Here is a 63,258-nt window from a genome sequence, read left to right as displayed (position 1 = left end):
CGCTGTCAAACTGCTGAAGTGACAGCTTATTGCTTACAATATATGGCAAACTAATTAGTATTCCATATATTGTAAGCAATATGGAGTCTCCACAGGCAATAGCCACGGCAATACAGGTAGTAAGATAAAGATTTTATCCTGTCGAGATGGCCCGTAATGAAACTTGAGATATTTAGTTAAAGACAATTTTTGAGACTTGAGACGATTTTGCTATTCTGTAAGTGACAGTCACAAAATCTATTACATTAAATTATTCAGAAATGTTTTTAAATTTGAAGGAAAATAAATATGTCGATAACAAATATTAAATTTTCTATAACACAGTAAAAAAACATAATGATCAATAATAATGTTGACTTTGTTTCATAATATTTACGAAATTTATGTAAAATTTATTTATTTTAAACCTTTTCGTGTTTGAGTTGCTTTCAAAATATAAAAAAAACGACAATCGATTAATATCTATGATGATCTCTATACAATTGGGGTACTCACAACCTGTCGTAAAGCATCGTAAAATCGTAAAATTATAAATTTTTACACTTGTTTAAAAAAATTGTTGTTGGATTTCATACAAAAATGAGTTTACACATTTACAATTTTCAATGCTATGTTTTCGAATCGTTATAACTTACAACTTTATGAGACTTGTGAATTGCACAAATATATGCAAAATAGCAGACAAGACTTCTTTTTGGTTTTGTGACCTGCTAACTACCTGGTCTCAAATTTGAGGCAATATTTTGAGACTAACGTTAGAGACTGTTTAGTTACTAGTCACAAATTGAGATTTTACCTCAAATGTATCAAATAGAGACCAGAGACTGGTTACAGAACCCCGCTATTAATGTAATTTCTGTCATTCTATAAGCTTTCGCCTGTGTATGTGTGAGTAAAAATGGTAGGATTTGTTACTTCGAAGTTTATATCGGTATTCTGCTTGAGACGATTGTCTCATTGTCACAATCTTCATTTAGTGACTCTGCTAGTCAGGAGCCTCATTTTGGTATTCTGGCAGATACAGTAAAGTAGTATACTGTATAGTGGGAGGTAAGAACATAAATCATAAAAAATGAAATAAAAATGTAAAAAAGTAAAAAAAATTAAATAAAATAAAATGAATTATTTAAACATACATATGTAGATGTCTTTTTATTCATTCTTAGAGGAAATAAAATGTACAGAGACAGTAAGTAACTTACATATATGTATATATATTGTTACGAATTTACTGCTTGCTAGTTTACTTTGTTAGGTTCGTATCTCTGGATTGGCAAATAAAATCAACACTGTTTAATTTAATTCAACAACTCTTTATTTCACAACTCGTCTACACTATAGCAGTTTACTCTTAGCACTGATTGATTACGTTGGCGCTGCCACGGCTTATATAGCCACGCACTTCTCGCTGATGCCGACGTGTCCTTCTAGAATATCGCGTCTGGAAATTACCAGAACATAATGCTATACGGCGCCAGACGCAAGCAGACAGCCGCGGCGCCAGACTCTGCAATTGTTCAAGCAGACGGCTGTGGCGCCAGATGTCTATTGTTTCGACAAATGCTATTCCATATACCTACAACTATTGTTCATAATAAGGGATGCATATAGCAATACAAATACAACTTAATACTACTTTTTGTAACACTGCCCTCCACTAAAGCCTAATCGTCCCGATTAGGCACAAATCCTCTTGAACCAAATGGGGCCAGCCTCTCCAAATGTACTACTTTCATTTTACATCGTGCTTTCCCATTTCTTTGTATGCGGTATACCACGTCATTAAGTCGTTTCATCACCATATAGGGTCCTTCCCAGGCTGTCTGCAGTTTCGGGGACAAGCCTTTCTTTCGAAGTGGATTGTACAACAGGACCAGATCACCTTCTTCAAAACCTTTTGAATTTGCCGCTTGATCGAACCGGTCCTTCATCTTATTGCTCATCAGATGCGTATGCTGTCTTACCATTAGATGCAATTCATTCATTTCTTCCTTGAAGGCAGAACAATAATCTCCATCATTTCTTACAGCTGTAGGATTCGTTCCAAACTTAAGATCAGCAGGGAGTCGCAGATCAGATCCAAAAATAATCTTTGCTGGCGTGTAACCAGTTGTCTCGTGCTTTGCTGAACGATACGCCAGCAGGAACATCTGGATGCACTTGTCCCAATTCCGTTGATCTTTATTAACGATTTTCCGCAGATGTTCTTCGAGCGTTCGGTTGAATCTCTCTACCATCCCATCTGATTGTGGGTGTAACGCTGTTGTCCGTGTCTTGTGGATGCCCAATAATGTACAGACTTCTTGGAAAATGGAAGATTCGAAATTCCTGCCTTGATCTGAGTGTAATTCGACGGGCACTCCGAACCTTGTTATCCAATTTTCTACAAACGCTTCGGCTACTGTCTTCGCTTCTTGGTTTGGTAAGGCATATACTTCTGGCCATTTACTGAAATAGTCCATGACAACCAGTAGATATTTGTTTCCGGCCGTACTGGTTGGGAACGGACCTGCAACATCCATTGCGACTCGTTCAAATGGTGATCCCACGTTGTACTGTTGTAGCCTACCGCGACTTTTGGCTTTAGGACCTTTAGCTGCCATGCACTCTACGCAATTACTTATCCATTCTGCTATGGAATCTCGACAACCGATCCAGTAGAACCGTTGTTTAATCTTCTCTATAGTTTTTGTAATTCCAAGGTGCCCTCCACTAGGTCCATTGTGATATTCTTTCAACACTTTCGGGATCATGGACTTCGGTACTATGATCAGCAGACGAGACCGTTTGCCATCTTCACTTTCCCAGGTACGATGAAGGTATCCATTAACGAGGTTTATGCTGTTCCATTGGGCCCAATATGCTTTTGCCGTTGGACTCTCGCTACTTATTTGTTCCTTTGGTGGTCGTACCCCATTTTCTTTGGCTATTATCAGCTTTGCAAGATCAGGGTCCTCCAGCTGATTGATTCTGATGCGGTGAGGAGTCCAATCATCTTCAGGTTCTATATTCAGTGATCGCACGTCGATTATACCTTCTTTTCCTTCTGATTTGGAGCAATGTTTACATTCCAGTGGACAAGGGCGACGTGATAATGCATCCGCATTTTTGTGGTGAATCCCCTTTCGAAGTTCCGTTTCGAAGTCGTAATTCTGTAATCTTTCGATCCATCGTGCAATTTGGCCTTCCGGATTCTTAAACTGTAATAACCATTTTAATGCTGCATGATCAGTCCTCAGCAAGAATCGTTGTCCATACAAATACTTGTGGAAATGTTTTACACATTCCACCACAGCTAGTAGTTCTTTTCGCGTCACACCGTAGTTTTTCTCTGTTTTCCCGAGCACTCTGCTGTAATACCCAATTACTCTTTCTTGTCCGTCGATGAACTGAGACAGGACACCTCCAATTCCATAAGCACTCGCATCTGTATCCAGGATGAATTTCTTTCCAGGTATTGGATAAGCTAACATCGGCGCCGTACAAAGTAGTTCTTTCAGCTGCTCAAACGCTTTTTCTTGTTCTAACTGCCATACAAACGGGCGATTCTTCTTTGTTAAATCATGTAAACTTCTAGCCACGTTCGCAAATCCAGGTACAAAACGGCGGTAATACGTGCATAAGCCAAGGAAGCTGCGGAGTTCATGTATGTTGGTGGGTCGAGGCCAATCTTTGACTGCTTTTATTTTTCCTTCCTCGGTGTGAATCCCCTCAGTTGACACTTTATGTCCGAGATATGTGACCTGCTTCTTCCATAATGAACACTTTTTGGGATTCAAGCGTAATCCGGCTGATGCTATTCGCTGAAAGACTTCCTCTAGATTTTTCAGATGATCATCAAAACTTTTTCCCATGATGATAATGTCATCAAGATACACCGAACGTTGCAGGCGCATTACATAACCCAAATGGCATCACAGAGAATTCCCATAACCCGTCGCCCATACTGAAAGCGGTCTTTTCACGGTCACGTTCATCAATCTCGACTTGCCAATATCCACTTTGTAGATCTAATGTAGAAAACCATTTCGCTCCAGACAAGGTGTCTAAGGTATCGTCGATTCTCGGTAGAGGATAACTGTCTTTCTTTGTGACATCATTCAACTTCCTATAATCTACGCAGAAACGGGTGCTACCATCTTTCTTTTTAACTAAGACGATAGGTGAGCTCCATGGACTTATTGAAGGTTCGATTACACCGTTTTTGTGCATGTCTTCAATAATTTTGTTAGCATCTTCACGTTTTGCTAGTGGAACCCTACGCGGAGCTTGCCGGATTGGTTTAGCGTCTCCAGTATTTATGCGATGTTTGACAATGCCGGTTCTTCCTGTGTTTCCTTCGTTTGCAAATATGGATGCGTATTTTTGTAATAGTTTTTCTGCTTTTAATTTTTCATTTCCATGCAGTTCGTTCAGCAAATTATTTAGGAGTGTAGGACTTATCTGCTGTGGCTCAATAGTAGGCTTCTGTTGTGACCGTTCGCATCGTGCTATTGCACTTATATTCTGGCACTGTCCAATTACTGCTCCTTTCTTCAGACTTATAGGCGTGTTGAATTCATTCACTACTCTGACCGGAATGGTGGCGTCTTCTCTAGTTTTCACAAGCGTTCTTCCTACCAATATGGGTGTATCTATTTTTGTTGGTTCCACAATCCACAACTCTTCAGTCCCACCTCCTCCATTCACTTTAGCCCATACAATCGCCTCAGATTTTGGTGGAATACTCTGATTATCATCAACAATCACCCTCTTACTTTCAACGTTGGTCACATATCCGGTATTTATAGGCATCTCCATGTTCTGGCAAAATAGCATTTGCTTGTTTAAATCCAAAGTAACCCCGTGATCAATCATGAAATCTACTCCCATTATAATTTCATCCGTGATTTCTGCTACGATGAAGGTGTGATTAACTTCCAGGGTACCAATCATTACTTCGCAAAACACTTTTCCCGCGACAGCTGCTTCCTCTCCGGTGGCCGTTCGAAGCTTGCAACCGACTAATGGTTCAACCGTTCCTCTTACCACATCCGGTCGGATAATTGAATGTGTGGCACCAGTATCCAAAGTAAGCGTTGACAGTCGTCCATTTACGATGCCGTTGATAGTAAGATTGTTGTCATGGCGACCTATTTGTGATATCGAGATGGCGGGGCAAATAGTTGTGGGAACCAGCTCACGCCCCTTTGAACTGTTCCGTTTTAGTTTAACGACTTGTGAGATGTGGATGCTCCGTCCTCGTTATCAGTTGGTTGTTTCCGTTTTGATGGGTTTACTTTTATATTGCAATTTCGGGCAAAGTGACCCGCTTTTCCACAGTTGAAACATCTTCCTGTTGTATTTACTCGCGGTGCAGCAATTGTCTTCAGAGTCTTCAATATTTCTTCCATCAGCGCCGGTTGTTCCATTTCAACCCTTTGTACTTTGTGTGCTGGTTTACTTAGTAGAGAAGCTGTTTCCTGTGTGAGGGCGTGCGAAACCGTTTCAGCAAACGTTCTTTTTGGCAATGCATATGTGGCGCGTTTGGTGTCCACATCACGAATTCCATTTATGAAGCTTTGAATTTTTACCCTCTCAATGTAATCCACAGGTGCATCTGCATTTGCCAAATGAGCCAGTCGTTCTATTTCAGTTGCGAACTCTTGCAATGACTCGTTCATCTTCTGACCCCTATTTTGCAGTTCGATCTGGTATATTTGTTTCCGGTGCTCACTACCATATCGTCTTTCTATCGCACTCATCAATGCCTCATAGTTGTCCCGTTCACAGTCTGGAATAGTCTGAAGGATTTCTGCCGCAGGTCCTTTCAATGATACAAACAAGGACGCTACTTTGTCCGCTGCATTCCAGTTATTGGCCATTGCTGTCTTTTCAAACTGAAGTTTGAAAATTTGAAATGGAATACTTCCATCGAATGTGGGTGCCTTCAATCTTTGATTATTTGTTGATGGTGCAGGGCCATGCAGTTGCAGTTCTCGCACACGATTACTTAATTGAAGAACTTCTGCTTTTAAATTTTCTTCGTCATTTTTTAAAGTGCTTAATTCGTCTTCAAATTTTGAAAATTTCTTTTGCACTTGTTTTTGTAGTTGTGTAGTATTTTCCGTAATCTGTTGTACCAAACGATGTTGTTGTGTAAGGCGAGACTCTAACTGTGATGTATTTTCAGCTATTTGCTGTGCCAGACGATTTTCGGTTTGCACTGCATTGTCTGCTATTTGTGATGTATTTTCAGCTATTTGCTGTGCCAGACGATTTTCTGTTTGCACTGCCTTTTCTGCATTTTCAGCTATTTGCTGTGCCAGACGATTTCCTGTTTGCACTGCATTTTCTGTATTTTCAGCTATTTTCTGTATAGCCACTAACAGCATGTTCATGTCCACACTCGATGATGTTCGTTGTTCTTCTACTTTTTCTTCTACCTTTGTTCTGGCCCAACAAATTCGAACTCGTCCACATTAATTCCATCCGCTTCCATTGCTTCACGTAATCGTGCTTGCAGATCCGCCTTTTGCCCGCTTATCGGCAAATTACGCTCCTCCAGTTCCTTTTTTAATTGCTGAATTCTCCGAATTTAACCATTTTGATTTTGGATTATTTGACAATCCCACTTCTGACACCAATTGTTACGAATTTACTGCTTGCTAGTTTACTTTGTTAGGTTCGTATCTCTGGATTGGCAAATAAAATCAACACTGTTTAATTTAATTCAACAACTCTTTATTTCACAACTCGTCTACACTATAGCAGTTTACTCTTAGCACTGATTGATTACGTTGGCGCTGACACGGCTTATATAGCCACGCACTTCTCCCTGATGCCGACGTGTCCTTCTAGAATATCGCGTCTGGAAATTACCAGAACATAATGCTATACGGCGCCAGACGCAAGCAGACAGCCGCGGCGCCAGACTCTGCAATTGTTCAAGCAGACGGCTGTGGCGCCAGATGTCTATTGTTTCGACAAATGCTATTCCATATACCTACAACTATTGTTCATAATAAGGGATGCATATAGCAATACAAATACAACTTAATACTACTTTTTGTAACACTGCCCTCCACTAAAGCCTAATCGTCCCGATTAGGCACAAATCCTCTTGAACCAAATGGGGCCAGCCTCTCCAAATGTACTACTTTCATTTTACATCGTGCTTTCCCATTTCTTTGTATGCGGTATACCACGTCATTAAGTCGTTTCATCACCATATAGGGTCCTTCCCAGGCTGTCTGCAGTTTCGGGGACAAGCCTTTCTTTCGAAGTGGATTGTACAACAGGACCAGATCACCTTCTTCAAAACCTTTTGAATTTGCCGCTTGATCGAACCGGTCCTTCATCTTATTGCTCATCAGATGCGTATGCTGTCTTACCATTAGATGCAATTCATTCATTTCTTCCTTGAAGGCAGAACAATAATCTCCATCATTTCTTACAGCTGTAGGATTCGTTCCAAACTTAAGATCAGCAGGGAGTCGCAGATCAGATCCAAAAATAATCTTTGCTGGCGTGTAACCAGTTGTCTCGTGCTTTGCTGAACGATACGCCAGCAGGAACATCTGGATGCACTTGTCCCAATTCCGTTGATCTTTATTAACGATTTTCCGCAGATGTTCTTCGAGCGTTCGGTTGAATCTCTCTACCATCCCATCTGATTGTGGGTGTAACGCTGTTGTCCGTGTCTTGTGGATGCCCAATAATGTACAGACTTCTTGGAAAATGGAAGATTCGAAATTCCTGCCTTGATCTGAGTGTAATTCGACGGGCACTCCGAACCTTGTTATCCAATTTTCTACAAACGCTTCGGCTACTGTCTTCGCTTCTTGGTTTGGTAAGGCATATACTTCTGGCCATTTACTGAAATAGTCCATGACAACCAGTAGATATTTGTTTCCGGCCGTACTGGTTGGGAACGGACCTGCAACATCCATTGCGACTCGTTCAAATGGTGATCCCACGTTGTACTGTTGTAGCCTACCGCGACTTTTGGCTTTAGGACCTTTAGCTGCCATGCACTCTACGCAATTACTTATCCATTCTGCTATGGAATCTCGACAACCGATCCAGTAGAACCGTTGTTTAATCTTCTCTATAGTTTTTGTAATTCCAAGGTGCCCTCCACTAGGTCCATTGTGATATTCTTTCAACACTTTCGGGATCATGGACTTCGGTACTATGATCAGCAGACGAGACCGTTTGCCATCTTCACTTTCCCAGGTACGATGAAGGTATCCATTAACGAGGTTTATGCTGTTCCATTGGGCCCAATATGCTTTTGCCGTTGGACTCTCGCTACTTATTTGTTCCTTTGGTGGTCGTACCCCATTTTCTTTGGCTATTATCAGCTTTGCAAGATCAGGGTCCTCCAGCTGATTGATTCTGATGCGGTGAGGAGTCCAATCATCTTCAGGTTCTATATTCAGTGATCGCACGTCGATTATACCTTCTTTTCCTTCTGATTTGGAGCAATGTTTACATTCCAGTGGACAAGGGCGACGTGATAATGCATCCGCATTTTTGTGGTGAATCCCCTTTCGATGTTCCGTTTCGAAGTCGTAATTCTGTAATCTTTCGATCCATCGTGCAATTTGGCCTTCCGGATTCTTAAACTGTAATAACCATTTTAATGCTGCATGATCAGTCCTCAGCAAGAATCGTTGTCCATACAAATACTTGTGGAAATGTTTTACACATTCCACCACAGCTAGTAGTTCTTTTCGCGTCACACCGTAGTTTTTCTCTGTTTTCCCGAGCACTCTGCTGTAATACCCAATTACTCTTTCTTGTCCGTCGATGAACTGAGACAGGACACCTCCAATTCCATAAGCACTCGCATCTGTATCCAGGATGAATTTCTTTCCAGGTATTGGATAAGCTAACATCGGCGCCGTACAAAGTAGTTCTTTCAGCTGCTCAAACGCTTTTTCTTGTTCTAACTGCCATACAAACGGGCGATTCTTCTTTGTTAAATCATGTAAACTTCTAGCCACGTTCGCAAATCCAGGTACAAAACGGCGGTAATACGTGCATAAGCCAAGGAAGCTGCGGAGTTCATGTATGTTGGTGGGTCGAGGCCAATCTTTGACTGCTTTTATTTTTCCTTCCTCGGTGTGAATCCCCTCAGTTGACACTTTATGTCCGAGATATGTGACCTGCTTCTTCCATAATGAACACTTTTTGGGATTCAAGCGTAATCCGGCTGATGCTATTCGCTGAAAGACTTCCTCTAGATTTTTCAGATGATCATCAAAACTTTTTCCCATGATGATAATGTCATCAAGATACACCAAACATGTCTTCCAGTTGAGTCCTTTTAACACATGTTCCATCAGTCGCTCGAACGTTGCAGGCGCATTACATAACCCAAATGGCATCACAGAGAATTCCCATAACCCGTCGCCCATACTGAAAGCGATCTTTTCACGGTCACGTTCATCAATCTCGACTTGCCAATATCCACTTTGTAGATCTAATGTAGAAAACCATTTCGCTCCAGACAAGGTGTCTAAGGTATCGTCGATTCTCGGTAGAGGATAACTGTCTTTCTTTGTGACATCATTCAACTTCCTATAATCTACGCAGAAACGGGTGCTACCATCTTTCTTTTTAACTAAGACGATAGGTGAGCTCCATGGACTTATTGAAGGTTCGATTACACCGTTTTTGTGCATGTCTTCAATAATTTTGTTAGCATCTTCACGTTTTGCTAGTGGAACCCTACGCGGAGCTTGCCGGATTGGTTTAGCGTCTCCAGTATTTATGCGATGTTTGACAATGCCGGTTCTTCCTGTGTTTCCTTCGTTTGCAAATATGGATGCGTATTTTTGTAATAGTTTTTCTGCTTTTAATTTTTCATTTCCATGCAGTTCGTTCAGCAAATTATTTAGGAGTGTAGGACTTATCTGCTGTGGCTCAATAGTAGGCTTCTGTTGTGACCGTTCGCATCGTGCTATTGCACTTATATTCTGGCACTGTCCAATTACTGCTCCTTTCTTCAGACTTATAGGCGTGTTGAATTCATTCACTACTCTGACCGGAATGGTGGCGTCTTCTCTAGTTTTCACAAGCGTTCTTCCTACCAATATGGGTGTATCTATTTTTGTTGGTTCCACAATCCACAACTCTTCAGTCCCACCTCCTCCATTCACTTTAGCCCATACAATCGCCTCAGATTTTGGTGGAATACTCTGATTATCATCAACAATCACCCTCTTACTTTCAACGTTGGTCACATATCCGGTATTTATAGGCATCTCCATGTTCTGGCAAAATAGCATTTGCTTGTTTAAATCCAAAGTAACCCCGTGATCAATCATGAAATCTACTCCCATTATAATTTCATCCGTGATTTCTGCTACGATGAAGGTGTGATTAACTTCCAGGGTACCAATCATTACTTCGCAAAACACTTTTCCCGCGACAGCTGCTTCCTCTCCGGTGGCCGTTCGAAGCTTGCAACCGACTAATGGTTCAACCGTTCCTCTTACCACATCCGGTCGGATAATTGAATGTGTGGCACCAGTATCCAAAGTAAGCGTTGACAGTCGTCCATTTACGATGCCGTTGATAGTAAGATTGTTGTCATGGCGACCTATTTGTGATATCGAGATGGCGGGGCAAATAGTTGTGGGAACCAGCTCACGCCCCTTTGAACTGTTCCGTTTTAGTTTAACGACTTGTGAGATGTGGATGCTCCGTCCTCGTTATCAGTTGGTTGTTTCCGTTTTGATGGGTTTACTTTTATATTGCAATTTCGGGCAAAGTGACCCGCTTTTCCACAGTTGAAACATCTTCCTGTTGTATTTACTCGCGGTGCAGCAATTGTCTTCAGAGTCTTCAATATTTCTTCCATCAGCGCCGGTTGTTCCATTTCAACCCTTTGTACTTTGTGTGCTGGTTTACTTAGTAGAGAAGCTGTTTCCTGTGTGAGGGCGTGCGAAACCGTTTCAGCAAACGTTCTTTTTGGCAATGCATATGTGGCGCGTTTGGTGTCCACATCACGAATTCCATTTATGAAGCTTTGAATTTTTACCCTCTCAATGTAATCCACAGGTGCATCTGCATTTGCCAAATGAGCCAGTCGTTCTATTTCAGTTGCGAACTCTTGCAATGACTCGTTCATCTTCTGACCCCTATTTTGCAGTTCGATCTGGTATATTTGTTTCCGGTGCTCACTACCATATCGTCTTTCTATCGCACTCATCAATGCCTCATAGTTGTCCCGTTCACAGTCTGGAATAGTCTGAAGGATTTCTGCCGCAGGTCCTTTCAATGATACAAACAAGGACGCTACTTTGTCCGCTGCATTCCAGTTATTGGCCATTGCTGTCTTTTCAAACTGAAGTTTGAAAATTTGAAATGGAATACTTCCATCGAATGTGGGTGCCTTCAATCTTTGATTATTTGTTGATGGTGCAGGGCCATGCAGTTGCAGTTCTCGCACACGATTACTTAATTGAAGAACTTCTGCTTTTAAATTTTCTTCGTCATTTTTTAAAGTGCTTAATTCGTCTTCAAATTTTGAAAATTTCTTTTGCACTTGTTTTTGTAGTTGTGTAGTATTTTCCGTAATCTGTTGTACCAAACGATGTTGTTGTGTAAGGCGAGACTCTAACTGTGATGTATTTTCAGCTATTTGCTGTGCCAGACGATTTTCGGTTTGCACTGCATTGTCTGCTATTTGTGATGTATTTTCAGCTATTTGCTGTGCCAGACGATTTTCTGTTTGCACTGCCTTTTCTGCATTTTCAGCTATTTGCTGTGCCAGACGATTTCCTGTTTGCACTGCATTTTCTGTATTTTCAGCTATTTTCTGTATAGCCACTAACAGCATGTTCATGTCCACACTCGATGATGTTCGTTGTTCTTCTACTTTTTCTTCTACCTTTGTTCTGGCCCAACAAATTCGAACTCGTCCACATTAATTCCATCCGCTTCCATTGCTTCACGTAATCGTGCTTGCAGATCCGCCTTTTGCCCGCTTATCGGCAAATTACGCTCCTCCAGTTCCTTTTTTAATTGCTGAATTCTCCGAATTTAACCATTTTGATTTTGGATTATTTGACAATCCCACTTCTGACACCAATTGTTACGAATTTACTGCTTGCTAGTTTACTTTGTTAGGTTCGTATCTCTGGATTGGCAAATAAAATCAACACTGTTTAATTTAATTCAACAACTCTTTATTTCACAACTCGTCTACACTATAGCAGTTTACTCTTAGCACTGATTGATTACGTTGGCGCTGACACGGCTTATATAGCCACGCACTTCTCCCTGATGCCGACGTGTCCTTCTAGAATATCGCGTCTGGAAATTACCAGAACATAATGCTATACGGCGCCAGACGCAAGCAGACAGCCGCGGCGCCAGACTCTGCAATTGTTCAAGCAGACGGCTGTGGCGCCAGCTCTATTGTTTCGACAAATGCTATTCCATATACCTACAACTATTGTTCATAATAAGGGATGCATATAGCAATACAAATACAACTTAATACTACTTTTTGTAACAATATTTATATATACATATATATTCATAGTACATAATTATAACACTCAATTCTGAATTTTTTTAAAAACAAAACAAAACAAACGCAGATGTTTTGTATTATGATGGCTGCTTTCACACGTCACAGATATTTTTGATAATAGTGAGCATTTGAACTCTTGAATTTTCGCCAGAATAAGGTAACCCTCACTATAGTGAGAAACATCACAGTAGTGAGGTTGGTGACTTTTGCGAGGGCATGAGAATAGGGCTGTTAGTATACAATAAATTTTTGCCTGTGGAAATGCCCCGCTAAATCTACATCGATTCATTAGGGGTATTCGCTTGCTCTTGCAAGATTGCAGATTGCAAAAATACTATACCGAAATATATGCAATTCTTGCACCGTGAAAGGGTTTTCAAAGAGCAAGCGAATACCCCTGTTGTTTCTTTCGTAAAGTGTCGAAAAATTACGATTATTAATAATTAAGTGGTTTTATCATCGGTCTATCCCTATATACTTATGTATATATTCCTACGTACATGGATGTGATTATTTCAATGTTGCCTCTAAATACATAACAGAAACCACTGCTAACAATGATTAAGAAGTAAGGATTGCTACTTTGTGTAATATATGTACTTGTAATATTGTAAAAATATAAAACACAATTTTAGTACAAATGCTCTCCAGCCATTAGTATTTTGGGCACAGACAAGAGAACATATTACTTTAAGAATAGATTTAAAAGATTCAAGCGTAAGTTAAAAATTTTGTACATATTTGGAAAAGGGCACGATTACCATTCTTTTGGCGCCGCGATCTGAAATTATGGCCGGATAGAGGAGAGGTCCTCAGGATTAAAATTTTTTTTTACACATATACACACCACAAACTTCTAGTTTTGGAGAAATACTTAAAAAGCGTGTAGTACATTCAGACAATTTTGAACTTTAAATACAAATGCCTCGAAAACTAAAAGTCTGAGATGGGTATATATTTTTTTTAATCCTGAGGTATTCCTCTATCCAACCGTACCATCAAATTGCGAATCAAAAAGAATCGTAATATTGCGGGAAAAAGTGAAAAATCAATATTATATACTTCAGACACCATTGGTAAACGCTACGGAAAAGTGTTTTGAATTTTCTTCCAAAGGATATGGAGCATGCGGATTCAATGAGTACAAATTTGAACTAAATTTTTACGATTCAATTTATAAAGAGGTATGTTAAATATGTAGTAACACAATCATGCATTCATTATTTTTTTTATGTAGCAATATAGCTATCGTATTACAGACACCAAAGTGGAATTCGTCATTAAAAAAAATGAATATAAATGGTGGCCTCGATTGGTTGCTGCTCCTCAAAAACCCCATTGGTTGAGAATTGATTTTGATCGTTGGCGAATAGAAGACGAAATGATTGAAGATGAAAAGCCACGCAATATTATGGAAGACTATTCTAAAGAGCTTGGCAAAGTACAAAAAGAAGAATTAGGGTACTTTAAAGGTTGTTATATTTTCCTTTATTATTATTTTGAAAAAGCGGGAAAAACGAACGCCGTTGCGTATTTTTTCACGATTTTTATTAATTTTGCAGTTTTTGACCTAATAATATATCCTTGGAGCCGGCTTTAGTATACCCTTCCACGATTTCAGAGTGATATGGTTGGATAGAGCAGATACTCCAAATTAAGAATATATAAAATTATAGTCGCCGCAAACTTATAGTTTTCGAAATATTTGCATTTAAAGTTGAAATTTCAAAAATTTAATTTTTCGCGTTTTATAGTAACTTTTTCTCGGCGACAAATTCGAGAAAATATAAAAAGAAAACGCGAAAAAGGTTAAAGCTGAAAAGGTGTCTGTTTAACCTTTCGTCCGTGTATTCGCACGTATCGAGAACAAAAGAGGACCGTCCGTCGGTCCCTTTTCTTAATTTGGTATGGTGTCCTCATGTGTGTTGTATTAGTATTGGTGTGCGCGTAATGTGGAAGCTAAGAAGTGGTGTGTATGAAGATGTGTGTGATGAAGACCTGGGTAAAATTCCAATTTCTTTGGCACTGCTATCTGAAGGTACTGTTGGAAAGAGAGTTAACGGGATATTCGACTTCAAAATTCCCAAAAACGAACATTTTAGCAAGCTATTTCACTACATTTAAAACACTTTATGCACATTTTTCACTTCAAATTCATTCAATTAAACTGTAAACATTTAAACAAATTCACAATTTACACTTTTTGCAGGTTTTATAGGTAAGAAATTTATATTTTAAAATTACTTTTTACACTCGTAGTGTGCATCATTTATGTGCTGACAATTATGAGTAGATGTAGCGCTGTCATATAAAAATAAGCAATTCGCTGAAATTTCTATTTTTGCTTTATTCCTCTTTTTTTATTAAGCAATCCTAGTTCTAATAGGCACAAGCGTCTATAAATTATATTTCATATTAAAATGAGTATATTTTCTTATTTAAATTTAATAAACAACTAAGTTATATTAAATAATAATATTACGTAATAAAATACTTACTGAATATTGACTCGACCAGGGTTATTTTTGTAAAGCGCGACTGAAACCCGCCAACACAGAAATGAGCACTACGCAAAGCACCAGGATTATTTTTATCAACACAAAATCAATTATACAGGGATGTTGTGGAAACTGATAGTTTTCGGAACAGAATTGAAACCGATCAAAAAAAGTAGTAGGTATCATGAATTCAGATATTATTCAGGGGTGTTGTGGAATCTGATAGTTGTCGGAATCAGAATTGAAACCGATCAAAAAAAGCAGCAGGTGTCATGAATTCAGATATTATTGGTTTGATATTCGAAACAGAATTTGTATCGGTTTTGGGTGTCACAGAAACCAATTTTAACGGTTTTGCTGTCAGAAACAAATCAAGAAGATAGCCGCACGCAGATTTGAAATGCCAGTTAAGAAATCAAGTTATTTTATTGTTACGAATTAATTTACCTTTATTTCTTGAGGAGAATAAAACAAGAAACATCTTAATTATTGAGTATTGGAGAGAAATGCGGATGTTTAAGAGGGGGGCCTGCTTTAGAGGCTTAAAAAATGGAGTTTTTTGAGGTTTTTTTTGGGAGGGAAATAAATAATTGATTAAAGCGAAATTTCTAGGGTTTATAGTTATATATTTAAACATCATCCGCAATTTTTTTTGATACGAAATCTTTTACATTTTGCCTTTGGGAAGCAATTGCCAGATGCTTCTCGCATGTGTATATGCTAGACGGCTGGCAGGATGCAGGTCGAAATTTCTATCGGAAGCAAAAAATTAAAAAAGATTTATATTATTGAATAACTTACATACATATGTTCAAATTAAACTAGAAAAATTTAAAAAAAGTAAAATTTTTTAAAATTTGAAAAAAATCAGATTTTGATCTAAAAAAAATTTTACTTTATACCATGTTCAGACCGAAAATTTAAAAGATTAGACTACATTTAAGCAGTTCATAACCCAACTGTGTTCTCACTGCCGTTAGAAAGATCAAAAAACAGCTGTTATTGTCATTCATGAAGTCACATCGCTTAATATTTATCAAAAGAAAAAATTGTCATATAGTATTTTGAAATAGTGGATGCATTTTGTTATTTGTCAAGTGAATTTTCAGGTGAAATTAGTTTCATTGCTGTAAAAAAAATTTGTTTGTTTACATATTTTTCCCTTTGTAGTGTCTAATAGCGGGCTTCTGTAACCAGTCTCTATTTGAGACATTTTGAGGTAAAGTCTCAATTTGAGACTAGTTACTATTCACTAAACAGTCTCTAGCGTTAGTCTCAAAATATTGCCTTAAATTTGAGACCTGGTAGTTAGCCGGTCACAAAACTAAAAAGAGCTCTTGTCTGCCATTTTGAATATACTGAATAGAGATCATCATGGATATTAATCGATTGTCGTATTTTTAAATTTTGTAAGCAACTCAAATACGAAAAAGTTAAAAATAAATCAATTTTACATAAATTTCGTAAATATTATGAAACAAAGTCAACATATATTATGTTTTTTGACTATGTTATAGGAAATTTAATATTTGTTATCGACATATTTATTTTCATTCAAGTGTAAAAGCATCTCTGAATAATGAAATGTAATAGATTTTGTGACTGTCACTTACAGAATAGCAAAATCATCTCAAGTCTCAAAAATTGTCTCTAACTCAAAATCTCAAATTTAGAGACTTGAGACTGTCTCACGTTACAGAATCGCACTGTAAATCAGCTGTGATAATGTAACAGGTTTCCAATGCTGACAAGTAGATGGCGCCAAATCAGAGTCGCACAGAGAGAAGGGAAAATCTACAATAACTAATTTGCTTGAATTTGTATCACATGTATCAGCGGGCTTTAGGGAGAATAAGAATACTGATGTTATATACACAGATTTTAGTAAAGCTTTTGATAAAGTAAACCATTCAATTCTTTTGAATAAACTTGATCTTCTTGGTTCTCAACCAATATTTCTAAAATGGGTTGCTTCTTATCTTAGTAATAGAATTCAACAAGTCATATTTAACGATCATTTTTCTGACATCATCAATGTTCCTTCAGGCGTTCCACAAGGTAGCCATCTAGGTCCAATTTTGTTTTTGTTATTTATTGATCACATATCATCTGTTGTTAAGTCTTCAAAAGTTTTATTATATGCTGACGATGTAAAACTTTTTAAAACGTATACTTCAAACAGCGAAAGATGTCAGTTGCAAACTGACTTAAACAACCTACATAGTTTCTTGGTGTGATAGAAATGACATGCCATTGAACCTTACAAAATGTAAAACGATGTGCTTTTCACGTAGATCTGTAGACCCTACTTCATACGCAATACAAAACTTTAGGTTGGAACAAGTATGTAGTTTTGTTGATCTGGGAGTAACTATGGACCCCAAACTCAATTTTAATCTTCACACATTTTCCACGATTTTTAAAGCTAAGGGCGGTCTCAGTTTTGTTAAACGTTGGTATAAAGAATTTAGAGATCCATTTACCACAAAAATTCTTTTTACATCTCTGGTGAGGCCTATATTAGAGGCCCCTATTATGAGTTGCATTCGATCTTCGCTATTCGCTGGCTATCGAAAATCGAATGTCAAATTCGTATTATGAGCTATGCAACCCTGTCGAAATTTTCGTTGAGCATCGAAATGGCTGTCGAACAGAATTTACCTATCGACAGCGTAGCGTAGTGAATGGAAATTTGTGAAAATGTAGGTTTTTTGCGTTTATTTATTGCTTTATGGTAACAAATAATTAATTTATACTATTTTTGTTAATTTTATGCAGGCCGAAAGTCCCCAGAAAATCTGGTATTACTATAAAAATGTGATTTTGCTTCTTGCATTTCAGCCTCGGTATAATTGAATTTTATCCATCTTTGGCAAATGAAATTCTCCAGGGCATCGAGTACCTCAGATAGTACCACAGACACCGTGGGCTGTGCAAGTCCAAGCATGTTTTCATTCCCTATACTAAGTTGATACGATCCCTGAGCACAAAATCGTAAAGCTGTTGCCAATTTTAGTATATTGGGAATAGATTTCGCTCGTGTGCATCGCTGCAGCATCTCCTCTGTAGCGGACAGCAAATCAACAAACGCCTCTTTCGACAAACGGAAGTTTTTTATAAATCTACAAATAAAATTTCCTAAATGTTGAACATGTAGAAACCTCTAACAAATAGCATTGTACTTACGTAGCGGAATCCAATTCCAAAGGAGTGGAAGCGTCCCTTAGCTTCTTTCTATTTCTAGCCAATTCCAGTAAGCTTTCATCCTCCTCTGAAGAATCGGCAAACCACAACTCAGACCTAGTCATATTTTATTTTAACTTATATTTATATTTTCTTTATTTATAAAATATTTGTTAGTTTTATCTGACAGATGTATGCTATCGTGAACATTCAAAATGATTGCAATTCACAATAACGCTAATCTTCAACGAATGAGCGTCGTAATACCAAATGCAAATTCGTTCGACCAGCATTTTCGATCGTTGTCGAAGATCGAATGCAACTCATAATAGGGCCCAGAGTATGCTTCTGTGGTTTGGAACCCTAGTTACCAAGTCCATTCAGATAAGTTAGAGTCCGTTCAAAAACAATTTTTACTTTTTGCCTTAAATCATTTGCATTGGGATTTCAGTTTAAATCTTCCCCCTTACACTAACTGCTTAAAACTTATAAATCTCCCGACACTCGCTAGTCGTAAGGAGATGCTTGGTATAATATTTCTTGTAAAACTCATGAATGGCTTAGTTTGTAGCCCATCTCTCTTATCTGATATTAATTTTAACGTCCCCGCTCGCTCTACCAGGCAGTTTAGACCCTTACTTTTAAAATTTTCTAGAACAAATTTTGAGTTAAACGAACCATTCCGCCGTATATGTCATGATTTCATGTCTGAGCAGCTTAAGATCGCAACGCTTAAAACTCTCGGCCCCGGGTATTATTATTAATTCCATATGACGTTGAGTTTTTTTCTATCCTGACCGCCAATTAAGAAAAATCGTAAAAATGTAAAAACGAAATTTAACACCCAAATGCGTCATTATTCATTCAATAAATGTTATCTCTTAAAATCGTTCTTCAATTCGGCACTCATTAAAAACTTTAATAGGATTGCTTGTATGTATTCATTTGCAAGTTTTGTCACATTAGTAAACAGTTGGTTCGAATATTGGTTTTGCGTATGTTCGAAAAGACGAAAATCCAATCAGATTCTGTGACAGCTAAGCAATTCTGTCTTGGATTCCACAACACCCCTGATAGATTTGATATTCTAAACACACATTTTGGGTGTCACGGAAACCAATTTTATTGCTTTTGCCATTACAAACAAAGCAAGAAGAGAGGCGCTCACATATTTGAAATGTAAGTTAAGAAATCACGTTATTTTATTATTACGATATTTGAAAATTGTTGGAAAGTATATAGAAAACTGAATCACGCGAAAATACAAACAAAGAAAAATCGTTGAAAATCCTACATATTTGGTGTTTAAGATGTGGCAACGCTCGTTTTCCTCATAATTGTAAACAAGCTAACCTTTTCAACGATGAGTGTGCTAAGTGGTTTTTAAATTAATAAATATAGCTAAAATATAACAAAATAAAAGTGAAAAATGTGAAAAAATTTGGTGAAACATTGTGAAATACTAAATGTTATTAATATAAATTTTTGAATTTTTAACCGGGAATATTTTAAAAAAGATAAGTGTTAGCAATATTATTTTTGGGGAGACTTTAGTATGCCATCCCACGATTTCTGGGTTAAAAGTGGTATGATATATATGTGGAAAATGTACCACGGACCCAAACCAAACGCACTTACGGACCTTAAAATACGACCCTGCGACAATGACGCGACAATTACATTACAACACTGGTAGAACGAAAGACAAGAAACGAAGAACAAAACTAAGCACAGTTGACCGCGAACTCTCACCTAAGACAGATCAACATTGTAAGCTACGCGCAATTTATTTTAAATACAAATTGAATAAACTTTGTTAATTTAAACATAAAACAGTGCGGTTTTATTTAAAAGGAATAGTGTGTTAAAAGAAAGAATACTACAAATGGTGTCAGAAGTGAAATAAAAGACCACTACGTTGAATTAGTGCCGCGAGAAAAACCAAATTGATCATTAAATCAAAGCCAATGCGCTAAGATTGTAATAAACGTTCTTTAACACGCGAAAAAACAGTTCATACGGTGGCAAAAATTGTGAAAAATGTTTCTTTAAACTTAAAAAAAAGGACAGACGAAAGTAAAAACCGTTACGAAAAAACGGATTTTGCAACGGGTATATAGACAAGCAGGCGACGACGCCAACAGTTCAGCAAATTCAGTTTTCACGATAAGTGCGCAGACAATAAGGCGGCGGCGTCAACAGTTTAGTAACATAGAGAAACCGCTGTTCAGTTGAGAACAGAACGGAGTGAGACAGCGTAGACGGAAGCAGCGGGCAAAAGTTGCGTTGTGCGTGGAAACTGCCGTTCAGCTGGAACAGAAAGCAGTGCGACAGCGTAGACAGGAGCTGCGAGCAGAAGTTGCGTTGTGTGTGAGTGACGTCACATAGCAAGTGTGGTATTGTCGACAGCAGAGAGGCATCGACTGCGGTAGCGCTGAGTGTGAGCGCATGCGGAATTGGCTACGTGAGAAAACGGTGAAGAGTAAAAGCTGTGTGCATTTTTGACGGCTGCGCGGGAGAACAAGAGAATGTTTGAAAATTGACGGCAGCGAGGGATGAAACTTGAACAATCGTAGCTGAAGCTGGTGGTAGCGTTAGAGCTAAGTATTTACATTTTATTGCGCAATAACAAAAACTATATATTGATGAATTTAGCTTTAATTGATTCATGTTCTGATTGAAAGTAAAAGTTGAAATAATTTTGAGAAAAGTTTTAAGACAAATTTTGATTAAATTAAAAATTAAAGTTACATACTTATACCTTTGTTTACAGAGCAATACATTTTAAAAGTTTTAAGAAAATTTTGATACAATAATTTAATACTACTTTGAAATATTTTTGTATATAATAAGCATTGTAAGACAAAATGAACCGTGACCAAATTTTAGGTTTGAACATACAGGAACTGAAAGAGAAATTGGGTGGGTTGGGATTAGCGACCGACGAAAACCGACATTGCAAGACCGGTTACTTGAACACTTCGGCCTGAATGTGAGCGACAATGAAGAAAGCGATGGCAACGATGCTGCAAGTCAACGTAGTGCTGTCTCGAGCGTGCGAGGAATTGAGCGATCAGTGTTTACCTTGCGAGATATTGAAGATTCACTGACATCATTCTCCGGTTCGGGGCAACCAAGCATCGAGCAACGGCTGGAAGAGTTCGAGGGGAATGCAGAAGCGGTGAGCTGGAACGAGTTACAGAGATTTATTTATGCAAAGCAGCTTTTGAAGGGTGCAGCAAAAATGTTTGTTCGAAGTCAGCGCGGTATCAACAATTGGAGTTCATTGAAGCAGGCGTTAAAAAATGAATTTGGAATTGTTGTATCGTCAATAGAAATTCATCGCACACTACGAAATCGTCGCAAACGCCAAGGGGAAGATTTCATGGAATATCTCTATAGCTTGATGGAGATCGGCAAGTCGATAAACTTGGACGACACCAGCTTCATAGAGTATTTCATTGAAGGCATTCCGGATTCCAAGGCGGGTAAAGCAAATTTGTACCAGGCTAAAACCGTAAAAGACCTAAAGGAGCAGCTGAAGGTTTATGAAAAAAATCAAAGTTCCTGTTTCAAAATCTCAATTCGTCAACGCAAACAAAACGTCTTCTACGTCATCAAACATAGCTTCGTCGAGTTCAGGCAGTTCAGCGAAAAAATGCTACAACTGCGGAGATGATTCACACTTTGCTAGGGACTGTCGACGCAAAAAGGTGAAATGTTTCAAATGCGGTGTAAAAGGTCACCGAGCAACAGAGTGCGCTACAGTTGAAAAATTAGTCAAGAAGGAGAAAAGCGCAAACATGATGAAGACAAAAGCAGCAGTAAAGCCCAATAAGAGAAGCAGTTTAACTTTCAAGGACATTTGGAAGAATGGAGTATGCGTTTCGGCATTAATTGATACGGGTGCAGATGTATGTTTGATGCGATACGATACACTATTGATGTTGGACTTGGATGTAAAGCTGACAAAGGAAAGAGTATGCTTGGTCGGAATTGGGGACAGTGAACTTACAACAATAGGTAGCTTCTCCATCCGCATTGAAGTTGATGGCATATGGTTAGAAATGAAATTCCATGTTGCCAAAGAGACTGATTTGAAGTATGCTCTAGTAATTGGTAACAACATTTTGAAGGATGTCGATCTAATTATGACCGAGGATGGTGCGGAGTTCAGACAAAAAGAAGCAGGAAAACAACAACTGGTGCTGATGCTAAGGAACATGCAGCTGAAGCCGTCGAGCTGGAGACTAAGGTCATGGGTGAGCACAAGCAGGTGCAAAAGACTGTGAGCCAGAACAGTGGTATGAGCACAGCGAGTACGGGAGCGAGCGCGCTGCTGTGGCTGAGGAGCCACGTGAGCATCCACCAATGTGGAACGCTATGGAGAAGCTGTATAACGGAGGCGCAAGCAAGAGCGCTGTTATAGCAAGGAAATCAGTGGCAGTTGCGGGCGAAAATCGAGTTGTCCAGCTGGTGAAGGAGTTCGGTGAATTATGTCTGGTCGGAAGCATAAACGAGAAGGCCGATGTTGAAGTGAACGTATCCCACCTACAGGTAGAACAGGCAGATGCGGTAAAAGAAATGGTTGGCGCATATACCCCTTTGAGAAATTTCGAGTCACCAGTAGAAATGAAAATTTTGTTGATAGACGATAATCCTGTGTTCGAGAGACCGAGACGTATGTCCTACGCTGATCGATGCGTAGTGGACGAGCAAGTGACGCAGTGGCTGGCGGAAGGGATCATTAAACCCAGTATTTCCAACTACGCGTCACCAGTTGTACTTGTATCCAAGAAAGATGGAAGAAAACGACTCTGCTGCGATTATCGACGACTGATGAAAAGATAGACCTAGATAATTTCCCTATGCCAATGATGGATGATGTCATCGAACGATTGAATGGAGCAAACGTTTTTACAACATTGGATTTAAGAAACGGATTTTTCCATGTTCCAGTCCAAGCTGATTCGCAAAAATACACGTCGTTTGTAACATACAACGGGCAATACGAACTTCAATACGTACCATTTGGAATCTCAAACCCGCCGGCAGTGTTCACCAGATTTGTTGTGGCTGTACTGAGAGAACTAATCCAGGATGGAACAGTGGTAGCCTACATGGATGACCTAATCATTCTCTCCAAGAACGAAGAAGAAGGTATCCTGAAGTTGGAGCGCGTTTTACTGACAACAGCATCAAAAGGGTTGCAGATAAAATGGAGTAAATGCCAATTTCTGGTACGAAGAGTCGAATTTCTCGGATATGTCATCGAAAACGGTTCAATAAAACCCTCTGAGGCGAAAACAATTGCTATAAAAGACTTTCCGATACCACGAAATCGGACAGAAATGCAAAGTTTCCTGGGATTGACGTCATATTTCAGAAGATTCGTTGAAGGTTATGCTGTAATTGCCAAACCACTCTCCGATCTACTGCGAAAGGACATAAAGTTCAGGATGGAAGAGGAGCATCTAGCAGCTTATCAACAGTTAAAAACAGCGTTAATGAATCCTCCGATTTTAAAGCTGTATAATCCAAAAGCAGTAACTGAAGTGCACACGGACGCTTGCATGTTTGGCTACGGAGCTGTGATGCTGCAGAAAAATAACGACGATCAAGATTTCCACCCGGTCCAATATATGAGTCGCAAGACTAAACCTGCAGAAGAGTGGTACCATTCGTACGAGCTAGAAGTGCTAGCGATTGTGGAATCGTTAATGAAATGGCGAGTGTACCTGCTGGGCATGAAGTTTAAAATTGTCACTGACTGCAACGCATTTGCCATGACAATGAAGAAACGCGATGTGCCACTACGTGTATCCCGTTGGGCGATTTTCCTGCAAGACTTCGATTATGTAATCGAGCATAGAAAAGGAACCAGAATGCGACATTCGATGCTTTGAGCCGTGTCTCGTGCTTGATGTTGGAAGACTCACTAAATCATCGACTCAAGAAGGCTCAACAAAGCGACGATTGGACGCGAGACGTACGAAAAGTGTTGGAGAAGGATGACTATGAAGACTTCTACATAAAACACGAAGTGCTGTATAAAGATCCGGATAAAGAGCTGATAGTCGTACCGTTGTCAATGGAAGATGAAATCATCAAGATAGCACATCGGCAAGGTCATTTTTCCATTAAGAAAACGCAAGACGCTGTCGAGAAATCATTCTTTATCCCGCAATTAAATTCAAAAGTGACGAAAATCGTGAAGAGCTGTATTGAGTGTATTGTCACTAATGCTAAGTCTGGAAGGAAGGAAGGATTGCTGAATCCTATCAACAAAGAGGACAAACCGTTGGGAACTTTCCATCTTGATCACGTTGGTCCGATGGAGACGACAAATAAGTCATACAACTACATACTTGTTGTCATTGACGCTTTTTCGAAATTCGTGTGGCTTTATCCCACGAAAAACACTGGAGCAGAGGCAGTTGTAGAACGCCTGAAGAAGCAAGCTGCTATATTTGGTAATCCAAAGCGTGTAATCACCGATAGAGGCGCCGCATTTACATCAAATCTCTTCAAAGACTACTGTGAAGGCGAAGGTATCCAGCATCTACTGATAGCGACTGGCATTCCAAGAGAAAATGGCCAAGTAGAGCGAATACACAAAATCGTAGTATGGTGTCGAAACTATGTCATGAAACCCCAAGCAGTTGGTACAAACACGTCGATAAAGTGCAACAATTCATTAATAGCACTCCGCCTCGTAGTACCAAGACGACCCCATTCAAAATACTGACGGGCTTAGAGATGCGTGTTCCGGGTATTCCAGAACTACAGGAAATGCTAGGTGAAGCCGCAATCGATGAACTTAATGCTGATCGAGATGCAGTGTGCCAACAAGCGAAGGAAAACATCGTCGAAATTCAGCAGGAGAATCGGAATTGTTATAATTCACGCCGCCGAACAGCAACCAACTACGACATTGACGAACTGGTAGCCATTAAGCGTACCCAATATGGAACGGGCTTGAAGTTGAAGCCCAAATATTTCGGGCCGTTCAGAATTGTGAAGAAGATGGAGCATGATCGCTACGAAGTGGTAAAAGTCGGGGACCACGAAGGCCCAAGACGCACCACGACTGTTGCTGAGTTCATGAAGAAGTGGGACCCTTCATTCGGGACGAATGAAGCCGCAGGACGGCCAAATGTGGAAAATGTACCACGGACCCAAACCAAACGCACTTACGGACCTTAAAATACGACCCCGCGACAATGACGCGACAATTACATTACAACACTGGTAGAACGAAAGACAAGAAACGAAGAACAAAACTAAGCACAGTTGACCGCGAACTCTCACCTAAGACAGATCAACATTGTAAGCTACGCGCAATTTATTTGAAATACAAATTGAATAAACTTTGTTAATTTAAACATAAAACAGTGCGGTTTTATTTAAAAGGAATAGTGTGTTAAAAGAAAGAATACTACATATATATAATTATCGCCGTCTCAAACTTATAGTATTCGAGATTTTTGCATTTAAAGTTGAAAATTTCGCAAATTTTATTTTGCAATTCCTCGATTTATAGTAACTTTTTCTTTCATATTATGCACTTTTTATACACTTACACTTCATTATAATGTTTCTACATATTTACTTAATATTATTTAGATATTTGCTTAAAATGAGCAATTTATATTTTACACACTTTTCACTACATGCACAATAATATAAGTGTTTCTTGTTGTCAAATAATAAGTGTTACCATATCCAAACGATTGAAAATAATAAAATTAAATAAAAAACTCAAACGCAGGAAACAAGTACCATCTTCAAAATGTTCTGAAATCCAACGATCCTACACCGGGGCGTGTCAAGTGTTTTTCGAGTAAAACTCTTTTTTGCTCGGCGGCCTTCGGGCGCGCTTCAAAAAAAAATAACATTGGCCGATCCAAAACCTGGGTGTGTCAAGTTTTTTTTCGAGTAAAACAACTTTTTGCGTTGGCCGCCTTCGGCCGCGCTTCAAAAAAAAAAAATGACCATGGCCGATCCAATACAGGGGTGTGTCAAGTTTTTTACGAGACAAGTTCTTTTTGCATTGCCGGCCAACGGCCACGCTTCAAAAGAAAATAACTCTGGTCGATCAAAAGTCATGATATATCAAGAAAAGGGATAATAATTTATGTATTTAGAATATAATCCTATATTTTTTATTTTTTTGATTCTTTTAATAAATATGTTGATATGGCAATACTTATTATTTGGCAACACGGAACACTTATGTTACTGTGCAGGTAATGAATTTTGTGTAAAATATAAAATGCTTATTTTAAGTAAATATCTATATAATTGCTGAAAAATAAATATGTAGAAACAATGTAGTGAAGTGTAAGTGTATAAAAAGTGCGTAATATGAAAGAAAGAGTTACGATAAATCGAGAAATTGTAAAATAAAAAGCTCCCCTCTCCGTACATACCTCATTTATACCGAAATTCGTGTTTTTTACCCGACCGCCAAAGTAGTCGGAATCGTGCCAAGAGGTGGAGTGTATGACGTGTGTGGTGTGGCACACCACACGATTCTCTTAGTAGTGGTATATCATGGCTGAAGTAGCGCGCCATTCCACTAGAGGGTGATGGTGGCAAGGTGTAGTACAAGAGGGTGCAGTACCTAGATCGGCAGGATTAACAGCACTGGCTACGTGTCGCCTAGTGGCTGATTCCACTAGGTCAAGTATTTGAAACGTTCGATTAGAAATGTACGCCTTCCATGCATGTGGTGGTTTTTATAATCAGGCACTAGTACACTTTCGGAATCGGACCACGTTTTTAAAGAATCCCCTTTTGCTTTTGTGTGCTAAAAAGTGGCTTGTGCGCACATAGATAGTAGCGCAGTATGCCTTCTCAGACGCGTCAAAGAAGCCATGTAATTCGACTTTGTGTTCGGGGGAACAATTTACTCGTGGAACTTGTATCTGAGAAATGACATTCAGATCGTTAATCTTTTTCTAAACGAAAAGGTTTCACTTGTTTGTCCCAGTCGGTTCCATCTAGCCATAATTCGTGTTTCAAGATTTTCGCTTGTATTATAGTTGGCGTTTTGCTACCGAGGATAAAATCAGTCTTTTTGTTATGGCAGATAATGCGGATATGGGCACAGTCGTGTATGAGAACTGGTCCGATATCGTTCTATTGGATGCCTAGAGTTCGGTAGGTGATCTTCGAAACATAATACGTTAAAAATCTTGGTCGTCTTTATGTATGTACGACTATTTGACGATACATTTTTTCAATGTCCCCATTGAATACATATTTAAATGTACGCCAATTTTTAATATCAGTACCATTAAATCTGGTTGGAGTTTGGGTCCCATAAATAGAATATCATTTAGGGAATTCCCTGAGCTAGTGGTTTTTGAGGCATTAAAAACCGCTCTTTCTTTTGTTGTTGTTTTTTTTTGCCTGGATTTACTACTGCATGATGTGACAGGTAGAAGGAATAGTATTTGCCGTTGGCAATTTTTTCCCCTGGGCTTCCTCAGTGTGATCTAAATGGAGGTATTTTTCTAACACACCATCATATTCTGATTTGAGTTCGCCTTTTTTAAGTAAGTTTCTTTCCATACTTAGAAACTGCTGTATTGCAAAGGGGCGAGAGTGGCTTTGTAAAAGTCCTCACAATACTCATCTTCAGGGGTTGTGGCTGATATGAGGGGTAGTTTTTCTAATTCCCGAAATTTTTTCAATTGTGAATTGATGTATTCGTTTGAGATTTCCTCAACTTGAGTTGTCATTGTTGAGACAGGTTCGGTAACTAGTACACTTAAGATCCAACCGAAAACAGTCTTTTGTGCCAGAAGTGTGTTTGATATTTTCTCAATAACTTCGAGTATTATCTGTGGTATGAGATCGCTGTCTAATAGAAGATATATTTGAGTGGGGATGTTGCAGTTTGAGTCTGATAGCTTTAGGTGTGAAACCTTTTGCCAATATTTGCTATTTATATGATAGATAGGAAGCATATTTGTTAATTGCGGTAAGACAATAGCTTCTGCTTGTATACGCTTATCCGCTAATATATATATAATGGGGCAGATTTTATTTAAGTTTGGAACTACTCCTCCGCCCATTCCCGTGATTTGCTAGTTTTGTTGGCAACTGTAGCCTGTTTTGATGAAACGATACAACTCACTTTGATTTCCGCCAGGGGCCTTTGGGGATAAAATGAGTGTATGTGGTGTTTACGTATCTGAATCTGTGTGTGCCTGTGCTTCTTTCTCCAGTCCTTTGCTGTTGTTGTTGTTGTTATTTCCTGGTTGTTTTTTGTACAATTTTTTTTTGTTTCTTGGTTGTTTGTCGCAGCACTTCACTGACTATGCCTATATTGCTTATGTTATGTGCTTCAATTTGCGCACCACGATTTTGTCACCTCACTTTTACAAGTATAAAATCTATGTTTTTTTGTTTTGGTTTCGGTCACTCCACTTTCACTATACATACTTATGTATATGTATATTGTATGTGTATATAATTTTTCGCACCGCACTTTCTGTCACCACACTTTTTCCTTTCTTGTAACTGCACTTTTGTACACTTTTTCATATGATGTATATACATACATATCGTCACCTGAAATGCAAATTAACGTAACAACATTTTCAGAAATTTACAGTGGCATGAATGAAACACGGAATAAAATGGAACATGAGTGAAACAAAATATTAATATTGGTTAAAACTGGTTTATATATGACCGCAGAACCAGAAAATGTTGAACATATTTAATATTATGTATACAAATTTAAGTAGTGAAGCGTAATCAATAAGACACTCAATTTCGAATTTTTTGATGATACGTTATTTTGCATTTCAGGTGACGATATGTATGTACACACATGCAATTTTTTTTTATTTTTTTTCTCAAATTTTGTCACCAAGTTAATTTGGTATGGTGGCTTAAGGTTTGTTGTATCAGTATTGGTGTGCGCGTGATGTGGAAGGTAAGAAGTGGTGTGTATGTAGATATGGTGTATGATGTGTGTGGTGTGGCAGTGTTTTACTTTGGGGAAGGTCCGAGGCTCATTTAGCCACCCCAAATGCATAAACCATTTCCCTTTTCTTGACAAATCAAGATTTTTGAACGCTCAGGACCCCAATGCAAAAAAGAGTTTTACACTTTAAACTTGGCACACCCCAATGGCGGGTAATAAAAAGATTTTTTGAGATAGACAACTGCAAAAATCCTTTTTTTTTTATAATTTATTTTCTTTATTCCTTTTAGCTCACTTACATAATATGTCGATAAGGTAACACTGATTATGTGACAGACTGATTCTTGAATTAAAATTATACTTGCACTATATACTATAAAATAAATGTGTACAAACGAATTAGTGAAGTGTTAGTGAATATAAAAGGAGAAATTAAAGAGTAAAATTAAATTTAAATAGCAAAAATAGGTACTTTAAATAGTATTAATATTCAACTGTAAATGTACATAAATATCTCGAAAACTATAAGTATAAGTATATTATTAATTTGGACCATTTCCTCTATCCAACCATACCATTTTTAACCCTGATGGGATGGTATACTAAAAAATCCCCCATTCCTGATGTGTAATAGCAAATAAGTCCAAATAAACAAGCAATACATATGATAGACAAAATTCCCACAACAACCGCTTGTACGCACCGGAATTGAATATAACCATTGCTAGTGGTTGTCTGATAAATAGCATAATCTGGCGACCTATGCTAACTCTCGTCAGACCATCTGCCAATAATTACCTCGATCGAGAAACCTCCCGATTTTGTTTCCGGGGACAACCGTACCTTAGTTAACTTTAACAAACCTCAATGGGTCGGCTTCATAGGATATACAGAGAGCACCTTCAATGCTTTACCCATTCCTACGCACGTATCCGTGAGCTTTAATCTACTTTCAAGGCTTTGTCTAACCCGAAGAGGCCTGATGATCCAGTTGAAGTTCAATTCAATGGTCATGCCTCTTCGAACCCGAAGAAGTGCGCTAGCAAATTTAGTCGCTAATTCACACTGCACCCTTCGGTAGACAAAGCTAGGCGCGCTGCCGATAATCATTACATTTTTGCTAAGTAGACATAAGTACCGCTTTGAGAAATGTCCTCCATTAAGGCACGCACATATTTTTTGTCTTCGTGTTTATAAATTATATTTTTGCTTTTATTTATTCACGATAGAAGTCGACGTTAAAAATTTTTATTCATTTCAGAAAACGCCAAAAAAGTGTATTTGATATTTTATAATTTGTCCCAATTTATCGGATATCTTTACATTTTAATCGTGATGGGCGTTTTATATTACCGTGATGGTATAATGTCGATGCCTAAAATATATGAGTCTGTAGGACATGCAATGAAATTTTGTCAACTGTTGCAATATCTTGAGGTGCTCCATCCCATTTTTGGATACACAAAAGGTGGTGTTTTGATGCCATTTTTTCAAGTTATGGGACGAAATTTTATACTCTTTGCGATGATAGAGCTAGAGGAACGTATGCAAACGAAGCCAGTAATTTTTTATATATTTTTGATATGGTCCTGTATCGAAATTATTCGGTAAGTATGAATTACGTTGTAGACCATATACACACATGGTGAAAATAATAACTGCATAAACTAGTACGATAAAAGTCTACGTACGGATTTAAATGACTAAAAAAATCACTTTTAATTATATTAGGTTATCTTTCGACCAATTCAGCGATTTTATCGCAATTTTCGACGACAGGCCTTCCGAAACGTGGCGCATCTTCGTCCGCCTCTACACTAGAACGAAAACGTTGGAACCATCGTTGTGCGGTGGAAATGGAAACTTTATCGGGTCCATAAACTGCACAAATTTTATTGGCGGCTTGAGATGCATTTTTGCCTTTATCGTAGTAGTACTGTAAAATATGTCGTATTTTCTCTTTATTTTGCCCCATGTTTGCGATACTATAACTCATGAACGACTCAAAAGAAACAACAATCAATCAAATACGTGTTAGCGCGTGGAATGAGCTTTTCAAAAAGGTATAGCATGACTCGATGCGACGAATAAAACTAGAACTACACACTTTCAGCGCCAACTAGCGAAAATACCGCAAAACTTTTTTGACAACCCAATATTTAGAGTGAATAAATGTTACATATCATTTCCTTTATCATTTAAATAAAAGAAATAACCATGACCATAAAAATTAAAGTAGAAGCTTAAAGTTCTAGGGGATCATTAAGAAACAAGTACATAAGGTATCTATGTATTAGTTTCAACTTTCTGTGCCCTTTTTGATTTTAGCTTACTTCTTTCATATACGGGCCATTCCATCAATTGGCGACATGGTTTTGTACCCGTGGTTCTCCGATTTTGACGAAACTTTAGAATATCATAATATAGACCAAAATCAGAATATCTGTAAACTTTTTAGTGGCCAAAGTTGCTCCATTGTTTTTGGCGCGCACTTCAAATTGAGATCAAACAAAAAAATGACTTTTTCTTTTATTTTTTAACGACCTCAAAATTGAGTGAAAAAAATTTTGAAGTTATCCATTTTTATGTAAAAATATCTCATCTTTCTGATAAAAATATTTTCAAAATCCAAAAAAAATTTCAAAATCCAAAAAACATGTTTTTTCCAAAAATCCCGCTTTTTGTGCTCTTCCCCCACTTTTTTTTTCAAAATTGACATTTTTATTCGATTCCCCGTTAAATTTTACATAAGAATCAGTGTTCAAAAATATGGGACTCTAAACCCATGAACAGCAAAAAATATTCAAAGTTGACGCTCAAAATCCAAAAAAACATTATTTTCCAAAAAATCCGGTTTTTTGTGCTTTTCCACCAACTTTTTTTCAAAATTGACTTTTCCATTCGATTCCTCGTTAAATTTTACATAAGAATCAGTGTTCAAAAATATGGGACTCTGATCCCATCAACAGCAAAAAAATGCAAAGTTGTCGCTATACGGCGTAGTCTGTTCGCTTAGAAGGTTGTGTGAAGGAGGTAAAAATGTAAATTGTATTCTTAGACTTGAATTAAGAGGAAATCACTGTCTTCATTCATAAAAATATGCGTCGAACCATTCGGGAATCTTTCTAATATCGGCTGAACGGATTTTTAAAGATATGAATGGATTCCCTTTTAACGAAACATGATTATACGGTTGTTGTTGTAGCGACAGAAAAAACCCGAGTTGACAGTCCTTGGCCGGATAAAAACCGGGTCCGTTCCGCTTACTTAGACAGGACTGTCGTTTGAACGCAACGACGATACAGTCGTCTGCTGTTATTGATGTCTCTTTTTCGTCGACCGCGAGTTTCGACATTATTTTTAGTCTTCAGGGCATTCTTCATGAAATACAATGAATACCCTGAATTTTAAGCGATGTTTCAAATACTTTGCCCGTCGGTTTTGAGGTTTGAGGCGATTTTTTCCTCTTCTGCTCTGCAACGCTATAAAATTTTAAGATTTAATTGCACTTTAAAGAAGGACTATATAAACAAAAGAACGAACTATTAAAATAAATCTTCTGATTTGATGAAAATCTTAGAATAATAAAAAATCAACTTATTAATTTTGACCATTAAAAACCGTACCTCAACAATAAATTGGCAGGCTTTCTTCAATGAAGGAATTCACAATTTTTTTTACTCCAAAAAATATTGTCAAATCGAATATATACAATAGATGTACTGGTTATCGCTCCGTTCCCACGACAGTCGGGGCTATGTAACAAAACGGACCCGGATTTTTATCCGGCAAAGGAGGGTCAATTCGTCAGAATTCTGCCGCTACAACAACATTAGTCATCGCATCTGTCAAATATATACACACGATCTAATGGACACAGTTGTTTAGAGAGCTGTACGACTACACGACAGCAGCCTGTAAGTTGTCGCTGTCGCTAAATTAAAAATATTTCTGATTTCGCTGACGGCAGCAGAGAGGAGTAGTGATGACACTAATATATAAAACGTAAAATTATTTAAAGCTGTAAGAAACCGGATGTTCTTTTACAAGAGAAGCATAAAATAGCTCTGTTATATCATTTGTAATAACAATTGATAATTTAAAACAAATAAATTTTCCTATTTACTTTTTTTTTGCATAAAAAATTACACTTAGAACAAAATATTAAAATTTCATAGAAGTGAAAGGTATTAGTACGGCAACAACGAAATTGTGTACATACAAAATATACAGCTGAGTTATTTTGAGTATATGCCGGCCATTTTTATGTCGTTGCCTTCGTAGAAATGCTCATGTAGCAGGATTGACGACGCCATTTACGGTTCACTGTCGTGCTGTCAATGTACAGAAAGGATAACTTATTCAGAGTTGCTTTCTTTGGTACGAACTAATCGTGTTGTTCGGACCGACAATGAAAACATGTTTTCGTGGAAAAAACTGGATTTTCCCCTAAAACTTGTGTTTTCGTCCATGTAAAATCTGTCAAACGAAAACACATTGAAAACCAGTTTTCGCGGAAAACTACTTGAAAACTTACATTCCACTCATTATAATCGGTGCCTGCTCTAGTTTAATCGATTTTATTGGAAGACTAAATTGTCACATGATAATTTTTTAAAATTCCATATACAAATACGGCTGTCACTTGATATTGTCATATGCGATTTTCTTGCTCTTGCAAAACCCGTGCACGGTGCACGAATTGCAGAATTTTCTTCTTGGTGCAACGGCACAACAACATACACACGCAGAAAATTATTTGCAATGGCTGTAAATTATGTCAGACCAAAACCCATGTTTATTTTTGTGCCTTTGAACATAATAAAATTTTATTGAAGTGAAAGGTATTACAACGAAATTATATTGATACAAAATGGACAGTTGGGTTGTTTTGTTTTTGATATGTCGCTGCCGTCTTACAAATGTTCATGTAGCAGGCTTCACGGCACCGTTAGCAATTCACTGTCGTGTCGCACTCTATGTGTTCATCACGTTATATCATAAATTAGTATTTAGGTGAATGTGCTAATTTTAATTTATTCTGTTTTTCAGATATCCGTACTACTTAACACAAATTTTTAAATGCGAAATTTTTCTTCTCACATGGCTGCGATATACTGTTTGGATACCACTGTACCCTATAGGAATACTATGCGAAGGTATAATAATTCTCCGTAATCTACCCTATTTTGAAGAAACGAAAAAGTTTTCCCTGGAATTGCCTAATAAATTGAATATCTATTTTGATATGCCTGCATTTATGAAGATTTATTTGCTGTTCTTGATTCTGCCGGGAACTTACTTAGTTATGTCTCATATGGCAAAGACACGTGGCAAGAAATTGAATGGAAAACACCCCAACTTAGGTTAACTAATATTGGGACATGGCCGTGTTCTATAGAACTCCGCGGAGTTTCATTAAATAGTAAAATTTCTTAATTTCATGATTATTTTGCCCATAGTAATATCATACATATGTATGTATATCAAAAGTATAAGAAATAAAAAAAAAATCTTATTTAAAATTTATTTGTTTTGATTTTCGGTATACAGTGCAATCGCACTGTACAGCTGCTGGCGTATGCCGATGATATAGATATCATCGGCCTCAACACCCGCGCCGTTAGTTCTGCTTTCTCCAGGCTGGACAAGGAAGCAAAACGAATGGGTCTGGCAGTGAACGAGGGCAAGACGAAATATCTCCTGTCATAAAACTGTCACCGCACTCGCGACTTGGCACTCACGTCACTGTTGACAGTCATAACTTTGAAGTTGTAGATAATTTCGTCTATCTTGGAACCAGCGTAAACACCACCAACAATGTCAGCCTAGAAATCCAACGCAGGATAACTCTTGCCAACAGGTGCTACTTCGGACTGAGTAGGCAATTGAGAAGCAAAGTCCTCTCTCGACAGACAAAAACCAAACTCTATAAGTCACTCATAATTCCCGTCCTGCTATATGGTGCAGAGGCTTGGACGATGTCAACAGCGGATGAGTCGACGTTGCGAGTTTTCGAGAGAAAAATTCTGCGAAAGATTTATGGTCCTTTGCGCGTTGGCCACGGCGAATATCGCATTCGATGGAACGATGAGCTGTACGAGATATACGACGACATTGACATACTTCAGCGAATTAAAAGACAGCGGCTACGCTGGCTAGGTCATGTTGTCCGGATGGATGAAAACACTCCAGCTCTGAAAGTATTCGACGCAGTACCCGCCGGGGGAAGCAGAGGAAGAGGAAGACCTCCACTTCGTTGGAAGGACCAAGTGGAGAAGGACCTGGCTTCGCTTGGAAAATCCAATTGGCGCCACGTAGCGAAAAGAAGAAACGACTGGCGCGCGGTTGTTAACTCGGCTATAATCGCGTAAGCGGTGTCTACGCCAATTAAGAAGAAGAGTGCAATCGCGATTGAGGGAACACGCGATTGAGGGAACACCTCGGTAGAGGGAACACGTAATTTTTTTCATTGACTACTCTGTAGAGGGAACTTTTCAGTTTCATTAGTACTCAGTTGAGGGAACTGGACCAAGAACAACTAAACAAAAACAAAAAATAAATAACAATGCATATGTTTTGTACCGTTTTTTTTTTTTGCTTTTTGCTATGCAATAAAAGCATGCGGTCGTGTAATGTTTGTGTTTAAATGCGTATACCAAATCAGTTGGTTTGAAATTTTTGACACGTGCGCTTCCAAAATGGCAAAGAAAACGAAGTTGTTTTTAACTCTTAACACAAAAACCGAAATTTTGGAGAACATTTCAAAAGGGGCGGGATGTTCGCAATTAGCAAAAGAATATAAAGTCGCTAAGTCCACAATAACCCGAATAAAAAACAATAAGTCAAAGATTTTGAAAGCAGCATCCAAAATGCACCGCAAAAGAAAGTCCTTTAAGGCTGGAGAATATCCACGAATGGAAAAATAGCTGTATGATTGGTTTATTAAACAAAGAAGTAAGCATGTGCCAATAGGCGGTTCCTCTATTAGAGTAAAGGCGAAGCAATTGTTCGAAGAAATGCACGGATCAAGCAACAGATTCAATGCAAGTTGCGGTTGACTCAATGGATTTAAAAAAAGATTTGGAATTCGTCTGTTAAAAGTCTGTGGTGAAAAATTATCATCAAATCCCGATGGAGTCCCAGAGTTCAAAAATAGACTTAAAAAACTAAAGGCTGAGCTTAGTTTATGCGACGACCAAATTTACAATGCGGATGAATCCGGCTTGTTCTGGAAAACCTTACCCGATAAAACTTACGTAAGTTCTTCTGAAAAAACTGCTCCTGGCAGAAAAATTGAAAAAGCTCGAGTGACATTTTTGGCATGCACAAACGCAAGTGGAGTGCACAAGTTAAAACCGTTGGTAATTGGCAAGGCAAAAAAACCGCGATCATTTAAAAATTTTGAGCTACCGGTCGAGTATAAAAACTCTAAAAACGCTTGGATGACTGCATCAATTTTCAAAGAATGGTTTCATCATGCTTTTGTGCCACAGGTAATTTTATGGTTCTAACTTTTTGTCAATTTTGAAACACTTGAAATTTTTTTTAACATTTTGTAGGTTACACATTTCTTGCAAAAACAAGGGCTGCCATTAAAAGCAGTTTTGATTTTAGACAATGCTCCTTGTCACCCTGGAGTAGAAGACTTAAAGTCAGATTGTGGATCAATTTTTACTATCTTCATGCCACCAAACGTCACGCCATTGATCCAACCGATGGACCAAAATGTAATTAGATTGACAAAGTTACATTACAAGACAAATTTATTGAGATCAGCGTTTGGAAAAGCGAACACAGATGAATATTTAAAGAATTTAAATTTAAAAGACGCTGTTTGTATGTTGGCACATGCATGGGAACAATTAAGCCCTATCGTCGTGGAAAAATGCTGGCATCCGGTTTTAAAAGATGATGTTTTTAATGAAGAAGGAGCAAACTGTAGCGAAGATGACGACATCCCCTTGAGTGTCTTACGTTCAAATACAATTCAGCAACAATCAACAGAGTATGCGGAAATAAATAATTTGCTGGAGAGCATAGTTCCAGAAGTAAGCCCTCATTTTTTATATGTGAAAGTACTAAATTTAACAAAGAAATATTTTCCACAGGTTACGTTTAATACAGCAGATTTGGTTGCTTGGGTTTCAACGGATGACCCTATTGAAGACTTGAATATAGTGGATGACGTTGCTGTTTTAAGTTCAGAAGAAGACGAAAAACCAAATGAAAAATGCAATATAACCGCTTCAGAAGCCGTTTCAGTCTTTGACAAGGCTATAGAGTGGGCCGAAGAATACACTAATTCTCTTCCTAATATAATGGTTCTTAAAAATTTTAGGGAGGAGGCTGTGAAGCAATGCCTTAAAGCGAAAAAAAAGCAAACAAAAATTGTTAATTTTTTTTCAGCAGAATAAAGTTTTGCTTTCTTATTTTGTGAATGTACAAAGATGATCTCAAGAATAAAATCTATTTAACTTTTTTGAAAAAATAATAAAAGAAAGTGTATAAAATCTTAATCTGAGTTGAAGCAACAATCTTGATTGAGGGAACAGGCCTTGCACGAATTAGTTCCCTCAATCGCGATTGCACTGTAATTAGTAGATCATCAGTCTTCAGTTGAGTTTACATATGTATGTATGTATGTAAATATGGTTGTGGTGTTTGATTGCAAACACAACGTCTTTAAGGAGGTTGTTCAAGAACAGTGGTCGGCAAAAGTTAAACTGTGACTGTGTTGGTGAGCACAAGCAAACTGCTCCGCATGAGCATCCCAGTCGGAAATTGCGTGAATTGAAAAAAAAAGTTATCACTTAAGCGTTTTAATGAGAACACAAAAAAAGGTATTGCATATACAGTGTACATACGTGCATAGATACAAACTTAAATAAAACATTCAAAAATTCACTTGGATTTATGTATGTTATGTAACATACATAGTTACATACACAAAAATATAATAAAAATTATAAAAATAATTTGCATTTGCCTGCTTCAAATTCCGAAAATATATGTACACGTTATGATATTTCTGTGATAAAATTATCAATAATGATATTTTTAGGGGAGTTTCTTATTAAAAGAATGTATTTTAAATGCGCTGAGGTCAGCGCATTTGCTCGCAAAAATATGTCGAAGGAAAAAGTGATAAACACAAATAAGAAACTCTTTTTACATGAGGATAAAATGATTCATCCAAATGTTTCCAGAACTCCAAAATATTCGATTTATTTGAAACACACATTTCGCTTCGCAATATTATTAACTCAGATTGGATTTCCAATTTGTATTTGCTAACATCGCAATTAAAGGGATCTTCAAAAATATCGATTAGTGGTTGAAAACAAGCAAAATCCTTAAATCTATCTTCAAAGTTATTAAACAGTGTTTCCAATATTGCAATATGATCATGTGATTTATTAACTTGTTTAAGTTTTGCAGAAACAAAAACAGTTTTCGGAAAATGGGAATAATCATGCGACTTAATTTCATTTAACAGTAAAAATAATTTTGTTTTGAATTCATGCAGATTTTTTACCGCATCTTGCATTCTTCTTTCTCTTCCTTGAAGCTGTAAATTCAGTTCGTTTAAAATTAAGGTGACATCCGCTAGAAATGCCAAATCTAAAATAAAATCTTCATCTTTTAAAGAACGAATCTCGAAATTGAATTTTTCCACTTTTTCAGTTTCCAGAAATTGCAGAACTTCCTCCCTTAATTCAAACAATCTGTTTAGACAATCACCACTTAGCCAACGAACATCTGTAAACATTTTAAGGTCGGAGTGGCCAGCGCTCGTATATTTTAAAAAGTTTACAAATTTTCTGTGGGTAAGTGAATGATGCCCCGCTCGCACCTTATTAATTATTTGTTCTGCAAGTTTCATGACCGGGTGATTGCTGATAAATTTAGAAGCGAGTGCAACTTGGTGAATTATGCAATGAAAAGTATGCCCCGAAATACCATGTTTTTTCAATTGCCCTACGAAGCCTTCATATTTTCCAGTCATGACATTTGCACCATCTGTACACACTCCCGCAAATTTATTGATGCCAACAACTGAAAAAACCTTTTCGTTAACGACATCGAACAAAAGCCTTCCCGTCACATTCCCATAGAACGCTTCAAGAGAAAACAATGCTTCAGTTACTTCGCAATTTATACCTACGGTTCGAACACATATAGCTAATTGACAAAGATCGTTAACATCGGTGGTTTCGTCTAAGCATATAGAAAAAAGTTTGCAATCATTAATCTTTTTCAATATTGCTGATTCAATGCACATTCCTAATTCATCAGTACGTCGCGCTACAGTTCGTGGGGATAAAGGAATAGTTTCAAATAATTCTATATTATGTTCAAATTTTTGTAAAATTTTTGTACAAATTTGTTTAACAAATACCCCATCAGCAAAAGGTCTGCATTGTTTTACAATATCAAAGCTAATTAAGCATGAAATTTCCGTTTTTAATTTTTTATTTGAACGGCCTATATCCTCCAAACCCTCGGTTTCCGTTAACCACCCTTTAATTCTTTGCAAAAAAATTTTTCTTTCTTCATTAAAAAGACGTTGTCTTTCTTCTTCATTCCGTTTTTTTAAATCATTGTGAAAATATTCGAAATGTCTTTTCAAAGCATAATTTCTGGTTTGTCTTTTTAATGTCTTAAAACACAAAATGCATTGCATGTCACCAAAAGCATTTTCAAGCATAAAGTATGTCTCGCAAGGCATCTTTGCATTTAAGAAACAAAGCGCAACAGTCAAGCACGATGTTGATTCGTTGCTGTCTCGCCAACGACTAAACGATAAAGCGTAAGAATACGTGTGAAGTGAGAGGGCACAATTGTGCTATGAAATGCCGACCACTGTTCAAGAATAAACTTGTGTGTTGGTGCCAAGGAGCCACATTTGCTCAGTGCATCGCCCCATAAGTAATATGGTATTCTGCTTGTCACGATTGTGTCATGTCTCTAATATTCACAATCGTAATTTAGTGACTCTGTTAGCCGTTCCCACGACAGTCGGGTCTACGTAACCGAAACGGACCCGGATTTTTATCCGGCCAAGGACTGTCAACTCGGCAGAATTCTTCCGCTACAACAACAACAACAGTCATTTCGAGTATACTAAATAGAGATCATTCTTCTTCTTCTTTACTGGCGTAGACACCGAGTCAACAACAGTGCGCCAGTCGTTTCTTCTCTTCGCTACGTGGCGCCAATTGGATATTCCAAGCGAAGCCAGGTCCTTCTCCACTTGGTCCTTCCAACGGAGTGGAGGTCTTCCTCTTCCTCTGCTTCCCGCGGCGGGTATTGCGTCGAATACTTTCAAAGCTGGAGTGTTTTCATCCACCCGTTCAACATGACCTAGCCAGCGTATCCGCTGTCTTTTAATTCGCTGAACTATGTCAATGTCGTCGTATATCTCGTACAGCTCATCGTTCCATCGAATGCGATATTCGCTGTGGCCAACGCGCAAAGGACCAATAAATCATCGGTTGTTGTCATCGTCCAAGCCTCTGCACCATATAGCAGGACGGGTATTATGAGCGACTTATAGAGTTTGGCTTTTGTTCGTCGAGAGAGGACTTTACTTTTCAATTGCCTACTTAGTCCGAAGTAGCAAGAGTAATCCTGCGTTGGATTTCCAGGCTGACATTGTTGGTGGTGTTAATGCTGGTTCCTAAATAGACGAGATTATCTACAACTTCAAAGTTATGACTGTCAACAGTGACGTGAGAGCCAAGTCGCGAGTGCGACGACTGTTTGTTTGATGACAGGAGATATTTTGTCTTGCCCTCGTTCACTGCCAGACCAATTTGCGTTGCTTCCTTGTTCAGCTTGGAGAAAGCAGAACTAACGGCGCGGGTGTTGAGGCCGATGATATCGATATCATCGGCATACGCCAGCAGCTGTACACTCTTATAAAAGATTGTACCTGCTCAAATAAGTTCTGCAGCTCGAATAATTTTCTCCAGCAGCTGATTGAAGAAGTCGCACGATAGGGAATCGCTTTGTCTGAAACCTCGTTTGGTATCGAACGGCTCGAAGAAGAGGTCCTTCCCGATTCTGACGGAGCTTTTAGTGTTGTTCAACGTTAGTTTACACAGCCGTATTAGTTTTGCGGGGATACCAAATTCAGACATCGCTGCATAGAGGCATCTCCTTTTCGTGCTGTCGAAAGCAGCTTTTGAAATCGACGAATAGGTGGTGCGTGTCGATTCGCCTTTCAAGGGTCTTTTCCAAAATTTGGCGCATGGAGAATATCTGGTCGGTTGTTGATTTTCCAGGTCTAAAGCCATACTGATAAGGTCCAATCAATTTGTTGACGGTGGGCTTTAATCTTTCACACAATACGCTCGATAGAACCTTATACGCGATGTTAAGGAGGCTTATCCCACGGTAGTTGGCGCAGATTGTGGGGTCTCCTTTTTTGTGGATTGGGCAGAGCACACTTAAATTCCAATCGTTGGGCATGATTTCGTCCGACCATATTTTACAAAGAAGCTGATGCATGCTCCTTATCTGTTATTTGCCGCCGTGTTTGAATAGCTCGGCCGGCAATCCATCGGCCCTCGCCGCTTTGTTGCTCTTCAGGCGGGTAATTGCTATTCGAACTTTTTCATGGTCGAGCAACGGAACGTCTGCTCCAATGTCATCGACTGTGGAATCGGGTTCGCCTTCTGGCGTTGTGCGTTCACTGCCATTTTGCAGGCTGGAGAATTGTTCCCTCCATAATCTAAGTATGCTCTGGGCATCCCTTGCTAGATCACCTTTGGGGGTTCTACAGGAGTATGCTCCGGTCTTGAAACCTTCTGTAAGCCGCCGCATTTTTTCGTAGAATTTTCGAGCATTACCCCTCACGGCCAGCTTATCAAGCTCTTCGTACTCACGCATTTCGACCTCTTTCTTTTTCTGTCTACAATTGCGTCTCGCTTCCCTCTTCAACTCTCAGTATCTATCCCATCCCGCCGCACGTGTTGTTGTCGATCGTAACGTTGCGAGGTAGGCAGCCTGTTTTCTCTACGCTGCGACACGGCATTCCTCGTCGTAGCAGCTGTTCTTTTGCATTTTCCGAAAACCACGGGTGCGAATCTTGGCTGCAACAATATAGTGGTCCGAGTCGATGTTAGGACCTCGGGGCGCACGCACATCTAAAACACTGGAGACGTGACTTCCGTCTATCACAACATGATCGATTTTGTTGGTGGTTTTTCGATCCGGAGACTGCCAGGTAGCTTGATGAATCTTCCTATGTTGGAATCTAGTACTACAGATAACCATATTTCGGGCCCCGGCGAAGTCGATCAGCCTCAACCCATTTTGGGATGTTTCCTCGTGGAGGCTGAATTTACCAACCGTAGTGCCAAAGATACCTTCTTTGCCCACCCTGGCGTTGAAGTCGCCAAACACCATTTTGACATCGTGACATCCCAAACAGGGTAATAAAAAACGATTGAAAGACGCATGTTATTCGTGCTCGTACAACAAAAAGATAAGTGTGAATTTTATGTGATTATTTTTTAAATAATTTGCAAATAATTACTTCATTTGATTTTATAGCATTGGAAGTCAGAATGAATTGGAAATTGCAGCTGCAGTAATATCATCAGAAGCAGCAAATATCAATTGTTAAGTATGTGAAAAAAGTGTGTGTACTTTGAAATTTGCGCAGTCCAATTTAATACGCAAAAATAAATACATACATATGTATGTATTTTATGGGTTTAAGGCGCACAATCCAATATAATAGTATGTGAAAACAAATGTTTGTTTTATATTTTAAATGATCAAATAACATTTATCTTTTCTTTTAGATGTTATTACAATTTTTATTTAATTATTCTTTCTTTTCAGATTTTATCACTATTTTTATTTAATTAATCTTTGCTTTCAGAGTAAATTCTATTTGTATTTAATATATTTTATTTTTTCAGATAATATTAATATTTTCTTCCAGATATTATTATCATTTTATACAATTAATCTTTCTTTTTCTTTTAGATATTACAAATTCAATGTAATGCAACAATGCATCAGCTGTTTAAAAAGAGAAAATGCAACCCTGCATCAGCCGTCGATTGAAGATATTATTTACTCGTTAGGAATAAAATAAATATATAATTTTAAGTCAGCCAATGAAATTGGTTCTGACTGATCCTTTATTTGTAAAATAGTTCACCGTATTCACATGTTCTTCAATATTGAATATATTACACTTAAACTGAACAAGTGTTACAAGTGGTAACTTGTTACTCGGCAGTCGATAATGATAAAGTGACCCCGAGGCTATTGTTTCAGTTGCTTATATAGGCTATGCTTATCGCTACTCATACTATTGAGATGCTGGTGGTTTATTAGTAAATAACTATTTGGGTTGTTATTGTTTGTTGTACTGATAGTGCGCTTCAATTGTTCTAAGATAAAGTTGTTTTGATGATTTTCCTTTAATGTTTACTGAAACATAAGGTTGTGGTTAAAGTATTAACTCACCCCTCTCTTGTGAAAAATAGATCTCCTGATCTATACTTGAGTCTTGAGTAGATGAGTCATTCCTACACATTCTATGGTAGCGTTGTTGTTTCTCAAATATACAGTTTTTTGATAAATTATATATATGAATATTACAAACATACTTAATCCTAGGGCTACAAGTACTCCAATAGTTATGAACATATTCTTGATTGGGTGTTCTTCAAACGGTATTAAAAATTTTTTTAATTTTTTAATGTCGTCAAATTGATATTCGTTTTCTGATTCCAATATTTCAAGAATGTGAATTCTTTCTTTTCATTAGCTATAATCGTATCTTTAATTTCTTGTTCCTGGTTGTGGAATACTTCTGAGTCAATAATAATTGTTTCATTAAATTGGATTAAATTCAATCCTTCAATAATTCGGTTAAAATGTGTTTTCCTTGTAATACGACATTACCATGTCCTAAATCTATAATAGGTGCCTTATATTCTTGGATAACGTTACAATGGGCTTCGATCATTGATATTGTACAATTGTCATTAGGTTCTTGTTTACAAATATATTTAATTAAATTATTTTTATATTTAGATGTTAATATTACTTTATCTTCACATTTACTTACGATTTTATTCATATCCAAAATGCCTTGACGATAGGATAGTGGAGTAACTTTGTATGTTGTACATTTCTTTTCAATGACTGGATATTTATAAATTACAATGAAAGTGTCGTCTAATTTACCTACATGCGTGTCTGCATATTCGAGTATATCAATAACCGGTATACTAGTTTGTTCCTTTTCTAATATCCTTTCTATCTCGTCCGTATTTATTGCTGCTGAATAAAAATTTCCGTTCTTCGCGAAATTAATTGTCGTAGTTAAGTCAAATAACTCCTTGTATAATTCTTGCAATATAACTTTTTGTTTAATCGTCTCAATATTAAATGTTTTTATCATTATTTCAAAGATGGTATTAATTTGTCTTTGTTTGTTTGTTATTGGAAATAATTATGTCGTTGAGTATTGTTTTAATTTTAATCAAAATCGATCCCAAGAAATCAAGAGATCGCCTAGAGCGTCTGGCTCGTCCATTATTCAGTAGTTGTTTTCTGAGGATTTCTATTCTGTTGAACAATGCTATTTCTGTTGCGTCTTCACTAGGCATCTCTCCTTTATGTTCGGCGATCTCGTAGTATGGTTTAAATATTTTGCTTAAGTTCGTTATATGGAATAGGTATTCCTGTTCTTGATACAAAAATGATGGGTCAGTCTCGGTCGGTTATTTCCTGAGCTAAGGATGTTGCTAGGATTAATGTTAGCCGTATCTTCATCATTGTTTCTGAGGTTGTCCTTATGTACGATCTTCCCCTCCGTTGTTAAAATTGTGTCCTCACTAGGGATGCTCGATGAACATCGATATTCGATGATCATCGATGTTGAAAGCAAAAACATCGATGTTTTAATATCGATGTTGCCATACGAAAAATATCGCAACATCGATGTTAACGGAATCAATCATCGATGTCAACTTACGGCCTCACGCACCACACGGACGTCCACCAAACCAATGCAACTTAGGAAACAAATTATGTCTTATATGAACGCAGCCACAAATCAAATTTTTTAGTTGTGAACTTCACAAACTGATTTGTGGCTGCGTTCACAATGTGAACGCGTCATTCCGGTCGTTCCCTTCATTCGTTCGTTCTTCGTGATTCGTCTTGCACATTTACGCTCACTCCCACTTCTATTTGTTTGTTAATAAAAAATTGTGTTGTGCGTACCTATTTAAATTTACTGATTTGTTCGTATTCTACTGGTGTTGTGCATATGTATATATTACATGGAATACAACAATATGTAAGTTTTTAATGATTGAATTCTATCTAAATATTGAATTCATCTGTTTGCTTTTTGCGCATGCTAAAGGAAATTATTCTTTTTAAGGTTATAAATGCATATAAATTATAAATGAATAGAATTAAAAATGCCGCCAAAAAGTCGTTTCTGGGAATTTTTTGAAAAACTTGAAAATAACAAAGCCAAATTAATCTAAAATTTTTAAATTGAATTTCAGCTTTTTATATTTTTATAAGATATTTGACAATCATATACTTACTTCCCCATTAAACTGTGAAATTTAATATTTTATTTTTAAAGTTGTAATAACATTTATTTATAATTTGTACTTCATGTTGTTAAAGATATGAATAAATAAATTCATTTAAAATGAAATATGCGTTACGATTATTTAAAAATACAAGTATAACATCGAGAAAAACGTTTAAAATAAGTCGTAAATGTGCTATGCACACTGGCTGTGGCTTAATAAATTTCGAATTTATAGATTGTGTTTTATTTCTTTGTCAATTATTAATGTAAAAATTATCGATGGATCCAACATCGATGTTCGGTTTTTGATAAATATCGAACATCGATGTTGAGCTTTCGATTATGACATCGATGTCAACATCGATGTTTTTTGAATATCGATCATCCCTAGTCCTCACGATTCTCTTGTACTGTTTTCTTCAAATAGCGTGGATTTGTTTTATTTCGTCGGTTTTGTTTCACATAAACTGTTTGTCCTGTTTTATATTCCTTTTGTGTTTGTTTTTTATTGTGGTATGATAGCATACGAGTATACTCCTGCTTATTTTCGATCAGTTCTCTTATTCCTTCAGTCTTGCTCCTTTCAAAAAATAATTCGATAGGTTTCCTTTTTGTGACGGAATGTATTGCCCTGTTATATTCCTTGATTGCTTTGAATACTTTTTCAGTCGCGGTTGATTTTTTTTGTTGAATGCGAATTCTAGTAATTTCCAGAATGATTGAATGCAGCCGTTCAACTTGAGCGTTCGATGTTGAATGGTTTGCTGCGGTCATTGAATATTCAATATATAGCCGTCGGAATATAGCTTTTGCTTCTATGCTATTAAATATAGTCTCGTTATCTGTCATTAGTTTATTACAAAATGGGAATATTGGTATGAGTACTTCCTCTAATATATTGTAGAATTCTCTTTTGTCGCTTAATTTTCTCACATATGCGTGTTTTGAGTATCTATCTATGCATGAGAGATACATTGTTCCATCGATTTCAAATATGTCCATTTGTATTTGTGTGCTTATACCTTCGGGTATGGGTGTTTTTGCAAAAACTTGTTTTGTCGGGTGGCGTTCGTATTTGTTCTCTTTACAAATGCTACAATTTCTAGTTAGTCGGATTACATCATTTTTTATATTTGGCCAATAGCAAGTTTCTACTATCTCTAATATATTATTTTTTGCGTTTCTATGTGCTCTTTCATGCGTATGTTTAATTATATTTTCTCTATCCTCTTCACTCGTAATGTCCTTTAATAGATTTTGACAAAAAACCTTTTTCTCTATATTAAATGAAGAGTTTATAATATCATGAATTTCATACCAGGTTTCTAGTGTAGTGTAAAATGCAGTCGTGATATTAGGTTTGATAATTTTCGTTAGTGTATCTATCAAGTGTGACGTAATTAACATAAAATCTCTCGTGGTTTGCAAAAATTGTTGCTTTTCTAATGCATTTTGTTCACATTTTTTCATCACAATTTGTGTTTTTAATTGGTTCAGTGGAGTGCTGACATCTTTAATTCTGATTGACGAGGATGATTCCTGCGAGTGTATTGGGTCGTTCGTAGTTACGTTTACTGGACGGCTGAGTGTGTCGGCTACTACATTTAAATCTCCTTTAATATATTTAATTTTTGCTCCGTATTCTTCTATAAAATTTTTCCATCGTTTTAACTTTGAATTTTGGTTATCCTCTGATATTGAAAAAATTAGGGATTGATGATCGGTGTAAATAGTAGTATTACTAGTGAGTTCCAAAGTTTCTTGAGTGCCCAAACGATTGCTAACATTTCTTTTTCGTTTGTTGAGTAATTTTGTTCAATTCGCGTTAATGTACGTGAAATGAATGCTATAGGTTTCTTGCCTTGTGACAATACAGCTCCAATCGCATGGTTGCTTGCGTCTGTAGTCAAATCAAATCCTTTTCCCAAATCTGGTTGGAATAATTCTATTTGTTCTTTTAGCACTTTTGCTTTAAATGCTTCGTCGTCTAATTTTACATGTACATTCTTTCCTCGTAGGTAGAGTGTTAATGGTTTCGTTATGGATGAAAATCGTTTTATAAATTTTCTATAATATGAGGTCATTCCCAAGAAAGATCTTAAGTCTTTCAAATTTGTAGGAGTTTTGTACCTATCTATTGCTTCTATTTTTCCTGGATCTACTGAAATTTTACCGTTTTTAATCATATGTCCTAAAAATTCTGTCTGTTTTTAAAAAAATTTTGACTTTTCATCCGAGATTTTCATGTTGGCTGCGTGTAAAGTGTGTATTATATTGGTGATATCTTTCATATGTTGTTCAGGGTTAGCTGAATATATTAGGACATTATATGCACGTATGCGCATACTCCTATGAATGGTCTGATGATGTCGTTAACGCATCTTTGACAGATCGACGGTGCGTTTTTCAGTCCAAATGGTAGTCGTAAAAATTCATATTTGGCATTATTTATTAAAAATGCTGTTCCCTGTCTTTTTTATTTATTTTAATTTGATGAAATCTAACGTCGTGAAGTACTGTGCTTCTCCTAAGTTTTGGAGCATCATTGTGATGTCCGGAATGGGATATCTATCAGCGATTGTTTGCGCATTTAACTTCTGGAAGTCAATAACCATGCGTCTTTTTGGGTTGGCTTGCTCGTCATTCCCTTTTTTAGAAACTGTGGGTGAATTGTACGGGCGTTTGCTTGGCTGTATTATTTCATTATCTAATATTTTTTTTATTTCAGGATTATTTGTTTTTGTTCTGATTTCTGCCTCTACTGTAGTTACATACGTAGGGTAATGTTTTACTCTGCTCATTTCTTTTCATTAATTCATTTATTTCTTTTTTATACATTTCTTCTCCTAGCATATAATTTATTCTTGTTAATTTAATCTTTTTCACAATTAATACATTTCTTTCTGTATCTATCATTGCTTTCATTTGCTTTAAACCTTTAATTCCTATCAAGAAATCGAAATCTTGTAAGATATCGAGTTCAAAAAATTCCATACTGAATCCTATTATATTCACTTTCTCTTTATATTTAATTAGTGATTTACCGTGTAAAGTAGCGGCTTGTTTTCTACTCTCTACTTCTATTCTTTTTGCGTGAGGGAATTTTGGATTTACACAGTTTTCTTCTGCACCACTATCAATTAAAATATACACTGAGTTACCTTCTTCTGTGGTCCTTACAAGCGTTGGTAACCCATGCCTTAGAATAAAAAATATTCTTCCTGTTCATATTCTGTATTTGATTGTTGATCGTGTGTAATTTAGTTGATCCGTTGATTCTTCGGTTGTATATTACCATGACTTGTATTATCTCGTTCTCGTTTGTATCCCAATGCTCCTGCTACTTTCTTAAATGGATTTTGATAATTCTGTCGAGGCTGCGGATTTCGTGGTGGTTGTTGCTGATTCTTGTTGTAACCTTGTCTCGGTTGCCTACGGAATATGGTGGATGAATCGATATCCATTGGTTCAACTGGAGGTTGTTGTTGACAAGAATAATTATTCTGCTGTTGATTGCTGAAATTATGATTCTGATAATGGTTGTTTCATGGATTGTACTCGAGGTTCTGATGGCGTGAATCATGTTGTATTGTACGGGCGATACTGTAGGCATCTGCTAATGTTGTGCAGGCTCGTGCATAGATGGCATTTTTGATAGCTACACTTCTCAGTCCAGTGACGAATGTTCTGATTGCTTTAGCTTGGATTTCTTGTGTCAATACTTGGACTATTCATTCTTCCTTGTGTGTCATCTCTTCCTCCAGAACGCATATTTGTCGTTTGACGGCATAGGAAATGTCTACCCTATCGATGATGTCTTGGAAGTTTCTCTTTACGTTGTGGTTGATCAGGATCCGTGCTGCTTTGCGAGTAATTTTTCCTCTGATCATTATTAATGCTTGGGCATGTTACCATGACTTGTATTACTTCGAATTGTCGTATGTCTTCCATTAATGTGGTTGCTACTTTCTTCCAATTCCTTTATTCCTTGTAATCATCATTAAATTGTGTTATTGATTTAAACATATTCAGATCCACTTCTTCTGGTCTGGTGTAAGAACATATTTGTTCTGTTCGTTGTGGAATGGTTGCACTTCTTCCTAATTGTAGTTCGGATAACTGTCGTTGCAGATCGGCGACTGCGTTGGTTAATGCAATTAAATTTGTCATCTTGCTGATTTATTTGTTGATTTATTTTACTAAAGATCGGTCTCCAGTTGTATACTTGGAGCGCTGCTTGATATGGTATTCTTTCTATGAAAGCATGTTGTTTGCCAAGGATGGTATATTGATCCTTTACTTTCAATTTGTTATCGTATTAGGATTTTTATGTGAATCCCTTTTGATTGACGTTGTGTGGGATGATGAACTGGTAAACTTCTCGGATGGTTTAAATTAATCTTTTTTTTGTTTCCAGGGACTAGGTTCTTCCCTTTCAGGCAGACTGACTAAGGATATTATTGATGATCCTTTTTTGTTGCTGCCCCACGTTGGGCGCCAGTTAATTTATTTACTCGGTAGGAATAAAATAAATATATAATTTTAAGCCAGCCAGTGAGATTGGTTCTGACTGATCCTTTATTTGTATAATATTTCACCGTATTCACATGTACTTCAATATTGAATATATTACACTGAATCTGTACAAGTGTTACAAGTGCTTATATAGGCTATGCTTATCGCTGCTCATACTATTGAGATGCTGGTTGTTTCCAGTAAATAACTATTTGGGTTGTTATTATTTGTTGTACTGATAGTGCGCTTCTATTGTTCTAAGATAAAGTTGTTTTGATGTTTTTTCTTTAATATTTACTGAAACATAAGGTTGTGGTTAAAGGTTAAACTATTAACTAGCGCAACAGAGATGTATGAGCACATGTATACGTACGGGCAAAGAGGTTGAATCTTCACGCGGGCTACGGCAATCTACCCATATATTTACCCATTTTACTACCTACTGTTTCACAAGGTTTTTACCCGCTCATGGCTGGAAGAGCACTTACTCATACATTTAATTAGATAGGATAGATTAAAAAATGGCATATTAGCGATGAAAATACAGAAATAAAATCAGGATAAAAAATTCTCACTCAACTACACATTTTTCCATCCCTCACCCGCGGTAAGCTTTGGAGAAATTGTATTGAGTAACATTTGGTCTTACAAAATAAATGTTTATTCCTTCGAGTGTAAAGTTAGCAATAGCCGATACTTAAGTTGGGATGTACTTTGGCAATAAAAAAGAATTGAATATATGGGGATGTTCGAGTCTCAATCACTGCGGCAGTATCGCAAGGCATCATATTCGACGTATAAATATTGCAATATATGTAAATATCAGCTGAGTATCTGGAGAAAAATAATACTGTCGCAATATTGCTGCAGTTATTTGCTTAATACAAAAAAAATCTGAAATGTCAAACACTTTATTATTCTTTACTGGTGTAAACACCAGTCAGTCCTTTCTTCTATTAGTTGCTTGGTGGCAATTAGAGATACCGAGTGCAGCTAGGTCTTCCCCCAACGGAGTGGAGATTTTCTTTATCTGCTTCCACCGGCGGGTTCTGAATCGAAAACCTTCAAAGCTGGAGTGTTCTCTTCTATCCGGAAAACATGACCTATCCAGCGGAGCCGCTGTTTCTTGATTCGCTGAACAATGTTAATGTCGCCATATATTTCTTACAGCTCATCGTTCCAACGACTGCAGTACTCGCCATTGCCAATGCACAAAAGACAATAAATTTCCACAAACAGTTTCTCTCGAACGCTTCTAAGGCTGACTCATCAGATGATGTCATTGTCCGTGCCTCTGAAAGGGAATGATGAGAAACTTGTAGAGTTTGGTCTTTGTTTTGTTTTTACTTTTCAATTGCCTACTCTGTCCAAAGTAGCATCTGTAGGCAAGAGTGATTCTCAAGGCTGATATTGTTGGTGTTGATGGCTCCAAGATAGACGCAATTATCTATGACTTCAAAGTTAAAAAGAAAAGTTGAAAAAGAAACAATAGCCGTCGATTTGTTACAACGGCGGAAAGTACATCAAAGGGAAATCTCAGTTCGGTGCCAAAATGAAGATTTAGAAGGGCATGAATTAAAAATTAAAATATTGGGTCTCATAGATAGAAGAGCTGAATATTGATGTCGAGAATGTCAGGCAAAGACTAAGCTAGAAAAAAGACAAGTTAAAAAATACAAGAATAAAGTAGAGTTGTGAAAAATTTAATTACAAACATTTTCGGGTGAATCAGAGAACGGCAAAATTTTAAAGAGCTATGGGAATAAATTACCTAAAATCATGTTTGCAAGGATATGCCAGAGTAATTGGTAATCCCCTGGTAACGTTATCAGCTGCAAGCTACAAGGATGCTTGGAAATTACTGGTACGCGCAATTCAATGATAACCTGCTGAGGTGAGCGTCGATTGGAACTGGTACGCAAGAACAGTGACGTAGCTAGGTAACCAAAGGCCCTAAGGTAAATTAAAAAATGGGGTCTCCCTGCTATGCAAACTGATTAGGTTTTATCAAATCAAAGTATGAAATATACAAATATTTTAAAATTGCTAAGCTACTTAAGCTTTTTTTTTGGGCTCTGCAAGTACTAAGCACTAACAACATAAATTACAATTAATATTAGTTTAGCTAATAAATCGAAATAGAAAAGATTCAAGAGTTTATTAAATAAAGGGCGGGTCTATCAGTTTTTTCCTAGCTTTAGTTTTCGCAAAAGTTTCAATGACTTTGTTTAAATCCAGGCTTGATTTTTTTTTAGTTTGATAATTGACCTTTCAGCTGCTGCAGTAGTGACAAAAGTTGTAAAGAATAATAACATTGCTTCTGTTAAATATTTTGTTCATTAATTCCTTACATAATGGGTGAGCAGTCCATTATTGAGTTAGTCAAAGTAAAACTAGGTTGTGAATATTAATAAATTGAATTGAAAAACTACGGCCTATTATATGTGAATATTTCTGATAAATGAAGTATTATTGATGTTTTTCAATACACTGTGGTACACTGGATTCGCAAAGCAGCACGAACTCGAAATTTAGGATTTTTGTTTTAATACTCTCTGCTTCACTAGGCTCATCTTTACGAGGACTCTTTGAACCTATTTCTTACAATGCTTAGGTAATATCAAAATAACGAGTTTTTTTGCAGACTTTAATTAAAGCACTTACTGCAGGTGACTTGCACTTTTTCATGATATTTCGCGTTATGCAATGAGCTGTAGCCGAAATATATAGATTTGACACGATTTACTAACTAACAATCAATATGAGTGGTAAAATAAAAAAAAATTGAACCCCTACATATATTCACCAGTACAAAAAAGTTTATCGACATTAGGTTACTTACTCCTGATACGGCATTAATTTTTTAACCCTTCTCGAAAAAAATCTTAACCCGAATTCAATATAAAACGCACATCGGCGAATAATAAAACGCACATATCCGTCAAATTGGCAACACTGCCAATCTAAAGAAAGGATTTAGGGGAATTCTCTAGGCTTAACTTTTGAATATCTCTCAACCTAGTTGTCATGATTAATGCAACCTGTCATATTTATTTTGAAAATGGTAGAACTTTTCAAAAGTTCAGTTCGATCGAGATTTCTGATAAGGATCCGAGCTTAGCTCCTAGGTAGCTACACCACTGCGCAAAAAACAGTTATGTTCTAGGTGCTTAGAAAAACAAGCAGAAGGTTGTTTCAGAACTTAGAAAGGTTGGGTATGCGGAAAACATACAATACCTTACTGCAGGAAGACAACCAAACTGGTCAAGTCAAATATTATCAAGCAAAAATTTGAAGAGACAGTTTTAACAACCGCAATTTTAAAGCTAGGAACACCAAAAGGAGACTTGGACCTAAGAGCTTTGATAAACCGCGGCTCGCAAAAATCTTTAATTTCAAATGGAGCTATATAAATGTTAGGATTGCCGAAAATAAAGGGAGCAACCGAGATAAGCAGCGTCTCGGTAAAAGTTTGGCGCCATAAACTGAAAAGAAAAAAATGCATTTACATGGAGAAATAAAATACTAACGGATCCAAATTTCTACTAATCAAGTCGCATTGATATGGCAATTGCAGCTTACTTATATCTAAAGATTATGGAACAAAGGTGTAACAAAAATTGATGGCTTCTTAAGACAAGTAACATTTCTGGTTTGGATTATATCGGGTAATATCGAAAGATCCAAATTAAAGTAATAGTAGTAGTAATTAAACTAGATAAATGGGAACTATTCTAGGAATTTGAAAAATGAATAGGGGCATTAAACACAAGATGTCATATGCGAGGAGACTTAAATACAAACAAAAAACGAAACTGAACAGATTTTTAATAACCATAAAAATCATACAAACAACAAAACGTTACAGTACTTTACGTTACTCAACCGCGAAAATTGTGACAACACTGCGCATCAGTTGCGCGCCACTAGAGTAACTTCCTCTTCTTTTTAATTGGCGTAGACAAAGCTTACGCGATTATAGCCGAGTTAACAACCGCGCGCCAGTCGTTTCTTCTTTTTGCAACGTCGCACCAATTTACCGTTTTTAATTATATGTCCTAAAAATTCTGTCTGTTTTTAAAAAAATTTTGACTTTTCATCCGAGATTTTCATGTTGGCTGCGTGTAAAGTGTGTATTATATTGGTGATATCTTTCATATGTTGTTCAGGGTTAGCTGAATATATTAGGACATTATATGCACGTATGCGCATACTCCTATGAATGGTCTGATGATGTCGTTAACGCATCTTTGACAGATCGACGGTGCGTTTTTCAGTCCAAATGGTAGTCGTAAAAATTCATATTTGGCATTATTTATTAAAAATGCTGTTCCCTGTCTTTTTTATTTATTTTAATTTGATGAAATCTAACGTCGTGAAGTACTGTGCTTCTCATAAGTTTTGGAGCATCATTGTGATGTCCGGAATGGGATATCTATCAGCGATTGTTTGCGCATTTAACTTCTGGAAGTCAATAACCATGCGTCTTTTTGGGTTGGCTTGCTCGTCATTCCCTTTTTTAGAAACTGTGGGTGAATTGTACGGGCGTTTGCTTGGCTGTATTATTTCATTATCTAATATTTTTTTTATTTCAGGATTATTTGTTTTTGTTCTGATTTCTGCCTCTACTGTAGTTACATACGTAGGGTAATGTTTTACTCTGCTCATTTCTTTTCATTAATTCATTTATTTCTTTTTTATACATTTCTTCTCCTAGCATATAATTTATTCTTGTTAATTTAATCTTTTTCACAATTAATACATTTCTTTCTGTATCTATCATTGCTTTCATTTGCTTTAAACCTTTAATTCCTATCAAGAAATCGAAATCTTGTAAGATATCGAGTTCAAAAAATTCCATACTGAATCCTATTATATTCACTTTCTCTTTATATTTAATTAGTGATTTACCGTGTAAAGTAGCGGCTTGTTTTCTACTCTCTACTTCTATTCTTTTTGCGTGAGGGAATTTTGGATTTACACAGTTTTCTTCTGCACCACTATCAATTAAAATATACACTGAGTTACCTTCTTCTGTGGTCCTTACAAGCGTTGGTAACCCATGCCTTAGAATAAAAAATATTCTTCCTGTTCATATTCTGTATTTGATTGTTGATCGTGTGTAATTTAGTTGATCCGTTGATTCTTCGGTTGTATATTACCATGACTTGTATTATCTCGTTCTCGTTTGTATCCCAATGCTCCTGCTACTTTCTTAAATGGATTTTGATAATTCTGTCGAGGCTGCGGATTTCGTGGTGGTTGTTGCTGATTCTTGTTGTAACCTTGTCTCGGTTGCCTACGGAATATGGTGGATGAATCGATATCCATTGGTTCAACTGGAGGTTGTTGTTGACAAGAATAATTATTCTGCTGTTGATTGCTGAAATTATGATTCTGATAATGGTTGTTTCATGGATTGTACTCGAGGTTCTGATGGCGTGAATCATGTTGTATTGTACGGGCGATACTGTAGGCATCTGCTAATGTTGTGCAGGCTCGTGCATAGATGGCATTTTTGATAGCTACACTTCTCAGTCCAGTGACGAATGTTCTGATTGCTTTAGCTTGGATTTCTTGTGTCAATACTTGGACTATTCATTCTTCCTTGTGTGTCATCTCTTCCTCCAGAACGCATATTTGTCGTTTGACGGCATAGGAAATGTCTACCCTATCGATGATGTCTTGGAAGTTTCTCTTTACGTTGTGGTTGATCAGGATCCGTGCTGCTTTGCGAGTAATTTTTCCTCTGATCATTATTAATGCTTGGGCATGTTACCATGACTTGTATTACTTCGAATTGTCGTATGTCTTCCATTAATGTGGTTGCTACTTTCTTCCAATTCCTTTATTCCTTGTAATCATCATTAAATTGTGTTATTGATTTAAACATATTCAGATCCACTTCTTCTGGTCTGGTGTAAGAACATATTTGTTCTGTTCGTTGTGGAATGGTTGCACTTCTTCCTAATTGTAGTTCGGATAACTGTCGTTGCAGATCGGCGACTGCGTTGGTTAATGCAATTAAATTTGTCATCTTGCTGATTTATTTGTTGATTTATTTTACTAAAGATCGGTCTCCAGTTGTATACTTGGAGCGCTGCTTGATATGGTATTCTTTCTATGAAAGCATGTTGTTTGCCAAGGATGGTATATTGATCCTTTACTTTCAATTTGTTATCGTATTAGGATTTTTATGTGAATCCCTTTTGATTGACGTTGTGTGGGATGATGAACTGGTAAACTTCTCGGATGGTTTAAATTAATCTTTTTTTTGTTTCCAGGGACTAGGTTCTTCCCTTTCAGGCAGACTGACTAAGGATATTATTGATGATCCTTTTTTGTTGCTGCCCCACGTTGGGCGCCAGTTAATTTATTTACTCGGTAGGAATAAAATAAATATATAATTTTAAGCCAGCCAGTGAGATTGGTTCTGACTGATCCTTTATTTGTATAATATTTCACCGTATTCACAAGTACTTCAATATTGAATATATTACACTGAATCTGTACAAGTGTTACAAGTGCTTATATAGGCTATGCTTATCGCTGCTCATACTATTGAGATGCTGGTTGTTTCCAGTAAATAACTATTTGGGTTGTTATTATTTGTTGTACTGATAGTGCGCTTCTATTGTTCTAAGATAAAGTTGTTTTGATGTTTTTTCTTTAATATTTACTGAAATATAAGGTTGTGGTTAAAGGTTAAACTATTAACTAGCGCAACAGAGATGTATGAGCACATGTATACGTACGGGCAAAGAGGTTGAATCTTCACGCGGGCTACGGCAATCTACCCATATATTTACCCATTTTACTACCTACTGTTTCACAAGGTTTTTACCCGCTCATGGCTGGAAGAGCACTTACTCATACATTTAATTAGATAGGATAGATTAAAAAATGGCATATTAGCGATGAAAATACAGAAATAAAATCAGGATAAAAAATTCTCACTCAACTACACATTTTTCCATCCCTCACCCGCGGTAAGCTTTGGAGAAATTGTATTGAGTAACATTTGGTCTTACAAAATAAATGTTTATTCCTTCGAGTGTAAAGTTAGCAATAGCCGATACTTAAGTTGGGATGTACTTTGGCAATAAAAAAGAATTGAATATATGGGGATGTTCGAGTCTCAATCACTGCGGCAGTATCGCAAGGCATCATATTCGACGTATAAATATTGCAATATATGTAAATATCAGCTGAGTATCTGGAGAAAAATAATACTGTCGCAATATTGCTGCAGTTATTTGCTTAATACAAAAAAAATCTGAAATGTCAAACACTTTATTATTCTTTACTGGTGTAAACACCAGTCAGTCCTTTCTTCTATTAGTTGCTTGGTGGCAATTAGAGATACCGAGTGCAGCTAGGTCTTCCCCCAACGGAGTGGAGATTTTCTTTATCTGCTTCCACCGGCGGGTTCTGAATCGAAAACCTTCAAAGCTGGAGTGTTCTCTTCTATCCGGAAAACATGACCTATCCAGCGGAGCCGCTGTTTCTTGATTCGCTGAACAATGTTAATGTCGCCATATATTTCTTACAGCTCATCGTTCCAACGACTGCAGTACTCGCCATTGCCAATGCACAAAAGACAATAAATTTCCACAAACAGTTTCTCTCGAACGCTTCTAAGGCTGACTCATCAGATGATGTCATTGTCCGTGCCTCTGAAAGGGAATGATGAGAAACTTGTAGAGTTTGGTCTTTGTTTTGTTTTTACTTTTCAATTGCCTACTCTGTCCAAAGTAGCATCTGTAGGCAAGAGTGATTCTCAAGGCTGATATTGTTGGTGTTGATGGCTCCAAGATAGACGCAATTATCTATGACTTCAAAGTTAAAAAGAAAAGTTGAAAAAGAAACAATAGCCGTCGATTTGTTACAACGGCGGAAAGTACATCAAAGGGAAATCTCAGTTCGGTGCCAAAATGAAGATTTAGAAGGGCATGAATTAAAAATTAAAATATTGGGTCTCATAGATAGAAGAGCTGAATATTGATGTCGAGAATGTCAGGCAAAGACTAAGCTAGAAAAAAGACAAGTTAAAAAATACAAGAATAAAGTAGAGTTGTGAAAAATTTAATTACAAACATTTTCGGGTGAATCAGAGAACGGCAAAATTTTAAAGAGCTATGGGAATAAATTACCTAAAATCATGTTTGCAAGGATATGCCAGAGTAATTGGTAATCCCCTGGTAACGTTATCAGCTGCAAGCTACAAGGATGCTTGGAAATTACTGGTACGCGCAATTCAATGATAACCTGCTGAGGTGAGCGTCGATTGGAACTGGTACGCAAGAACAGTGACGTAGCTAGGTAACCAAAGGCCCTAAGGTAAATTAAAAAATGGGGTCTCCCTGCTATGCAAACTGATTAGGTTTTATCAAATCAAAGTATGAAATATACAAATATTTTAAAATTGCTAAGCTACTTAAGCTTTTTTTTTGGGCTCTGCAAGTACTAAGCACTAACAACATAAATTACAATTAATATTAGTTTAGCTAATAAATCGAAATAGAAAAGATTCAAGAGTTTATTAAATAAAGGGCGGGTCTATCAGTTTTTTCCTAGCTTTAGTTTTCGCAAAAGTTTCAATGACTTTGTTTAAATCCAGGCTTGATTTTTTTTTAGTTTGATAATTGACCTTTCAGCTGCTGCAGTAGTGACAAAAGTTGTAAAGAATAATAACATTGCTTCTGTTAAATATTTTGTTCATTAATTCCTTACATAATGGGTGAGCAGTCCATTATTGTGTTAGTCAAAGTAAAACTAGGTTGTGAATATTAATAAATTGAATTGAAAAACTACGGCCTATTATATGTGAATATTTCTGATAAATGAAGTAGCTTTAATTGTAATAAAAATGATGGTGTGACTCGCCTCGTATTATTGATGTTTTTCAATACACTGTGGTACACTGGATTCGCAAAGCAGCACGAACTCGAAATTTAGGATTTTTGTTTTAATACTCTCTGCTTCACTAGGCTCATCTTTACGAGGACTCTTTGAACCTATTTCTTACAATGCTTAGGTAATATCAAAATAACGAGTTTTTTTGCAGACTTTAATTAAAGCACTTACTGCAGGTGACTTGCACTTTTTCATGATATTTCGCGTTATGCAATGAGCTGTAGCCGAAATATATAGATTTGACACGATTTACTAACTAACAATCAATATGAGTGGTAAAATAAAAAAAAATTGAACCCCTACATATATTCACCAGTACAAAAAAGTTTATCGACATTAGGTTACTTACTCCTGATACGGCATTAATTTTTTAACCCTTCTCGAAAAAAATCTTAACCCGAATTCAATATAAAACGCACATCGGCGAATAATAAAACGCACATATCCGTCAAATTGGCAACACTGCCAATCTAAAGAAAGGATTTAGGGGAATTCTCTAGGCTTAACTTTTGAATATCTCTCAACCTAGTTGTCATGATTAATGCAACCTGTCATATTTATTTTGAAAATGGTAGAACTTTTCAAAAGTTCAGTTCGATCGAGATTTCTGATAAGGATCCGAGCTTAGCTCCTAGGTAGCTACACCACTGCGCAAAAAACAGTTATGTTCTAGGTGCTTAGAAAAACAAGCAGAAGGTTGTTTCAGAACTTAGAAAGGTTGGGTATGCGGAAAACATACAATACCTTACTGCAGGAAGACAACCAAACTGGTCAAGTCAAATATTATCAAGCAAAAATTTGAAGAGACAGTTTTAACAACCGCAATTTTAAAGCTAGGAACACCAAAAGGAGACTTGGACCTAAGAGCTTTGATAAACCGCGGCTCGCAAAAATCTTTAATTTCAAATGGAGCTATATAAATGTTAGGATTGCCGAAAATAAAGGGAGCAACCGAGATAAGCAGCGTCTCGGTAAAAGTTTGGCGCCATAAACTGAAAAGAAAAAAATGCATTTACATGGAGAAATAAAATACTAACGGATCCAAATTTCTACTAATCAAGTCGCATTGATATGGCAATTGCAGCTTACTTATATCTAAAGATTATGGAACAAAGGTGTAACAAAAATTGATGGCTTCTTAAGACAAGTAACATTTCTGGTTTGGATTATATCGGGTAATATCGAAAGATCCAAATTAAAGTAATAGTAGTAGTAATTAAACTAGATAAATGGGAACTATTCTAGGAATTTGAAAAATGAATAGGGGCATTAAACACAAGATGTCATATGCGAGGAGACTTAAATACAAACAAAAAACGAAACTGAACAGATTTTTAATAACCATAAAAATCATACAAACAACAAAACGTTACAGTACTTTACGTTACTCAACCGCGAAAATTGTGACAACACTGCGCATCAGTTGCGCGCCACTAGAGTAACTTCCTCTTCTTTTTAATTGGCGTAGACAAAGCTTACGCGATTATAGCCGAGTTAACAACCGCGCGCCAGTCGTTTCTTCTTTTTGCAACGTCGCACCAATTGGATGTTCCAAGCGAAGCCAGGTCCTTCTCCACTTGGTCCTTCCAACGGAGTGGAGGTCTTTCTCTGCTTCCCCCGGCGGGTACTGCGTCGAATACTTTCAGAGTTGGAGTGTTTTCGTCCATCTGGACAACATGACCTAGCCAGCGTAGCAGCTGTCTTTTAATTCGCTGAACTATGTCAATGTCGTCGTATATCTCGTACAGCTCATCGTTCCATCGAATGCGTTATTCGCCGTGGCCAACACGCAAAGGATCGTACATCTTTCGCAGAACTTTTCTCTCGAAAACTCGCAACGTCGACTCATCCGTTGTTGACATCGTCCAAGCCTCTGCACCATATAGCAGGACGGGAATTATGAGTGACTTATAGAATTTGGTTTTTGTTTGCCGAGAGAGGACTTTGCTTCTCAATTGCCTACTTAGTCCGAAGTAGCACCTGTTGGAAAGAGTTATCCTGCGTTGGATTTCTAGGCTGACATTGTTGGTGTTGTTTACGCTGGTTCCAAGATAGACGAAATTATCTACAACTTCAAAGTTATAACTGTCAACAGTGACGTGAGAGCCAAGTCGCGAGTGCGACGACTGCTTGTTTGATGACAGGAGATATTTCGTCTTGCCCTCGTTCACTGCCAGACCCATTTGCGTTGCTTCCTTGTTCAGTCTGGAGAAAGCAGAACTAACGGCGCGGGTGTTGAGACCGATGATATCAATATCATCGGCATACGCCAGCAGCTGTACACTCTTATAAAAGATTGTACCTGCTCGATTCAGTTCTGCAGCTCTAATAATTTCCTCCAGCAGCAGATTGAAAAAGCCGCACGATAGGGAGTCGCCTTGTCTGAAACCTCGTTTGGTATCGAACGGCTCGGAGAGGTCCTTCCCGATTCTGACGGAGCTTTTAGTGTTGTTCAACGTCAGTTTACACAGCCGTATTAGTTTTGCAGGGATACCAAATTCAGACATCGCGGCATAAAGGCAGCTCCTTTTCGTGCTGTCGAAAGCAGCTTTGAAATCGACGAATAGGTGGTGCGTGTCGATTCGCCTTTCATGGGTCTTTTCCAAAATTTGGCGCATGGTGAATATCTGGTCACACTGATAAGGTCCAATCAGTTTGTTGACGGTGGGCTTTAATCTTTCACACAATACGCTCGACAGAAACTTATATGCGACGTTGAGGAGGCTACTCCCAGGGTAGTTGGCGCAGATTGTGGGGTCTCCTTTTTTATGGATTGGGCATAGCACACTTAAAATCCAATCGTTGGGCATGCTTTTGTCCGACCATATTTTGCAAAAAAGCCGATGCATGCTCCTTATCAGTTCTTCGCCGCCGTGTTTGAATAGCTCAGCTGGCAATCCATCGGCCCCTGCCGCTTTGTTGTTCTTCAGGCGGGTAATTGCTATTCGAACTTCTTCATGGTCGGGCAATAGAACGTCTGCTCCATCGTCATCGATTGTGGAATCGGGTTCGCCTTCTTCTGGCGTTGTACGTTCACTGCCATTCAGCAGGCTGGAGAAGTGTTCCCTCCATAATTTAAGTATGCTTTGGGCATCGGTGACCAGATCACCTTTGGGGGTTCTACAAGAGTATGCTCCGGTCTTGAAACCTTCTGTAAGTAGCCGCATCTTTTCGTAGAATTTTCGAGAATTACCCCTGTCGGCCAGCTTATCAAGCTCTTCGTAATCACGCATTTCGGCCTCTTTCTTTTTCTGTCTACAAATGCGTTTCGCTTCCCTCTTCAACTCTCGGTATCTATCCCATCCCGCACGGGTTGTGGTCAATCGTAACGTTGCGAGGTAGACATCCTGTTTTCTCTCCGCTGCGACACGGCACTCCTCGTCGTACCAGCTGTTCTTTTGCACTTTCCGAAAACCACGGGTGCGAATCTTGGCTGCAACAATATAGTGGTCCGAGTCGATGTTAGGACCTCGGAGCGCACGCACATCTAAAACACTGGAGACATGTCTTCCGTCTATCACAACGTGATCGATTTGGTTGGTGGTTTTTCGATCCGGAGACTGCCAGGTAGCTTGATGAATCTTCCTATGCTGGAATCTAGTACTACAGGTAACCATATTTCGGGCCCCGGCGAAGTCGATCAGCCTCAACCCATTAGGGGATATTTCCTCGTGGAGGCTGAATTTACCGACCGTAGTGCCAAAGATACCTTCTTTGCCCACCCTGGCGTTGAAGTCGCCAAGCACGATTTTTACATCGTGGCGGGGGCATCTCACATAAGTGCGCTCCAAGCATTCATAAAAGGCATCTTTGGTTACATCGTCCTTCTCTTCAGCAGGGGCGTGGGCTCAAATCAGCGATATGTTGAAGAACCTCGCTTTGATGCGGATTGTGGCTAGACGTTCATTCACCGCAGTATATGATAGTACTTGGCGACGGAGTCTCTCTCCCACCACGAATCCCACACCAAACTTGCGCTCCTTTATATGGCCACGAGGACATCAGCCAGCTGGGCAGTGGCACCTTCCCAATTAAGGGACCGGACATTCCAGGTGCATGCCCTCAATTCGTAGTCTTA

The 63,258-nt window shown here is 37.6% G+C and overlaps 2 protein-coding genes across 9 annotated transcripts; one reads left to right on the top strand and one right to left on the bottom strand.

The window, feature by feature from the left end:
• The first annotated feature begins 12,812 nt into the window (after positions 1-12,812).
• Positions 12,813-37,661, top strand: LOC105229135 (very-long-chain (3R)-3-hydroxyacyl-CoA dehydratase). 8 transcript variants are annotated; one of them, XR_007421173.1, is made up of 9 exons: positions 12,816-13,100; positions 13,168-13,249; positions 13,600-13,716; positions 13,770-14,004; positions 30,420-30,765; positions 34,211-34,317; positions 34,712-36,654; positions 36,721-37,209; positions 37,270-37,661. XR_007421173.1 is itself a non-coding variant. In XM_049445935.1 (7 exons), exons 1-7 carry the CDS (start codon positions 13,090-13,092, stop codon positions 34,595-34,597), a joined length of 1,071 nt encoding a protein of 356 aa, XP_049301892.1. In that variant the 5' UTR covers positions 12,815-13,089; the 3' UTR covers positions 34,598-34,683. The 8 variants fall into 8 exon arrangements, 4 of the variants coding, with proteins under 4 accessions (XP_049301892.1, XP_011207648.1, XP_049301893.1 ...); XR_007421172.1 differs by lacking the exons at positions 34,712-36,654; positions 36,721-37,209; positions 37,270-37,661 and adding an exon at positions 30,890-31,221 and having other exon boundaries at positions 12,813-13,100; positions 34,211-34,429; XM_049445935.1 differs by lacking the exons at positions 34,712-36,654; positions 36,721-37,209; positions 37,270-37,661 and adding an exon at positions 34,425-34,683 and having other exon boundaries at positions 12,815-13,100.
• On the bottom strand, positions 17,553-18,338 carry LOC125775581 (uncharacterized). The gene is made up of 2 exons (XM_049446227.1): positions 18,217-18,338; positions 17,553-18,152 (listed from the first exon to the last, which is right to left on the bottom strand). The coding sequence occupies exons 1-2, from the start codon at positions 18,336-18,338 to the stop codon at positions 17,801-17,803; spliced, it is 474 nt and encodes a 157-aa protein (XP_049302184.1). The 3' UTR covers positions 17,553-17,800.
• Positions 37,662-63,258: the final 25,597 nt, after the last annotated feature.

This window comes from Bactrocera dorsalis, chromosome 1 (assembly GCF_023373825.1).
Source record: "Bactrocera dorsalis isolate Fly_Bdor chromosome 1, ASM2337382v1, whole genome shotgun sequence".
NCBI classification, from domain to species: Eukaryota; Metazoa; Arthropoda; class Insecta; order Diptera; family Tephritidae; genus Bactrocera; species Bactrocera dorsalis.
This window is presented reverse-complemented; position numbering and strand designations above follow the sequence as displayed.

Bases quoted from the DNA above. Each gene is read 5' to 3' on its own strand.
- LOC105229135 (XM_049445934.1), top strand. The intron at 13,250-13,599 runs GTAAGTTAAAAA...TATATACTTCAG, and splicing joins TAGATTTAAAAGATTCAAGC to ACACCATTGGTAAACGCTAC. The intron at 14,005-30,419 runs GTTGTTATATTT...TATTCATTTCAG, and splicing joins AGAATTAGGGTACTTTAAAG to AAAACGCCAAAAAAGTGTAT.
- LOC125775581 (XM_049446227.1), bottom strand. From the start codon at position 18,338: ATGACTAGGTCTGAGTTGTGGTTTGCCGATTCTTCAGAGGAGGATGAA. The intron at 18,153-18,216 runs GTAAGTACAATG...TTTTATTTGTAG, and splicing joins TTGGAATTGGATTCCGCTAC to ATTTATAAAAAACTTCCGTT.